This window comes from Oryza sativa, chromosome 4 (genome assembly GCF_034140825.1).
Source record: "Oryza sativa Japonica Group chromosome 4, ASM3414082v1".
In the NCBI taxonomy this organism is placed as follows: domain Eukaryota; kingdom Viridiplantae; phylum Streptophyta; class Magnoliopsida; order Poales; family Poaceae; genus Oryza; species Oryza sativa.
In genome coordinates, this window is record NC_089038.1 from 9,773,187 (window position 1) to 9,845,275 (window position 72,089).

Genomic DNA, 72,089 nt, shown 5'->3' on the forward strand with positions numbered 1-72,089 from the left:
ATATCACAATTATTTTTTAGGTTCTCTAATTCTACTTCTAATTTATTTAGTCTATTTTCTAACACTCGTACTCTACTAGATAAAATCTTTTCATCTGATTCTAATTCTATCTCTTTTCTCCATTTTTGTTTATTTGCTTTTATACATTCAGCACAAGTTTGTTTTAGACATATACTACAAGTCACTCTATTTTCTTGACTTGGGTAATATATGCAAAAAGCACATTTGATATTATAGTCACCCTTTCCTCTAATCCAATCATGTTCACAATTTAATTGATCCATCATTTCAACCTTTAAACCTGCTAATTCGTCAATTAAATCTAACTCTTCATCGGATGATTCATATTCTTCGTTGATAGTTTCAACTTCGTTTGTTTCTATGATAGAATATATTGATTCGTCATCTTTTATTTCATCATCACATACTAATATGTTTTCGTTTACGCTATCTATAATTAGAACCCTCTCTTGTTCTTCATATTTACTAGAATATCTCTTTTGATCTTTATTTGGGCATGTTCTACTTAAATGATCTGGCGAGTTGCATATAAAACATCTGCATGTTTTGTCATAGGTTTTCTTTGGATTATATCTTCTTACATTTCTTTTATGTAAGAAGGGTGCTCTATTACCTGGTCTTCTTAAGAAATACCTTTTCTTTGTTCTAATATTATTGTTGTTTCTATTTTGATGTTTATAAATCCTTTTACTTCTAGGCTTGTCTTCTCCATATGACAAGGGTATTTGAACTATTTTATTGCAGAAATTGTAATCCGAGTGTTTCATAGATCTTTGGGCTTGGATACCCGTGCATATTTTTCTTAGTTGCTTAAACACAAAAGTTATGGCTTGAGAGATATTGATTTCAGCTCCTTCAGTTTCCTTTTTATATTCTTCAAATATCATACTTCCTAGTGGGTCAGGTAATTTATTGAAGTAACGTTCAACTATTCCCCTGTTATATCCTTGTTTAGCAGTTGTAGCATTATATAAATAATGTTGGGAGAATTCTTTTATGCCTTTCCAACTTGTTAACGTTAATTTTTCTATTTCTTTTAACCTTTCATTTTGCAAAGTTGTATAACCTAATTCCGGATCTTCAGCTATAATAATGTTAGATATAACATTTGCAAAATTATGCAGATTGCTTCCAGCTCTTTTCAATTCTTCATAATTATTAGGATTCTTTTCAACCCATTGTTCCCATAGAACCTTAGCAGATTCACCTAAAAATGTTTCTAAGTAGGTTATCATATCTTCAACTTTACTTCCTATATTGTGTTGGTTTTGTATGTATTTTTGGACTATTAATCCTTTCCAAATACTAATAATATTAGGCCAATCAATAGGGTCATGTGCGGCTAAATTTAATATAGCACCATCACTCCTCTGGTTTTGAAATTTAACAGGCTTTTCAAAGTCTCTTCTCTTAGTACCCATGTGCCTATATTGACCTGGTATATAGTTATACGAAAATTCTTCTCTATCAGGGGGCCATTTTCCTGCTGCCCTAGCTGGTCTTTCTCTTTCCCCTTCGTTTTTCACAGTACCTTCTCCATATCTTTTTCTCTTTCCTGTTCCTAAGTCCACTTCCATAGCTTCCATTGCATTATCAAGATTATGTAACCCTACTTCATCTAATGTGTTTATAAAATCATTATATTGTTCTGCATTGTCTATTTCATTTTCTATGTTCTCCATCTCATTTATTAGATTAATTTCTTCTTCATAACTTTCAAGAAATAATCTTTCATTCTCTGCCCATTGCTCTTCTTCACTTAAAATTTTACCAAGATTTTGCTCTTCTTTGCCATGCTTATCTTGCTCTTTCCTCTTTATCTGTTCTATCTTGGTTTCTTGGTTTTTAAAAATTTCTACTGCCATATCTTCGTTCTTCTTTACTTTCTTTACTCTAGCTAATTCTCTATAGAAATAAAGTTCTTTATTTCTTATTTTAGGCCACTCACACTTCATAGAGTTATTATATTCTTCATTTATTTCCTTTAATTTATTTTCGTAATATTTTATCTCACTTTCTTGATCTAATTTTTCCATAAACTCTGAAACACTATGTCTTCTATTATCTCTTATATTTCTATCAGATGCTTCTGTTTCTAAGTCATCTGTGGTTCTGGGTTTGTAATTTATAAATCTAATGCTGGTATTTCCTTTACTATTTTGATAACTTATATAATTTTCAGGCTGACTCAAAGTTTTGCTTTCAATTAAATCACTAATTTTCCATTCTTCTCCTGCCCTTTCTTCAGAACTTATTTTTAAAGGGCTCATAAAAGTTATTCCCTTAGAGTGCATATTTTCAATCACGTCATTTACATTTATTTTGTATTTGGAGGCACTTCTATTAGTTAATCTTCCTATAAATTCTATGCTTACTAGCAAATTTGTTCCTTTAAATTCTTCGTATCCCTTTGTTTGAAAACCAAAACTCATTTTATCTATAAATTCTTTTATAGGCATCATTAGATCTGGGGCTATATATGTTATCAACATATTCTCATTCATATCACCTTCTAAAAATCCTAATGCTGCTTTATCTATTGTGTCCCACCTTTTATCTAACAGAGTTATTAAAACTTTAGCTTCTAATTTCTTTCTTGTCATACCTTTGATTCCTATTATATACATACCTTGGTGAATATATTTATACCCTGAATACTTTAATCCATTTTCAAATTCCTTGGCTACAATTTTTAACTCAACTGGCTTTGTTAAAACGCTTAACTCTACTTCTCTAGATATTCTGTATAACCCATTTTTATTCTTAAAAAATCCCATGCAATATATTTGTTGAGGTCTTATTGCCCTCAGAGTATCTCTTTGATATCTTTCGAGCTGTTTGTCTACTTCTGCAATATCTTCAAGCTCATCTATGTCTTCTTTTTTACCTTTTTGTTTATCAATACAACTTAAAGATTTATCGTCTCTGCTTGCTATTCTTCTAAACAAACTCCTAGATAGGTCCATTTTTCTGAATTAATAGCTTGAGACGAGGTAATTATGCCTGTTGAAGCCAAAACTATCTCTTTTCCTTTACTAGAATTTATTATTTCTAATAATTCTTTGATATAGTAACTGTTTTGTAATATCTTATTCTGCCTTATCTTATAATCCTCTAGCTCTTTTAGCACTGAATTTAATTTATTACTGACAAGCAAATATTGTTCTTCAGATTGCTTTCGTTCTTTAAACAAATCTTCAATCCTTCGCTCTAAATCTTCCTGCTTTTTATCCCAATTTATATAAAAATTATATATCAGATCAACAATTAAATTTAATTGACTATTGTTAGAGTGCCAACTATGGTCTTCAATGTGATTTAATCTACACCTTATATTCAGATTATCTTTGGTAGTAATTATCTTTCCAATATTAGCTTCTGAATTTGATTTCTCTATGATGACTGGCTCTGATACCACACTTATACACACTTATACTTCGGACAATATACACTGTTCAAAAACACTATTTATTCGGCTGAATACTATTCAGTTTACTGTTTATTCGGCTGATTACTATTTAAAAACACTATTCAGTTTACTATTTAAATTACTGTTCAATACTGTTCAATACTGTTTAATTCTGATTCTATATAACCATGCCTTTCCGTCCTCTTTTTTTTTTCAAAAGGACTTTTCTCTTTAGGAGAAGAAACATATGAAAGCATGGAGACTTTATTTTAGTGGTAAAATGGGAATGTAATGGAATATTGCTTAGCTCCTAGTGTTGGAGTTTAGCATGTGTATATATGTAGGTGTATGATCTTGATCATAGAGCATGAGAAGTATCTACAAAAGTCACAAGAGTTTGACAAAGTTCAATGAAATGGCAAGCAACAAAAATGTATATGGTTTAATCATGAGAGCACATTTTTGGCTCTGGTATGAATTTATATCAAATGAGTAATTCCCAATTTATCATTTTGAAAAACAAAACATCCGGAATTCAATTCAAACTAGTATCAGGATCATAGCAACTATTATTTATTATCTCATATCTTACAACAACTTAGACTTAGATCAGCAAGTGCAGCTCATGTTGTGTGTCTCCCTGTATGCTCCACGTGCACGAGATTCTTCATGGTCTGCAGGGGAATGGTTAGTTCATGGCAGTTGTACAAATGATACCCCGTATTTGGCAACGGGATTTCATTTGTACAACCGGGGAAAAAGTAAATCAAAGATCCATCTACTCCATGTTTCAGAATGTGCCCTTGCACTAGATAGTTTTCATCAATACACGGACGAGCGGCTGAGATAAAAGCAATTTGGTCACTAACAACCCCTAGCCCTTTTGCTATCCGAGTAATCAGAGAAGTGCACTCAACTGGAGCAGAGAACTTTATACTTTCTAACCATTGCCTTATCATACATTTCACAGGAGCAATTTTGATCTTTCTAACCATGGCAAACATGATAATCAATTCATCCCCCCTATTGGGTCTAAGATCACCTCTAGGAAACAAAGTCATAGCAATCCATTTGTGCATGAGCCTAAGTGTAGGATTATGGATATCATTCGTTCTAGGTTTCTTGCAAATTGGAGCACCAGAAATGTCTTCCCAAAACCTATTTTTCTCGAACCCAGAAATTTCTTTCTGGAGATCGATTTTACAGGAATCGTGTAAACCAAGCCACCAAGAAGTGTACTTAAGCCTTTCCATGTAAGTGTGTGCTCCTTATGGAAAAAGCGAAAAGAAATCCCATATTCTATTTCTTTCAAAGTGCACAGAAATTGAAAGTAAGCAAACAAGAACTAGGCTCATCCTACCACAGCAAATCTCTGCCACCCAATAGCTTTCCAAATAGAACGAAATTCAACATCCATACCTATCTTTTTCAGCAGCTCCGGTGAGTATTCGCGCGTGTGAGCATACTCCTGGTCGCTCAGCATGTAGTAGGCTTGTCTCTCCCGATCACTGACAAGGTCGAGGTCGGTGTCGTTCAGGAGTCGTCGCGGAGCTTCGGCGTCTTCCATCGAGACATCCGCTGATGAATGAGTGCTAGACTCGTCATGATGACTTGATGAAGAGCCGGACCCCTTGAACAGACGAGACAATCTCCTCCTCATTCTGCACAATGGAGCAACTGAGCAAGAACGGACTAACTCGGTGGGGGTTAGGAATGACAGGAATTTCACCCGCCGGTTAGTTTCACCAAAGCAACTTGTCTATATGCAACAAAATATTTCAATTTGAGGGAAACTATCAAAGCTTGAATGAATTGTAGAGCAAACTTTGGAGAGGGAATGAAAATGTGTTGAAATGGGGTGGAATTCCCTCTCTCGGCCGGCTAGCTTTTATAGGGTACCCACAACGGTAAAAAATGACATGTGGGTTCCACTAGCCGTTACCCTGCCAAAAGTGGCAGGTTACCGTTGCCTGACCGGTTCGGCCGAACCAATGGGTTCGGTCGAACCCCTGGTGGGCCCAACCGGCCCCACTTTCGGCCGTTGGATTCCAACGGTCAGTGTGGTCGTGGCACAGTGAATTTTCGTTGAAAATTTTATTTTGGTTTGCTCTAAATAATTCATTTGAAGAATTTCCTCAAAATTCAAAAATGCTAAATGCAATTTTGAAATTCAAACATGTGATGATGCAAAAATTCAAATTATTGAAAGCAAAAATGCAGATACATAGCAATTTACCTGTTGGCGAAGGTGGCGTCATTTAAAGTCCGACGAGCAAGACTGTACCTCCTTCCAATTTAGTTCGCGGATTTTCCACCTGTCTCTGGAAGTGATGGAGCGGGCGTCTTTGGCTTTTCCCTCCACACCTTCTTTCGTTTTGGTGCGGAACAAGGCTTCCTCTAAGCCGACTGCTCTAGCTTTTTGGCCGGTATGGTTGGTTTTACCGGCATCCTCCAATAACGGATCTTGGTCATAGCTGTTTCCTTCTCTAGAAAATTCTGCATAAATTTCACCAGGCTGTCCGTCTTGGGTAGCTCCACTTCGACCACTTGAATATTCTGCGAATTCCGCCCGTACTTTATCCTGACCATGGAGCATGATTCCGTCCTCAGTTGAAACTCAAACTTCTCCTCCTTCCCGTTTATATGGAAACGGATACTCCCCGTTCCCTCGTCAATGTTGGCTCCCGCGGCTCTTAGGAACGGACGCCCCAGGATGAGCAGCGTCTCTTTTCCCGTGTTCATGTCCAACACCACGAAGTCAACCGGGAAGAAGAAATCTTATATCTTTACTGGCACGTCTTCCGCTATCCCTGACGGGTAACGTACTGACGAGTCAGCCAACTGAAGGCGCATCGGTGTTGGTGCCAACACCGTGAAGTTGAGCTTGTCGAAGATGTCTTTTGGCATGACGCTGGCACTGGCTCCAAGGTCTTACAAGGCCTGGTCGAACTGTTGTGCCCCGATCGAGCAAGTGATCGTAGGACACCCCGGATCTTTCTTCTTCTCTGGGAGCTTGTGGAGTATCACGTTGCTGCATTGCTCTGTCAGGTTGACCACCTCTGTTGTTGGGAGCGGTCTCTTGTTGTTGAGTATGTCCTTGAGATAACGGGCGTATGTTGGCATTTGCATAGCGTCCAACAACGGTATGTTGATGTGGATCTTCTGGATTACTTCAACAAAACGAGCGAATTACTCGTCCACTGACGGTTTCCTACTCCGTCGAGGAAACGGCAGCAACCGTGTGTCGCAGTACTCCTGCGACACTGTCTTTTCTGGCTGAATCTCTTTGTCAGCCGAATCACTAGATGGCGCTTCTTTGGCAATCCCGTTAGTTCCTGCAGGGTTAGGATATGGAGGATCACGAGTGGACTTACCTCCCCTCGTCGTGATCGCCTTAACATTTTCAATGGAGGAGTCGGGTTGTCCCGGAATCCTCCCCGTTTCATTTGCAGGGAATAAGGATGACAACTGAGCTAGCTGGATTTCTATCATTTTATTAAAGCTCAGCTGGTTTTGAAAAGCAGAAGCAAAGCCATCTAACTTGACGTTAATGTTCTCTAGGATCTTATCATTGGCCGCAAGCTTTTTGCTTAGCGCATCAATGGTTTTATCTTGCGCAAAAACTAGATGCTTCAAGGAGGGATGGTTAGAAAAGATACCGTTGTTATTACCTCCCTGATAATATGGGCGTGGTTGGTTCCACCCTTGACCTCCTTGTGGACGGTACCCATTGTTGTTGCCCATGTACATCGCCTCCTCACGGATTTCCGGGCAGTCATTCCCAGAATGACCCGTGCCACCGCAGACCTCACACGTAACGTGAGAGTCCAAGGCCTTGATGGTGCCTTGTGGCCGTTTCTCATGGTCGTCCAAGCGTTTCATGAGGAGGTCTAGCTTGGTAGCAAGTAATTCCGTCTATTCGATGGTGTGCATGCCTCGCTGACGGGTCTGGAGTCGTTCCTCGCTCCAACCCATATTGGAGACCATCTTCTCTATTAGATCAACGGCTCCTTGAACCGTTTTAGAGAAGAACGCTCCTCCAGCTGCCGCGTCCATGTAACACCCCAGAAAACCACATAAGCCTGGGTTGCCACTAAACAACCACACATAACTGCCAAAACAAGCAAATTTCAGCAACAACTACCTTAGACAAGAAGACATCGCGGAAGCATCAACATATAGATTAAGGTGATGATACAACAATTGACTGACATATAGGGATAGGCTAGAAAAAGGAGCTAATCAATAACTAAGTAATCTTATCAACATATTATAACAATCTTGACTAAGTGAGATCATGTCGTGTGACAATGTAGCTAATCCCATCCCTTCATGCAAACATGTCACAGCAAGTACCTGAAAAGACTATAAGGGGGTGAGAATAAATCTCAGCAAGCAAACGGCTTTAACAAGCTATTTAAGCCACAGGTTTATTATATAGCTAATTAAGTACCAAGTTATGATTCACATAAAGACAAGTTCAATATCCAAGGAATAAAACATCATGACGTCATCAATCAAATCCATATACTCACAAATCCCACAGAAGAAAACACTTCTCAAAGACATCTTCGATCAATAATTTTCATAACATCCTGCAATATGTGCACATGCAATGCAATGATATGTACTCCTGCCTTCACACCCAACAAAGTGTGAAGCAGCATCGTATTACGACAATATACGATGTTGTACCGGTACGGTCGCAACCATAGGTTCACGACATAACTTCAAATGCAATGCATGTGTGTTGCAAATGCAGTATGAATTCCAGAATATAACATCGGAACCACATTCCTTCAATGGAGATGAATATAAGGTTATTATAACCAAGAGCATAAAGTATAACCATAAACATTGTAAAATCAATAAGTATGATTCAGATAGGTGACGAACCCTGAGTTCCTCTCAACACTCAAGGCTGTTGTTGGCCCGATCTTTCGGTGAGTTGTGATAACTACGATTTGGGAGAAACGTTGACGATCCGACTACAACCGTACGAGACGTTGTGTTGCGCCTTAGCGATCGATACACCTCTCCGTGGGTTGCTGATCTTGCCGGTGCAGATCAACCCTATTCCTGCATGCAAATCGAAGAAACAAGCAAGAACAAGATAAAAGCAATCTGATATTGCAAATAGGAATTTAATACAAATGATAAGTTGGGGTTCCGAAGAACAAGCAGACGGACGGTCTAGCCGACACGCGCGCTGCAAGCAAGTAGCAATGGCTAAACTTTAATCTAACAAAACCCGAGAAACCCTGAAGGGGTAACTAGCTATATATAGGGGTGGGAGGACGACCTAGGGGTGCCTAGGGTCGTGCTCCACCAGCTTGGGGCGCACCCTACATGGGCCCCACCTGGGCCGGGGTCCCAAATGAAGTTACAAGCCCATAGGCCCATTATAGGTGATGCAACACCTTGTTCCTGTGATTCTGGCCACACGAGATAGAATTCAGAGAAGAGGCTGGATCCGTTAGAAAGATGGCTCCGAGAGCTTTCCATCAAGTACTCACGGGCCGAAAACGGAGGTCGTATGCAGATTCGGTGGCCGTTTGAAGTCAGCAGTATAGTAGGTGGCCGAATCGGATTCCAGCACTTGGAGTACTTGATCTCGATATCTTCTTGTTCATCCATGATGTGAGCAATGGTTGCATCCGTGGTAGCCATGGTCACATCATCCTCCCCTTCTTCACGGAAAACCGTCCTCGGTTTTTCCATATGGTGCTCTTTGCGTAGTCCATTTACAACAACCTGTTTCTTCCAATCAAAACAAGGCAAACTCGAGACAATTTGGTTAGCAATAACATTTTTCTCTAGCTTGCATATTTTATCCACATGTACAGGAGGTTCTAAATCCGAGCAGATGTAAACTCTATGCACAAAATATATTCCAAGATCATTATATTCACCAAAGATGTGAAATATAACCTCCTCTACTTCATTAGCAATGTGAACAACATGCTTAAAATCAGTGCAGTATGAATTAACAGTAGGAATAGCATGTTCATTCACAAGTTGTGGCATGGATATAAGTGAAGCATTATCGCATAACTCTTCTTTATCACAAGGAACAGCAAACAAATCAATTTGTGACAAAGGAATCTCAGCAGTTGGTTCCACTAATGGTTGCTCTGCTATAGCATGAAAAGTGGACAAATTCAATTCATTAACAACACACTCACCTTTATTAATTTCAGCACCATTAAGTTTACCTTTGATGCCCTCTTCAGATAATGGAGGTGCCTCGACTTTGAGTGTGATCAATGGGACTGGCGGCTCTTTCATGTCTCTCTCCTCCTTTTCATGATTATGCACTTCCTGCAAATGGTTAGTAATAGAAGACAAAAACATAGCATGTTGCTTCTTCATGTCCTCCTCTATTTTACTTTCAGCATTGCAAGCAAGTTGTAACAAATGAGAAAGAGATGTATATCTTTGACAATCAAGCATGTCCTGAATTTCTTTGTTAAGCCCACATAAAAACCTCAATTCTTTAGCTTCTTCGCATTCATCTAAACCACAACGTAATAAACAAGCTTGCATATCATGATAGTATGAAGTAACAGTTCTGGTATCTTGTTTTAAACATTGCAGTTTGTTGAACAAAATGTCAGCATAATACATGGGAACATAAACATCTCTGAAATATCGTTTCAGGTCTTTCCAAGATTGTGGTATTTTGTTATGCCTACAAAGATGTTTCCAATCATTAGAAGCATGTTTAATTAAAACACTAGAGGCACACATAACCTTTTGTTTCTCCGACAAGACATGCTTTTGAAATTCACTATCAACCGCTAGCTCCCAATTAATGTAAGCACGAGGATCATAGTCTCCCTCGAAATAAGGCAGTGCAGATTTGATCTTACCTAGAACATCATCACTTACCTCATAATGGTCATGTTGATCCCTCCTCATGTCTCGACGAAGATGTCGATGTTGAGCGCAGCTATCCCCAATTATCTTGCGTATCCCTGCCATTGTTAGTAGAAAACAAGAAACATACACAAAAATATGCGCGTTCCTATTAACTACTAGGTAGTGGCAGCTCAAAAATCGCACACACTCAAGCTTTTAACCAAGCTCTTACAAGATCTTACCAATGCAAGTGGAATGGTGACATACACCGACTCAACCAAGCACCCCAATGAAGGTTGGATGTATCGATGCCTTGGCAAACACTTGCGGTACAACTGTAATCAAATATGTGGAGCTCTGGGTAGGCTTAAATATGTAGCAAAGGAATAGCAAATGCTCAAATCAGATAATGCAAAGTTGAATAATTGTTCAAAGTCAAGTACCGTGCTGGTCCTAGGCTAGAACGTACTAGAGACGCGAGCCTAGACACAAACAATACCACAAGATAGCACTAGGAACAACTCATGCACAACTCTGATATATGAAGTTCAGCTCAAACATAACAGTATTTTCTCTTTTCTTTCTTTCTTCTTTCTTCTTTTCTTTTTTTTTCTTTTCTGTTTTTTTTGGTGCGGCTTTTTTTTTCTTTTTTTTTGCACCTTTCTGCCTTTTTTTTCACTTTTTTTCTTGATTTTTTTTAACAAAAACTGACTCAAGGACCTTAATGTAAGATTACAGGGACTCAAACATAAATATAAAATTTATAGGGACTCAAATGTAAAAGTCTAAACCCAAAATTAAAATTATACAAAAAATGGAATGCTGAATTTATGCCGGTTCCGTTTTTCCAAACAGATCTCGAAACCGACACCAAACAAAAATTCGCCAAGGTGTTTGACACAACTCGGAACGGTGGAAGAGAGGGAGGGAGTCGGACTCGGCCAAAGGGGCGAGTGGGACTCGGCCAGGAGGTGGAGTGGATGGCAGCCGAATTTGGTGTATGGGATAAAAAGGAAACTGATTTTTAACCAATCCAATCTACTATATCTTTCCAAAACAAACTTGACTACTTCCAAAATCAGATATGGTAATTCACCTTCCTCCTCTCGTGCACGACACAGGCACGGCCAAAACAAACACACACAAGGATCGGTAAACTCTAGATGCAACTCAAGAACTCCAAAACTAACCGACAGAAACTTCTGAAAACTACAAAAATAGAACCGTGGCAGCGAGCCGATTCCGTTTTCGTAGGTCCCGACAACAACAGAGACACGGTGGCAGCGACGACTGTGGTACAAAACGTGACCAGAACTCGAAACTCTAAACGAACTAGACGCTAAGACCAGCAACACGACGTGACGATGCAACACAAAATTCAACAAAGCAAAAACTGAAAAGAACAATGCAATGGCACAATATGGCTAGGTAAATGATACGAATTTTTTTGTATGGCTATTTTCTGGTTATAGGAAGATAAAAACTCACCGAGCAACGAAAGCTCTGATACCACCTGACGAACCCTGAGTTCCTCTCAACACTCAAGGCTGTTGTTGGCCCGATCTTTCGGTGAGTTGTGATAACTACGATTTGGGAGAAACGTTGACGATCCGACTACAACCGTACGAGACGTTGTGTTGCGCCTTAGCGATCGATACACCTCTCCGTGGGTTGCTGATCTTGCCGGTGCAGATCAACCCTATTCCTGCATGCAAATCGAAGAAACAAGCAAGAACAAGATAAAAGCAATCTGATATTGCAAATAGGAATTTAATACAAATGATAAGTTGGGGTTCCGAAGAACAAGCAGACGGACGGTCTAGCCGACACGCGCGCTGCAAGCAAGTAGCAATGGCTAAACTTTAATCTAACAAAACCCGAGAAACCCTGAAGGGGTAACTAGCTATATATAGGGGTGGGAGGACGACCTAGGGGTGCCTAGGGTCGTGCTCCACCAGCTTGGGGCGCACCCCACATGGGCCCCACCTGGGCCGGGGTCCCAAATGAAGTTACAAGCCCATAGGCCCATTATAGGTGATGCAACACCTTGTTCCTGTGATTCTGGCCACACGAGATAGAATTCAGAGAAGAGGCTGGATCCGTTAGAAAGAGGGCTCCGAGAGCTTTCCATCAAGTACTCACGGGCCAAAAACGGAGGTCGTATGCAGATTCGGTGGCCGTTTGAAGTCAGCAGTGTAGTAGGTGGCCGAATCGGATTCCAGCACTTGGAGTACTTGATCTCGATATCTTCTTGTTCATCCATGATGTGAGCAATGGTTGCATCCGTGGTAGCCATGGTCACATCAATAGGTAAATCCTATGTGTAACATATAATAATCTTGGTTGATGATATATAATTTCAACGTGGAGGTAGAATCAAATAACAAGTCAAAGCTGTAGCAAACCACCGCTACGTTTACTTGCCTTCACCGATGGCGAGATGAACTCTAGTTGCATTCCGAAGTGGCATCACCTGAAGAAACATTGACTCAGCCTCAAACAACACATATAATCATTCAAGAATCACACATTCACTTTCTACGCTGGGAACCCACCCCAAACAACATAAAGCAAATTACCAATAATCTTCCTATAAAAGCAGCATAGATTAACAATTGATATCTCCAATTCTACATCACATAACACGGCAAAATATACCATTCTTTACATCTACAGAACAAGAGTTACAACTTTCATTTAGATAAAAAAATTGAATTCTTCCATTTATCTGGCCTAAAACACGGCACAAAACAGAGAACTGCATCTGCCCAGAAAACTGTGCAATAACCATTCAAAAGAGCACTGACAACAAGCAACAACATAACATCTAACAATTTTTATATAGGAGGTAGATCACAACATATGCTACAACTTTTGTAAATACAAGATTCTCTGATTCTATCATTAAGATCCTCTAAAAACCCTATGAACCTCGACTACAGAAAAATGCATTGATATTCAGACAGCCAACTTCAGAAATCGATACCTCCTAAACCACTTGAAATAAACTCATGCCATTTGGTCCGAAGATAGATCTACACGTTATCTAAAACTTTTGTATAGAGACTTTTCGCAGGAAATCCCATTATTTTGGCCAAAAAGGCAGCCAAGTCAGAACTGCGCAGGGTGGCAGATCAGCAAAAAAACCCGGTTGAGGAATAAATCGGTGGATCCCCAAACATACTCGCTTCCAACACTTGATCTAAACCCTGATAGAAAACCAAAACAGGGGGAAAAGATCATGCATTGATACCTAGGCCTCCATGGGCAGCGGGTAATCAAACCCCACATTTCCATCTTCACCTCGATTTCCTCTGCTTCCTTCTTTCCCTTTCTTCTCCTTCCCTTCTTCCCAGGTCTGCAGCAGGGCAGGCATGGGGGAGGTCGACCAGAGGGGGAGGTGGGCGCCCCAGGGTACCAAATGACGGCTAGGGGGAGGTGGGGGGGACCTCCTAGGGTTTTGGGGTGTGGAGGGGGCAGCTAGGCCTTGTGCTGGCTGAAAGCTAGCCCAGCTAGCGAATAACTATTGTTTTTCTTCTAATTTCAAACACCAGAACCTTACGAACTTCCAATATATCCTCTATGGTATTCTATTTTTTCTAGAGCATTACAGTCCAGGTGATCGCGGGACATCGGGGTGAGTCCATTGTAGAAGTTCTGCAGGATTAGCTAGTCCTCCATCCCATGATAAGGACAGGCGGCCATGTACTCCTGCAGTCGTTCCCATGCTTCAGGAATAGACTCATCCCTTGTCTGCTGGAAACTTGAAATCCTTCCACGAAGGGCATTGGTTTTGCCTATCGGAAAGAATTTTGAGAGGAATGTCGTAGAGCATTTGTCCCAGGTGTTGACAGCAGCACGGTTGGCATAGAACCACTGCTTCGCTCTCCCAAGAAGGGAGAATGGAAACAGCCTTAGCCTGACGGCGTCGGGACTGATGCCCTTGATGGTGTATGTGCTACAGATCTCCAGGAACTGTTGCAGATGAGCATTGGCATCCGCATTAGGCTTTCCACAGAATGGGCTAGCCTGCGCCATCGTGTTGAGGCTGGACTTCAAGTCGAAATACACGTCCCCTATGTTGACCTGCGGGCCAATGGCCACATTGTCAGCAGAGGGAGCAGCGAACTTGCGGAGAGTCTTGTTAGCCATAGTCTTAAAGGTCGGTGGCGCTGGTACGGCTGGTTTCTTTGTCGGTAGAGTTTTCTGTGGAGCATCGACTCGCGGCCTGACGCTCCGGAAGAAAGCTTCTGGATTTTCTTTGAAGTTTTCCGGCAAGTTGAAACCAGTCATGCACTACCCTGTTTTCACAACAAAAGTGAAAACAACCAAGGTTAGCCTGCAAAGGAAAATGATTATACAGAGGTAAATATAAAGTATTAGTTCAGGTAATCTCTATTATGAATCTTCCCTGGCAACGGCGCCAGAAATGCTTGTTGGTATTTCTTAACGTCATTACTAGAAATATAATTCCCAGCAATGGCGCAGAAATACCTCTGATATATTATGGTTACAGAGTTCATCCGCAAGCGTGTTGACGATCGTTATCGATCAGTTGCGACCATCAATATTACCAAAATAGGGGAGAACTAGTGATGCTTGCAATGCATAAATCTGTTAGAATAATAATATTCCACTAGTATTAGGTATACTAACCTTTTGCAGAGAATGACAATAAAGTGGAGGAGAATCAACATCAACTCAGAAGATAAATCAATCGAACGGTGTCGAGAACCAGACTTATGTATGATTGGGCCAAGAACTCAGAAATAACACTACACATTGTGCCAAAATTCAAAAGTCTACGAAGGAGGACAACAAAGGAGGCCGCAAGCCAAAGATGGGCTGGGTTGGGTCAGCCCATGGTTCGGCCGAACCTCCCGTGGCGCTGATGGATGCAGGGTTTGGATGGACGGCTGGGATTGATCCCTAATGGCGGTTAGAGGGTATTACCGACCATTCCAACCGTCACAACCGTCAATACCTGCCTATAAAAGGAGCTCCTCTTCTCACTTCACTCACACACCTCAAGTATTAGCTCTCTCATTTCTCTCAAGTTTAGTTTAGTAGTATCTAGCTGGTGGAATAGAAATAGAATAGGAATCAGGAGTCCGGAAGTCTTCGGAAGAGTTCTGGTATGGCTCTAGTAGCTTTTCTCTTCTCTTTTGTAAGCTTTGTACTTTTATTAGAATACTCTTCTAAATGCATTTATGGTATTGAAATACTTTCCGAGTATATGAATGCCTACTTTACATTATGTTCATGTTATACTGAATATACGGCTAGCTTATCTGGGAGATGCTTTGGTGCGGGTATAATGTTTGCTTATGCATTTACTCTATGTCATGACGATGATATTAGAGTAGTATCTGGTAGTTCAGACGTGGTGTCTAGATTACGGGATATCATTATTTGGGGTTATGTATTGTGGATGAGAGGTGGGCCGCTAATGGTGACAGCTCAGTACGGGTATTCCTCCGCGCTGGTATATAATCCTAAGTATTTTAATACCATAAATGTATATAGAAGAGTATTCTAATAAAAGTACAAAGCTTACAAAAGAGGAAAGGAAAGCTACTAGAGCCATACCCGAACTCTTCCGAAGGCTTCCGGACTCCTGATTTCTACTCTATTCCTATTCCACCAGATAGATACTACTAAACTAAACTTGAGAGAAACGAGAGAGCTCTTGCTTGAGATGTGTGTTGAAGTGAAGAGAGTGAACTCCTTAAATAGGCAGGTAATGATGGTTATGGCGGTTGGAAAGGTCGGTAATACCCTCCAACCGCCATACGGAGTGAATCTCCACCGTTCCCTCAAAACCCTACATCTATCAGCGCTAGCATTGGTTCGACCGAACCCCCTGATTCGGCCGAACCCTGGGCTGGCCCAAGCCTCCTCTGGTGTTCCTCTCCGTAGACTTGTGAATTTTGGCCCAGTGTGTCGTGTCATTTCTGAGTTCTTGGCCCATTCATGCATAAGTCTGCTTCTCGACATCGTCCGATTGATTTATCGTCTGTGTTGATGTCGATTCTCCTCCACCTTATTGTCATTCTTTGCAAAAGGTTGGTATACCTAATACTAGTGGAATATTATTATTCTAACAGATATATGCATTGCAAGCATCACTAGTTCTCCTCTATTTTGGTAATATTGACGGTCGAAACTGATCGATAATGACCGTCAACACTGATATTTTCAGCTGCTTCATCCACAGCTTCTTCCAATTCTTCACCTTCCAGGAATTGCTCTACGTCTGGATCTATAGATGGTAGATCATCGGCAGCATCGATCTTTTGCTTTTTGGATTTCTTTCTTGTAGCCGATGGAGCAGCAGCCGATTTTGTCCTTTTCTTCTTGCTAGCATCAGGAACAACTGGCACACGCGGTAGGCCATGTAGCAGTGTTGAAGTCTTGGGGGCATGGTAGCCGATGACCGGGGGAGCTAAGCCACCACCGTTAGGAAGGATTCCTGGAGCATATTGGATCTCCAAGCCGCTCTCACTATGATGAGGAGGGGATGATTCTGTTGTCTGCAAAAAAGGGAAAAATTGAATAAGTCAAGATTGATGCATTGGCTTACAATTGACAAAATTGGAGAGAATAAGGGATACTTACTTGAGGGACAGCTTCAGGGAATAAGTCTGTCAGGTACATTGAAGCCGATTGATGGAATAGATGCTTCTTACACTCTATCCACCATCGGTCAAATACTGCACTTCTCAATATTCTCAGCTTAATGTTCTCAATGCTGCCTAGAGGTGGTCTTGGTATATTCAGCAGCTGATCCATCATAAGTGCCGATGTAATCTCTCCCCTACGTTGGATCTTGTCAGCAAAAAACAAACTGATCAGCAGTTGGCCCATCCCTAGATGTCTTGCAGCACTTGTTGGATGATAGAATTCATAGGAGATTTGAATGTTTTTTCCTTAGTGAATGCCGACAGGGAGTATGCAAGGGGTGATGGCTGCTGAAAACACATCTCTGGATTTGTCGAACTTTTCAGAGTTGATATCATCAAATCGGAAATCGGTTGGAAGCTCAAAACTAGCAAACCCTTCATATGCAAACTAGATCCTAGTATTCCTTGGGAAGCCATCATAGAAGTTGGTGATCCAACCCCTGAAAAGTTCAGCCGATAGCTTGGATCCGGCATTGGTGGATGCTGCTTCTCCAAAGGACATGCATCGGCATTTAGTAACTTCGTCTCCATCCTCATTAATAATCGGCTCAAATCTTGGGAACTCTGCTTCTGATAATGGTGGCCGATCGACAACCTTCATGGTGTGCAAGTTAAGCCAGATCTGAAGGAGCCACCAAGGACCTCCTGTGTCGATTAGCAGTCCGGAGGCTATCTTAGCCGATGCAGTGCTCAGGGTCTGATACAGGTAACCTAGGAGATATTTTCCAAGGGGGAATTGTTTCTTCTCCACTATGTTTTCAGCTATATGTTGCCAATTGGCAGTAGGACCACTGTTTGGGCCACAAAACAAAAATTTCTCCAGTCACATCAGAAGGAAGGTTGTATGTTCTCTTGGGGTAACTGGCCCGGTGCCCATGCTCTTTGCAACAAACCCTGACCAACCACCTATGCTCCGGGTTTTGAACTCAAAGGTGGGTTTTGTGTTCAGACTAACTTGATTAGCCGATGATGTTATCCAAAAGAAAAGGAGTCATCGGTCATTGATTAAAAAGAAAAGCATTTAAGGTAGTGGACCAGAAGTAAGTTGCAGCTGACATCATGGGTTCGTCCTTAGCCATATCTACTGCAGTCAAAGCTAAAGCTTGGGATATGCCGATTTCTTCCCAATGAGTTTGTTTGCTAGCCGATACCCTCATATACCAAGATGGCCAAACTTTTTTAGCCGACGACCAGGATTTGAAGGTGTTCTTCCAAAGACCCAAGTTGGGGTTGGCAAATCTAAAGGGGATCTGATTGGTTTCGGCATTGATGAACTCAGTAGGATCTAAGTTGCCGATTGGGCCAAGAAAGAACTGATGCTCATCGACTATGCTTGGGATTGCAAATAGATGAGAAAGATGCTATAGAGGAGAAGAAGGAGAGATTGAGCAAACAAAGAATCGATCCAATGCGGAAAAAAGGGAGATTTAGCCGACGACACTTACCTCAGCATATTCGGCGGTTGGTGTGCTCGAAGGATCGGCGGAGGACGACATTACTGGCGATGGGGCTGGCGTCGCAGGGAATCGCCTTCGGGGTCGCCGGAAAGCTCGAGGAGAAGATTGGGGAAAGTGTTTTTGGCTAGAGCGGTTAAAACGGAGGTGGCGCCGTGAAAAGTGCAAAGCGGTGGTTACTATTTAAAAGAAAGCGTGGTAACGGCCAAAACGGAATCGGAGATGGAAACCCTAGCTATACCCGGAAAGGAAAATCGAGCAAATCCGCAACATTACCAATATAGCGGACTTGGGGGGCATGTGTTAACAACCAAATTTATGAACTAGGTTCGGCATTGGAATCGAAGTGGATTCAGCAAAGAATTGTATTTGAAGAACAGAGTGTGCATCGGCTATAGAGGCATTGGCTGAAGTCTACATCGGCTGAAATGGATCGGACAGAAGACAGCCGATACAACGGATTTCATTGAGATGGTTATAAAACCATTTCTGGAATCGATCAACGTGCTACACAAGGGTTGCCACGATGGAGATAAGCTCTCAGATAAGCAATTGTATCTATTAATTATGATATTTTAAATAGTTTCCTAGAGATATGTTTGGGCAAGGGTTTGCCGTAAAGACTTATGTGTATCTTAGAGTTTGTTAGAGATAAGAGTTGTGTCCGGCAAGGACCTATCATGTATCTCGGGTATAAATATAACCCGAACCAATGTAATTAACAACAACAGTTCAATAACACTTTTGGCGCATCGCCACCCTTTTTACTTTCGTTTGTTTCGACGAGTTCTTGCTTTCGGGTTGAGCTGCATCTATTTCGATCTTCAACAAGAGGTAAACTTGTCATGGCGGCTTGCGTTCTCGTGATTAGTGCTTCCATCTTTATGACACTCTAATCTTGTTTATGTAAATCGTCGAGTTGTCATATATGCTCTATAATCTTTATTAGTTGCGCCATCTAACCTGGAATCGGCTGGTTTCAACTGCTAGAGAGTAGCCGATAGAGTTAGATTTTGTTATCAATCTAGATTATATAGCATATCTACCATCTCTTAGAGGTTTTCATTATCTTGCCTATATCTTACATTTATATTTACGCTTAATGCTGCATCGGTTGAGTTTGATCTATTAAGTAATATCTATAACTGTAATATCTAGCTTGTTTTATGATGATAGAGATAGTATCGGAGTTTCAGCCGATCTTGTCTGATTTAGCTACTTTTGTCTCATATGCTTGATTTTTATGCTAAATCTGCCCTTTATATTGAGATCTTATTGAGTTAAAGTATATTAGGCTTTCTGTTTAATATATCTTGTCTGTTCTAATATCTTAATATAGAGTGGTACCGGAGTATTAGCCGATATATGCTAGATCTATCTGATCGGCTATGCTATAAACATTTGTATAATCATTATCTTAATGTATCTTCGGACTTAAGTGATTTATACTGTCTCGACATGCTGTTCGATCTATCCCAATCACTCAGTTTAAATATACATCGAGAGAAGGATTATATATCGTTGATATCTACAACCGATCGAGTAAGATTTAGTTTTACATTGCTTTATTCTTCTTTGCCGGTGTAATGACAATAACATCGGCTCAATGATTGACGATACGTCATCGGCTCCTAGCCGATCGGCTAGCGTTTATGGATTTAACCTTGTTTTTCTTGTCTTTTCTTCTTGTTGATTGTAGGATCAAATCAACTGGCACGCCTTTGAACCCAAGAACAAGATTTTGAACCTGCATAGGAGTTAAGCAGATCTTCCAGGCCAGTGTGTGTTTTTCGCATCAATAGCTGCAAATCTCGATATTTCCGCCGGAGGATCATTCGCACACAAGAAAACTGCCGAAGGAAGAGAACTCTTAGATCTGATATTAGAGAACGATTCTTTCGGCCGAAGCGAAGCCGTCCCGTAGGTCGAGATTATCCATGTGGAACCTCTGCACGTGGAGTCGGAACAAGACTCAACTGCCGAATCCTCATCCCAGTCGCAGGAGCCGAAGGAAGAAGAAATTCATCCTACGGAAATTCCATTCCAATTTGAGGAGGAACTTTTCGAAGATTATGGAAACACCTCGAATTTTCCTGCGAGAAGAGACCACCGACCAAGGTCAATTCTGATGATCCTCTCAATAATGCTATGCTTAAAGAGACGGTGAAGAAGTTGACCACCATCATGAGTAATGAATGGTTGAGGGAAATTCATATCCATTGCCCCTCCTCAACTGTTACGTGTCTCATTTGAGGTAATTTGTCCGTGCTCTCTATAATCCCTCCGTTGGTGCCAATATTATGTCCGCAACCTTTGCATTTGATTGCTTAGGGGACAGACCATTGGAACCAACCATAAAAACCTTCCGAATTTCCACAAACTCTACACCGAAGGTTTAGGGATTATCTCTGGAGTGCCCATATGTCACAACAACGTTGAGGTCATCCTAGATTTCCATGTGTTCGATATCTCTGATTTCGACATACTCATAGGCCATCCCATAGAAAAACTCTTAGATGTGCCTGAAACCGGTGTCCTCAACCTGAAAACTGGAAGAATCGCTGTGACATCCCGGCCTAGGGCTTAATAGGGTTAATAGAATACTCATATCAACAAGTAGCAACTTCTTTTCCGGAAGCCGATCTCTAAAGAACTCTGAGGTTAAGCGTGCTTGGCATGGAGCAATTTAGGGATGAGTGAACGATCGAGAAATTCTTCCCGAGTGCGCATGAGTGAGGACAAAGTGCACAGAAAAGACTTGTGTTGATCTGTGAGGGCAGTCTATGACCTATGAAAGCTACCAGATGTAAGGGGCCCTGGCCTGGGCGAGGCAGGTTGTAACAAAGTGGTACCAGAGCCGACTCTCGCAGTTTCACGGGCGCGTGTGTCGCAGTTGCGCAGGCATTAGGCGCATGGCTGGTGTGGGCCCGGAGTGGTCACATAGCATGGCACATGTGCTGGCATTGGACACACGGACGTGGCCAAGAGAGGACGTTCCTGGCCTGGGGTTGATCGACGGGGGCGTCAATCTCTCTTAAGGGGGTTAGGGTGTGACATCCCGGCCTAGGGCTTAATAGGATTAATAGAATACTCATATCAACAAGTTGCAACTTCTTTTCCGAAAGCCGATCTCTAAAGAACTCTGAGGTTAAGCATGCTTGGCCTAGAGCAAGACTTGTGTTGATCTGTGAGGGCAGTCTATGACCTATGAAAGCTACCAGATGTAAGGGGGCCCGGCCTGGGCGAGGCGGGTCGTTACAATCGCCACCTCCGTCCCTATGTTGCAATCAACCAATTCTTTGACGGAGCCTCTTCCTATTCCTGAGCCAATTGAGGAAGTGAGGGCCATTTCTCCATTCGAGCTCCCAGAGTCTATTTTCGATGAATCCATCGAAGAATTCAAATAAGGGGAGGATGAATCTGGAGAAACGATTGATCTGCCAAAAACGGATCAGCCGTCACAAGCCCCAATTGAGCTAAAGCCCTTACCTTCAGGCCTACGCTATGCCTTTCTGAACGGCAATGTGGAGTCTCTAGTCATTATAAGTGACAAACTCTCTGAGAGGGAGACTATTGGCAGCTGTTAAATGCCAATTTTATACCACCAACATCTGCATAAAGTTCAGATAATAAAACATCCAACATAGTGATAGGTGCTTAATCTCACAAATTCCATGAGTGTTGGTTTATATTTGTATGCAGGTGATAAACCCCGATGTTGGGAGGAAATCTAGACTAAAGTGAGGAGAAATATGTATCCATACAAGGATGTGTTGTGAACTTCATCAAAACATCAGTGAATCAGCCCAAAACTCCGAGAATTGGATAGAGGAGAATTCAGGGAGTCCACCGACCGAGGGCCAGGCTAGGAGGGCCCAGCCCAGGTTCGGCCGAACCCCCTGGTTCGGTTGAACCCCCCTGATCACCGTTGATCCTGGGGTTTGGCGTGGACATTCCAGATGCTCTCCCAATGACGGTTGCGGGGTAGTTCGGACATTTCCACTTCTCACAACCATCATAACTACCCTATAAAAGGAGCTTCACTAATGCTCTGTGCCACAGTATGTTGTTTGGGAGCAACCAAATGCTCCAAACAGCCAGTCATGGACTATCTATGTTTATACCCTAAATGGTGAGTTTGCTGATGCTTTCCCTCCTGATGATGATCTCCCGATGGGTGAAGGTCCTGTGGATCCTAATGTTAATTTTGAGGATGCTCCAGCTTGGCAATTTGGTAATGTGCAGAATTTTGATCAGGAAGAGAATCAGGGTTGGGTAATTGGGATGAGGGTCAGGACAATGTGAATGACAATGTTGATTTTCTGCCTGAGATTCCACAGCCTACTGATGTGCTACAAATTAATTCCTCCTCTGCTAGTTCTATTTTAGCTGTCAATTCAGGTAACTCTGGTTCTATTATCAGTATTTCCAGTGGTGAAGCAAGTGAGATTGGGGCTGACAACAGCTTGATGGTCCAGGAAGTTTCTGTTGATGCTAATGTTTTAAAGAATTTATGCCAGAGGTTTCCTCAGATTATGTTTGATAAGAATTTTGTCAAGGATGCATCCTTTTGGTCTGCCTTAAACTCTAGAAGTGTTCTTGGTTCTTCTAACTGGGCTTCAGGGAATGATGTTCCTGTTGTTTCTGGGGCTAATGAAATTCTTGATCCTGTTCCACTTGCTGTTGCGCCGCCTCCTAATGTTTTTTTAGCCCTCACTGATTCTGACGCCCCAGTTAAACCAGCAAAAAGGGCTTACAAGAAGAGAGCAGTTGGATCTGCCACTCCTGTTGTTGCTACAGGATTAAGAAGGAGCACAAGACTCCTTGCTATTTCTGATGGACGCAAATTGAGTTTTAAGGATGATATTCTTGTTGAGCTTGATCCTAATCAAGGAATTGGGAAACCTAGGGGTAAGTCTGTAAAAAAGCTGAAGCAGGTCGCTCATGAGGTGGGCCTTCTTTTCTTAGGAAGTTCTCTGCAAGAATCTGACTTCATGGAAGGTACAGCTGAAGTGGAAGGTCCTGCTTCTTGCCCTATTCCTCTCCTCCAGAAAATGGCCACTGATCTTTGTGGTGTTGCTCCTCAGGATGTGACACAAGAAAGCCTCCTGGCTTCTGCTCCAAAGTCTGTTGATGATGAATCTTGAGTTTCTAAGTCTGGTTCTGTTTAGGTTTCCTAGGAATAAATCTAGAACTTTGTCCTGTTCTATGTTCCTTAGCCCTAGTGGCTTTGTTTATCTTCAGTTCTGTTCCTTCGTGTCCTATGTTTCCTCTCCAGACTATTGCTCTGTAGTCTGTTCTAGTTTGCCCCCTTTATTTTTTGCTTGGACCAGTCAGCTCTTGGCTTTGGAATGTAATTTAATTATGTTCTATTTACCTTGTTCCTTATCTACTTTCTATGAGTAATCTTACAAGAAATTGGAATATTCTGTGTTGGAATGTGAGAGGTGTAAATTCAGCGGATAAATGCAGAGCTGTCAGGCAAGCTGTTGATGATAGTAGTTGATTAGTTTTTTGTTTACAGGAAACCAAGAAGGAAAGTTTTGATACTGCTTATGTTAAGAAGTTAGCTCCGAAACGCTTTGATTCTTTCTCTTTCTCTCCTTCCGTTGGAGCTTCTGGAGGTATCTTGGTCTGTTGGGTTGGGGCAATCTTTGCTGCTAATGTTATTTGTATCACCCGGTCTGCTGTGATTGTAAAGTTCTTTTCAAAACACTCTGCTGAGTCCTGGACTCTTGTTTCAGTCTATGGCCCGTGTGTTGATCCTGATAGATCCCTCTTTGCCCAGTGGTTGTTTGATTTGCAAATTCCTGACAATGAAAATTGGATCCTCTTGGGTGACTTTAACTTTTACAGATCTGTTGAGAACAGAAATAGGGCAGGTGGGGATATGAATGACATGATGATTTTCAATAATATAATCAGTAATCTTGGTCTCCTTGAGTTGCCTTTGAAAGGTAGGTCTTACACGTGGAGTAATATGCAGAATTCACCTCTCTTGGAGCAACTTGACTGGTTCTTTACGACTGTTTCTTGGACTGCTTCCTATCCAAGCACCTTGGTAAAGCCTTTGGCTAGATCTATTTCTGATCATGTCCCATGTGTGGTCCAAATAGAAACTTCAATCCCAAAGTCTAATCTCTTTAGGTTTGAGAATTTCTGGATAGAGCATGAGGGTTTCTTTCAGTTGATTTCTTCAATCTGGTCTAATCATGGGACTGGTTTGGATGCTGCTAAGAATATAACATCAAAATTTAAATCTCTTAGAAAAGGTCTCAAAAAATGGAGTAAAGGCTTGTCCAAGTTGTCCTCACTCATAGCAAACTGTAATCTAGTCATAGCCTTTATTGATAAACTTGAGGAGATAAGAGATTTGACCTTGGCTGAATGGAATCTCAGATTCATTGTTAAAAGGAAAGTTTTGCAGTACCTGAGATATAAGCAAATGTACTGGTAGAAAAGATGCACTATAAGGTGGGCAACTTTTGGTGGTGAGAATACTAAATTTTTTCATGCAGCGGCTACTGAGAGGTACAGAAAGAACTTAATAACTCACTTGCAGACAGATGATGGAAGAGTTTTAACCCAGCACAATGAAAAGGCGCAGATAATTTTTCAAACTTTTCAGCAGAGAATGGGAGTGTCTTTGCTACCTGTTATGCACTTTGACCTGCAGAGTTTGGTTTCTCACAATGATAGTCTTGCCCACTTGTCTGAAAACTTCTCCATCTCTGAAATTGATGAGGTTGTTAAAAGAATGCCTACTGATAGAGCACCCGGTCCAGATGGTTTTAATGGATGCTTTATTAAAAGTTGTTGGCCTATTATTAGGCAGGATTTTTACACCCTTTGTGCTCAGTTTTGTGAAGGTAACTTGGCTTTGGAAAGTTTAAATAGATCTTTCATTACTCTTGTTCCCAAGAAATCAACACCTGAGAGGGTTAATGACTACAGACCGATTTCTCTCCAAAGTGTGGCTCTCAAGCTTTTAACAAAGGTTCTTGCTGATAGGCTTCAGTCTGTAATTACAGAACTCATCCATCAAAACCAATATGGTTTCATCAAAGCCAGGACAATACAGGATTGTCTCTCTTGGTCTTTTGAGTACTTACACCAGTGCCAACAATCAAAAAGGGAGATAGTGCTGTTGAAGTTGGACTTTGAGAAAGCTTTTGATACTATAGAGCACTCTACTATTTTGGACATCATGAGACAAAAAGGTTTTGATTCAAAGTGGTTGAATTGGATTGATTTGATCTTTTCTTCAGCATCTTCTTCAGTTCTTCTAAATGGGGTTCCTGGAAGGAATTTTTATTGCAAAAGGGGTGTAAGGCAAGGGGATCCATTATCACCTCTTTTATTTGTGCTAGGTGCTGATTTACTACAGTCTGTTGTCAACAAAGCTTATTCTCAGGGTGTTTTGACTATTCCAATCCCAACTCCTGATAATGACTTTCCAGTTGTACAGTATGCAGACGATACTCTCCTTTTCTTGACAGCTTCCTCAAAAGAGCTTTTCTGTTTGAAGGCTATTCTCAACACTTATGTAGATTCTACCGGTTTGAAGATTAACTACAGTAAGTCATGCATGATTCCTCTGAATGTGGACATAGAAAAGGTGTAGCATTTGTCCAAGATGTTTGGTTGCTCAGTGGGCACTTTACCTTTCACCTATTTAGGTCTGCCTTTGGGAACAACTAGGCCAAAGATAATTGATTTTGCCTCCTTAGTTGATAGGGTTGAGAGAAGATTGTCTGCTACTTCTGCTCTTCTGTCTTATGGAGATAGATTAACTATGGTCAATTCAGTTTTATCTTCCCTCCCAACTTACTATATGTGCTCTCTTTCCCTTCCAAAGTCAATAATTGAAAACATTGATAGAGCTAGAAGAAATTGTTTATGGAGAGGAACTGATATTAATTCTAGCAGGAAATCTTTGGTTCTTTGGGAAAGGGTTTGTCAACCTAAAAGTAGAGGAGGTCTGGGAGTCATTAACCTGAGGCTGCATAATAATGCTCTTTTAATGAAAAATCTGCACAAATTTTATAATAGGCTCTCAATACCTTGGGTTAGCTTGATCTGGTCCACTTATTATATTAACAAAGTTCCTCATGCTGATCGCCCTAGAGGGTCTTTTTGGTGGAAAGATGTTCTACAATTTGCAGACATTTTTAGGGGATTGTCCACCTGTAAGGTTGGGGATGGAAAGACTTGTCTGTTTTGGGATGATTTTTGGAATAATAAAGTCAGGTCAGTAATGTACCCAAGGATTCACTCTTATGCTGTTTCTTTGAAGGATTCAGTGAGTTTAACCTCTTCCAAGAGTATTTCGCAGCGTTTTAATCTCCCTCTGTCTGAGCAAGCCTTCCATGAGTATGATACAATGTCTGCAGCTGATCCTTTAGATCAATCATCTGATGAGAATGATGTCTGGTCTTATGTTTGGGGAAATGGTTTGTTCTCTTCCAAGAAAATATATGACATTAATTTCATGCATATACATGCGCCTAGTTATCTAGCTTGGATCTGGAAGAGTAAGTGCGCTATGAAGGTTAAAGTTTTTGGATGGCTCCTGTTAATTGATCGACTCAATACTTATGACATGCTTGACAGAAGGCATTGCCCTCCCAATAATTCAGATCTAACTTGTGTCCTTTGCTCAACCTGTGCAAGAGAAACCACCTTTCATCTATTTTTTCAATGTCCTTTTAGTGCTGATTGCTGGGCACAGTTTGGAATTGTCTGGGATATTTCTCTTGCCTTCACAGATATGCTGCATCAGGCAATGAATTCTTATAGGTCTACGCACTTTGTGGAGAAAATTCTTTATGCAGCCTGGAATATTTGGAAACAGAGGAACTCCCTGATTTTCCAGAATTTAGCACCCTCAATTTCTTCTTGGAAAGCTCTCTTTAAGAGTGATCTTTCCCTTTTAGTTTTTAGATTAAATGTTTCTGAGAGACAGTCCCTTTTGAATTGGTTATATCTTTTGTAATTTATTTTCTATAATAAAGCTATTTAACTGTGGGGGCTTCCCCTACAGTGCCTTCCCTCAAAAAAAAAAGGAGCTTCACTCCTTCACTCTCACACACACTTCCAAGCTTGAGCTGAATTACAAGAGGCTTTATTTTACTATATTGTATACTAGAAAAGGAAGAGAGTAGAGTAGACGAAGTCGGAAGAATTCCGGAGTTCTTGGTAATCTTCTCCTATTTCTTTTATTCTGTTTATTACTCTGAATTCAATATAATATTCTTCCTGAGTAATTTAGTATTATCTTGTGAGAATTATCTCTTGGTTAGTTCCTAAATAGCATACGGAATTATTGTTCACTATAATCAACTAAAATATAGTGATTGCTTTGGTGAGTTATAAACACTAAAGTAGACATTAATTGCTTAGACGTGGTGTTTAGGTGATTGTTTTCCAGTAATTGCTGCATATCCCACACTACATTCGAGGTCGGTGTAGAGGTGGTGACAACCCTTAAGATCACTTAAGTCCTCCCTGTCCGAGTACGTGGTAGAGCGACATCTGGGAACAGCGGGTTGCCAGTGCCCGAAGTATTGCATTATGATTAGAGTTAAGCTTTCCCTAGACACTGTTTCTCACTAGTAAATCCTCTCTATCCTGGCCTATCATCTGCTTGGTGTCCTTGGATGAACCGGAGGAAGATCTGACCGCACACCTTCCCTTGGATTCGATACCCTTGGAACACTTTGTTGGGGAAGTGCTACATCGGTATATCCGCGCGCTTGCGGATTTTATCTGTGACCGTAAGAAATACCAACAAGCATTTCTGGCACCGTTGCCGGGGAACGGTTGCCGATCATTTTTTAACCTAGTTCATCCTCGTATCCTTTTACTTTTTATTCTACCTCTACCCCTGCTACCCTAGAGAAGTATTCCTGTTAAACTCTTCTCGACCAGGCAGCTACCTCTTTTTGAGCTGTCTGCTCCTCCGAGTGAATTCTATGAGCCACTTCCTTCATCGGAGCCCATTTATACAACTGGTTATGAAATTCGCCCCGAACTAATCAGTATGGTTAGGGAAAATCCTTTTTCTGGCTTTGATCCAGAAAATCCCTACCATCATCTGCGAGACTTTGAACAAGTGTTGACGGTCGTTATCAATCAGTTTCGACCGTCAATATTACCAAAATAGAGGAGAACTAGTGATGCTTGCAATTCATATGTTTGTTAGAATTATAATATTCCACTAGTATTAGGTATACTAACCTTTTGCAGAGAATGACAATAAAGTGGAGGAGAATCAACATCAACTTAGACGATAAATCAATCGGACGATGTCGAGAACCAGACTTATGTATGAATGGGCCAAGAACTCAGAATTGACACGATGAATTGGGCCAAAATTCACAAGTCTGCGGAGAAGAGAAGTTCAGGAGGCCACCAGCCAAATTGTGGGCTGGTTGGGCCGGCCCCAGGTTTTGCCGAACCCATCTCTCCACCGTTGGATGTGGGGTTTCGCAGGGACGCTGCAGATCTTCTCCTAATGGCGGTTGCAGGGTACTTCGGACAATTCCCCTTCCACAACCGTCATAACTATCTCTATATAAGGAGCTCACTCTCTTCACTTCAACACACACCTCAAGCAATAGCTCTCTCATTTCTCTCAAGTTTAGTTTAGTAGTATCTAGCTGGTGGAATAGAAATAGAATAGGAGTCAGGAGTCCGGAAGCCTTCGGAAGAGTTCAGGTATGGCTTTAGCAGCTTTCCTCTTCTCTTTTGTAAGCTTTGTACTTTTATTAGAATACTCTTCTATATACATTTATGGTATTGAAATACTTTCCGAGCATATGAGTACCTACTTTACATTATGTTCATGTTATACTGAATATACAGCTAGCTTATCTAGGAGATACTTTGGTGCGGGTATAATGTTTGCTTATGCAATTACTCTATGTCATGACGATGATATTAGAGTAGTATCTGGTAGTTTAGACGTGGTGCCTAGATTACGGGATATCATTATCTGGGGTTATATATTTCGGATGAGAGGTGGGCCGCTGATGGTGATAGCTCAGTACGGGTATTCCTCCGCGCTGGTATATAATCCTAAGTTAATTTCCTGGGGAGGGTATTCCTCCGTATTTAGCCCCGGTTGTATGGTCATGTCGGGCTGTCATAAGGAACTCGGCAGTCAGGGGTGGCTTCTCGAAGTACTAGGAGGGCATCGGATAGAGGGTATTAGCTAGTATATCAGTTAACTAGAATGTGTGTATACTATTTATATTAGAAGTATAGGAATAGATTTCCTTTCTCTTTTCTTTCCACCAAGCTTAGATAATTTATTATGAGAATGAGTTGTCAATACTTGTGTGTCACTCTACCCTTAGATTATCTCACTCTACTTGTGGACATAACCACCGGAGGATCATTCATGCACAAAACTCCGTCGGAAGGAAGAATAATTCTGGATCGCATTCTAGAAAATACTTCCTTCATGACGCAATCTGATGAACCCCAGCCGAAGGCATCTGTGTCCAAGATAGAGGAACCACTAACGATTGAGCCACTCTCTGAACCATCCACTTTTGCTAGCTCGATTGATGAGAAGGTTCCTAAGCAGCCGTCCGTCGAGAATGAAGAAATTCAGACTCCGGACCGTGCCGCAATTCTTTTTAGGGACGGTTTTGACGAAGACTATGGCAACACTCCGAACTATTTCAGTAAGAAGAAACCACTCATTCCTTTGCCACCTCCCGATCCTATGGAACTTGGCTTCCTAAGGGAAACCGTTCGGGAATTGACATCCATAATGAGCGACGAATGGCTGAGGGAGGCAGAGCTTTCATCCGAAGTAATTCGGATAAATACCGCTCCCCGAATCATTCCTTGCCATCTGGAAGGGAATGACGTCGGTATTCTCTACAGTCCGACCGTCGGGGCCAACCTCATCTCCGAGTCTTTTGCATTCGCTTATTTAAGCGATAAGGCAGTGACCCCGACGAACAAATTCTTCAAGCATCTGAACGGAAATATCATTGAAGGATTTGTGATTGTACAAGATGTGCCTGTGTGCTTTGAAGACAGGGAGGCGATCTTGGATTTCCACGTCTTTGAAATTCAAGACTTTGACATCCTAATCGGGCTACCTATTGAACAACTTCTTATTAACACACCCTGATTAAACAGCCTCAAAATAACACTGGGAGGGAATAAATTTTCAGTTCCATTCTCACGGGCAAGGATTGATTTGACCGACCCTCTCCCAGAAATTGAGTCAGCAGAGGAGGTTACCGCAGTTCCCCCTCACGAGTCTCCCGGGGCCCTTCTGGAAGATGAAGTCCCCGATTTCATCAAGGAAGAAGCGGATCCCGGCGAGACTCTCAATCTGCCAATCATGGAACCGCCACCTCGACCTCCGCTTGAGCTAAAACCTCTACCTCAAGGCCTACGCTATGGTTTCCTACACAATGATAGAGAAGCCTCTGTCATAATCAGTGACAAGCTCTCTGAGGACGAGACTCAACGTCTTCTCACTGTGTTGGAAAAGCATCGTTCTATTCTTCTCTATTTGCTTCAAGATCTCAGGGGGATTAATCCCGCACTTTGCAACCATCGTATCCCTATTGACCCCAAGAGTACTCCCTCTAGGGAACCTCAACGATGGCTCAATAATGCGATGCGAGAGGTTGTAAAGAAAGAAGTCTTGAAACTTCTGTATGCCAGGATTATTTATCCCGTACCATACAGTGAGTGGGTTAGCCTAGTCCAGGTTGTGCCTAAGAAGGGAGGAATGACGGTCATTGCAAACGCTCAAAAAGAACTTATCCCACAACGAACCATAACCGGATGGAGGATGTGCATTGACTATAGGAAGCTTAACAAGGCTATGAAAAAGGATCATTTCCCGCTACCCTTCATTGATGAAATGTTGGAATGACTGGCAAATCATTCCTTCTTCTATTTCATTGATGGGTATTCTGGGTATCACCAAATTCCTATCCATCCGGAGGACCAAAGTAAGACTACGTTCACATGCTCGTACGGCACCTATGCATACCGCAGAATGACTTTCGGACTGTGCAACGCTCTTGCATCTTTCTAAAGGTGTATGATGTCTATTTTCTCAGACATGATCGAGGACATTATGGAAGTCTTCATGGATGACTATCTATGGAAAGACCTTCGGTCATTGTCTGCAGAATTTAGACAAGGTCTTACAACGATGCCAATTGAAGGACCTGGTACTCAATTGGGAAAAGTGTCATTTCATGATCCGTGAAGGGATAATTCTTGGTCATCAACTGTGCGAACGAGGAATCGAAGTTGATCGTGCTAAAATCGATGTTATAGATCAACTTCCTCCTCCTATGAACATCAAAGGAATCCGCAGCTTCTTGGGACATGCTGGCTTTTATAGAATGTTCATCAAGGACTTTTCTACAATCGCCCGACCTCTAACCAATCTGCTAGCCAAGGATGTGCCTTTTGAGTTCGATGACGCGCTTCTGAAATCTTTTGAAATCCTCAAAAAGGCACTTGTCTCTGCTCCAATCATTCAACCGCCTGATTGGACTCTGCCCTTCGAGATCATGTGTGATGCAAGCGATTTCGCCGTTGGTGCGGTCTTGGGCCAAACCAAGGATAAAAGGCATCATGCAATCTGCTATGCTATCAAACCTCTAACCGGAGCTCAGTTAAATTATCCGATTACTGAAAAGGAGCTGCTCGCGGTTGTTTTTGCTATCGATAAGTTTAGGTCTTACTTGGTGGGAGCTAAGGTGATAATTTATACTAATCATGCTTCTTTAAAATACCTGCCCACTAAGAAAGATGCTAAACCGCGTCTCTTAAGATGGATTTTGCTGCTCCAAGAATTTGACTTAGAAAATAAGGATAAAAAGGGAGTAGAAAATTCCGTAGCAGATCATTTGTCTAGGTTGCAGATCACTGACACGCAGGAATAGCCGATAAATGACTTCTTGAGAGATGACATGCTGATGATGGTTCGCGACTCCAACCCGTGGTATGCCAACATAATGAACTACATGGTATCCAAGTACATACCATCAGGGGAAAACGAACGAAAAATAAAGTACGAAAGTCGCCATCATATATGGGATGAGCCATACTTATATCGGGTCTGCTCCGATGGCTTACTACAAAGATGTGTGCCGGCTGATGAAGGAGTTAAGATCATAGAACGATGCCATGCCTCACCCTATGGTGGCCATTACGGTGCATTCCGCACCCAGGCCAAGATTTGGCAAAGCGGCTTCTTCTGGCCAACAATGTATGAAGACTCAAAAGAATTCGTCAGAGGATGCACAAGCTACCATAGGCAAAGAGGAATCACTGCTCGTGATGCAATGCCCGTCACATACAATTTGCAAGTCGAGATATTTGATGTTTGGGGTATAGACTTTATTGGACCTTTCCCTAAGTCCCACAACTTCTAGTACATCCTGGTGGCAGTCGACTATGTCTCCAAATGGGTTGAGGCTATGCCGTGCAGCGTCGCGGATGTGAAGCATGCCAAAAAGATGTTCACAGAAATCATCTTCCCAAGTATTGGTACCCCTAGGATGGTCATAACTGACAGAGGTTCCCACTTCATGGACAAAACCTTCTGAGACCTATGAGAGATGGGAGCCAAACACAATGTGACTACTCCTTACCATCCACAGACCAGCGGTAAAGCAGAAACATCAAATAAACAGATCAAGAATGTTATGCAGAAGACAGTCAACAAAATGGGAACAGGATGGAAGGATAGATTGCCGCACGCACCGTGGGCATACCGGACAACATACAAGACACCCATTGGAATGTCCCCCTATCAGATAGTCTACAGGAAGTCATGTCGACTCCCTGTAGAACTCGAGCACAGAGCATACTGGGCCATCAGGAACTGGAACATGGACTTTGAGGGAGCAGGAGAATGGAGAAAAGTGCAAATTGCTGGACTTGAAGAATGGAGATAGAATGCTTACCACAACGCGAAGATATACAAAGAAAGGACGAAGCACTGGCATGATAAAATGATAAAAATCAAGAAATTCAAGCCAGGAGACAAAGTACTAATGTTCAACTCCAGGGTTAAGCTTTTCGGCCATGGAAAATTGTGCAGTAAATGGGTAGGACCGTTCGACGTCATAGACACCTCTTCGCACGGGGCAATCACACTCCGCAACGAATCAGGTAATATATTCAAGGTAAACGGTCAACGCTTAAAGATTTTCCTTGAGCCAAATGAAAATTTAGATGAAGAAGTTGATGTTATTGAATTAATCGATTATGAACCATGATGATCTCATCTTTTGCATGCTAAGAACCATGTATAGTTGTCATTCTCGTGCTTAGCTTAGGATTAAGTGGGCCTAGGAAAAAAATTGACGGCCATCCGAACCCATCAGGGTTCGGGTGAACCTGCTGGTTCGGCCGAACCAGGGCGGAGCCCGATCGGCCCTAATTTTGAACCCAGTCTCCCCTGTTCGTCTATAATCCTTTGTGATGTGCATTTAGTGGTAGAACAGCCGTATTAGACCCAGAACCTTGTTCTTCCTCCTCTCTCCCACTTTTGCAAGCCTCCTCTCATCCTCACCTCAATTCCATTGTTCCATCACCTCCAAATCACCAATGGCTAGAAAATCATTGATCCCATTCATCGGCTCTTCCTCCAACTCCACGTACAATCTCGACGGAGAGCCAACACAGGTGAATCAACTCATCCTGGTGGAACACTACACGATGGAGGGGGTGAAAGCACTGTGGGCACAACCCCTTGCAACAGTGTCGGGCTTCCTAGCAAATCTGGAACCCATCGGCGAGCTCCCTGGTTTGGCCGAACCAGGGGTTCGGCCGAACCCTCCTCGGTCCCGTTCGGCCCCCGTTCGGCAACGCGATCCATCTCCCCTCGCCATTTTACGAAGACCAAAATCCGGGGGGATTCGCCAGCGCGACGGCTAACAACGGGTGAACTCAGTCTGTTGAAGGTGCGGCGCCTTTTCCAAGACGATGAGAAGGCCACCAAGGTAGGGGATGAGGTGCTCCACAAGTATGTCACACCCACCGCAACTCCATCCACTCCGAAGGAGGAGCGATTTCGCATTCAGGGAGTGCGAACTCCCGATGGTGGGTATGGCAAAGGTTTACTCTGGCCTTTGACGGCATCGGAGAAGGAGGGGGTCGCGGAATCCTGTAGCCCTGCACCTATGAAGGTGAAGCGTCATTTGACGCCCCCACCAATTGTAAGGCAGCCGGCCAATTTCAAGAAGACGAAGTAAAGTCGCCGGAGCCCTCGATCCATCAGCTCGCCGTTGTTGGTATTTCTTAACGTCATTACTACAAATATAATTCCCAGCAATGGCGCATAAATACTTCTGGTATATTATGGTTACAGAGTTCATCCGCAAGCGCACGGATATACCATTGTAGCATTTCCCCAGAGAGTATTCCAAGGGTATCGTATTTATTTTATCTCGTGGGAAAATCATGTAGAGAGAACTTGACTAATAATTTATATATTACTTGTGATAATCATATTCTAAGCAGGGGTTAAGATAATCCAAGGGTAGAGTAACACACAAGCATTAGCTACTTATTCTCATAATAAATAATCTAAGCTAGGTGGAAAGAAAAGAGAAAGAGAATCTATTACTATACTTCTAATATACATAGTATACATACATACTAGTTAACTGATATACTAGCTAATATCCTCTATCCGATGCCCTCCTGGTACTTCGAGATGCCACCCCTAACTGTCGAGTTCCTTACGACAGCCCGTCATAACCATCCAACCGGGGCTAAATATGGAGGAATACCCTCCCCAGGAAATTAACTTAGGATTATATATAGGCGCGGAGGAATACCCGTACTGAGCTGTCACCATCAGCGGCCCACCTCTCATCCACAATATATAACCCCAAATAATGATATCCCGTAATCTAGACACCACGTCTAAACTACTAGATACTACTCTAATATCATCGTCATGACATAGAGTAATTGCATAAGCAAACACTATACCCGCACCAAAGCATCTCCCAGATAAGCTAGCAGCATATTCAGTATAACATGAACATAATGTAAAGTTGGTACTCCTTAAATAGGCAGGTAATGATGGTTATGACGGTTGGAAAGGTCGGTAATACCCTCCAACCGCCATAGGGAGTGAATCTCCACCGTTCCCTCAAAACCCTGCATCCATGTCATGCCCAGAAATTCACTAGTAATTTCCGAACTAATTTGAGCATAAAATCCTCGTCCTGGAACCAGCCGAGGTACACAAACTGACAATTTAATATACAGATTCATCACAATAATAACGTTACATACTTACAAAAGAAAAGAGAAAACAGCAGCGGAATTACGGTCTAGCGAAGCTCCGGCTCCACTCCCACAGGCAGCTCAACTGGGGTATAAGCCAAACGTCTGCTCCTTCGCAACTTTTCTTCAACTGAGGTTTGATTGATTATTGCAAGGTGAGCATATGACATACTCAACAAGCCACACAACAAATATGCAAGTGCACAAGGATACCAAAGAATAGCATAATATAGGGCTCATTTGCAAAAGCAGCATTTAGCAAACATTTGAGAATTATTAAACAGTAGAGTAATTAATCATCAATTTTAATCAACACTGAACAGCACACCCATGCTGCTCAGGCCCAACTATCCTGAACAACCATACTCGGCTGTACAGATCTATCTCCAAACCAGGAATATACCATTCCAAACCAGGAGCTAATCAAATTATTACCAGTTATAGCATCATTTATTATGGTGAGAAGTGTGAGACTAATCACGAAAGACATTGTTAGACCCGCCCATAACCGCGGGCACGGCTATTCGAATAGTTTTACTCTGGCCAGAGGTGTACCACTGTACCCACAAGACACAACTCCACAATATGTCACTATATCATCATGTGCCCATGCTAAACATGTCACCATTTGTGTAGTTGTGACAAGACCCCTCGCATAGCTCAACTCAAAACAGCGCACCTTTCCTGGATCGTAGTCACCCCCTCAAAAACCAGAGGCATGGACTCCCCAGCGACCCCCGTGGGCTTATCTCCGCCACTTCTCAATCTGGCACACCACAATGAGCCTTGCTATACAAAGTGTCCAGCCGTTGCCCATGCTGGTTTGTGGTTGGCACGGTTAATGTTTCACAACCGAAACTCGTGAACCGGTCCTTAATTGTCATGAGCACGACCATCAAAACCATGTGCTCACAACCCATCATTATCAAGTTTTAGTTGGCACATTAATTAATTAACCAATCACGATTGACCATCGTGAGCTACTTTACCATGTACATCATTAAGTAATAGTGAAACATTAGTTATCCCAATAGTGTGCTAATGTTTCTAAGCATGGCTAAGCAATTATATATAATATATCTAGTTGAACCAATATATAAATCCGACTAGTCAAATTATAACTCGAGGTAATCAACAAATAGGATAATCAATGCAAATTGGCCATAACAAAGAAACAGGTTCACACCACCCGGTGACATTCGAAAATAAATGCATAGTTGAAATAAATAGAGAATTTAAATATAGGATCAACATGCTCAAAGGTATTGTGTTTGGGATCTGTGTGACTTGCCTTGCAATAATCGGTCTTCAATATGTCTTCTTGAGTACTTCCGGCGCACTCACGAATCTTCGAAACGACGGAAACGACAAGCTAACACGCAAAACGAGGAAAAAGACTGATAAAAACCAAATAAACAGTACATATATACTAAACAAACATGTAGATCATGATTTTAGATGAATTATGAGACTTGAACGGCCTCATTCGATTTCATATAAATTAATTACGAATTTTACAAGATTTAATTCCAATTAAACCTTTTAAAGAAAAAACTATTCCAAATTAATTAAACCATTTACAAATGATTTATAACTGAGATAAAAGATTAAAACAACCTCCGGAAATAGATTAAATTATATTTGGTAGATGACATATATTAAAAAGAAATAATATGCCATTGAAAAGAGGGAACGGATTTATATCGATTTTGGACGGCTAAGATTAATCTTGACATAGAGTTGACCAAGATTAATCTGGCAAGCGGGCCTCACGAGATACCAACTCAACGAGTCAATTCTACGTGACACGGGATCACCCAAATGATCAACCGAAACCGGCGAACGGAACCGGTGGCTCTGAACGGCTCTAAACTAAAGGATGACTCCACACGGACGAACGAACAAAGAATGGGGACACCTCGTTCGAACGAACGAGCGAACGACTCAACAACGGCTGCGGCTAAACTGGTGGGCTAGAAACGATTCACGATAAAGCCCCGGTACGGCAAACGATAGGCCGGTAGGAATTAAGGGATGCACCTTAGGCTTTGCAACTCGGCTACCAGGCAACGGCAGCGAACAAACCACAACAACGACAACGCGGGATAGCGGCGGCTAGGTTTAAGCGACGCACGGCTGCGACACGGTATAGCACCAACTGCACGGCACGGCACAGCACGGCACGGCGGCAAGTGGCTCGGTGGTTGCAGTAGCGAGACGGCAACAACTTGGCACACACGAGCAGCGGCCAAACAGCAGCAAGCGGCAAGCAGTAACGCAAAGCAGCAGCAACACGACTGTGGCATGGAGCGGCACAACGGCGGCTAGGTGACTAGCGTAGCGGCGACGGCAAGCAACAGCGACACCACCGATAGCGACGGTGCACAGGCTAGGGCAGCAGCGCGGCGAACAGCAACGCAACAGGCACGGCTGCGGCTGCAACAAAGCGGCTTGGCAAGCGCGGCCGATGGGTTGAAATCTAAACCAAGGAGACACGAATAGACGTCTCACCGATCCAAAACGATCGGAGAGGGAGGGATGATGACAACGTTCCAACGGCAACACACGGAGACGACAACGCTAGACAAACCACGGATTAGATTAAATTGGATTAAGACCCTAGGGAAAAACCTACTCCGGTGAACGGCATGGGAGCGGCGGTTGCCGGCAAACCACGGCACAATAATGCAAACGGAGGGCACCGGGAGAAAGAGGAGACAACGGCGATTCTTACCAACACTTACGCGATGACGGACAGCGACGGAAGATGGCCGGCAACGAGCTTCAAAGGGAGGTGAGGTACTGTCCACGGCGGCGACGATGGATGATGACGGCAGACGGCCGGCAGCGAGGTAGAGGCGGCGACGGGGTACGCTCAGCGATGGTGGCGACGTTTCAGCGATCTTCGGCGAAGAAAAACCGGTGGCCGGGCTTCACCTTGCTCCTGCGAACCCAATGGAGTCGACGGCGACCGAAAGCGGCGGCTAAGGCGGCTGCTAGTTGCGGCTGGAGGCGCGGCAAAGGCCGAAACCTTCTGGTTCGCGTCGGCAAGTGGCTTCCGGCGGGATTTGGCACAAAGGAACCAATGGCCGGGGTAGAGCTCGACTTTGCGGAGCCGAGTGAGGTGGCGGCGCTGACCGGCGACGGCTGAGGCGACGGTGCACGGAGGCTGGAGCGGCGGCCGGAGGTGGAGAGAGAGGAAGCTCGCGGGGAGAGTGTTTCCGGCGACGGCGGAGAGAGGGAGAGGTGGCGGCCGAAAGTGGAGAAGGAGGGGGCTCTATATATAGCCATGGGAGCCCAGGGATCGATCCCACGTCGACGGGAAAAACTCGGGAAAGTTAAGGATCTTCGCCGGAAAAAGGAAAGATTGATCCGCGAAATTGGAAAGGATTTCCATAGAAAATTTTGGGATTTCTTGGGGAAAAGGAAGAGGAGATTGAGAGTATTCCATTCCCGCAACTAATTTGGAAAGAGGAGCAACGAGGAGGTCGGATTTGGAAGGAGAGGCGGCGGCAACTGTGCACGAGCACGGCTGGCTCGAGCTCTGCCTGAGCTGGAAGATGAACAGTGCTGGGGGAGAGAAAACATACTTTTGGCTGGGCTCTATTGCACAGCCCGATTGAAGGAGGGATAAAAACTGGACTTCGGGAAAGAAAGAGAGGAAGAGGGCTGCAGACCGAGAGGAGATTGGGCCGAGAGAGAGAGAGGACTTTTTCTAATTCGGCCCGAAAAGGAAAAGTTGATTTTTATTACTTTTCCCAATTAAATTAATCACTAAAATGATCTTTGAATTGTTAAAAATACTTTCAATGCTCAATTAATTCCAAGAAAAATCTTGAACATACTTGGACATTCTAAGTATTTGAATAAATGAAACCAGCTCATTTAATGATTAATTTAATATGTGAATAATTACTGAAATATTCTTTGTATTATTAAAATTAATAATTGAGCTCTGAAAAATCCGAGAAAATTCCAGAGAGTATAATTAATCATGGAGAATTTAATAAAAATTAAATCCAGCCATGCTTCATATTTAGGAAATTTTATTTCCCACATTTAACTTCACTTGTAAATTAATGAACTTTTAATATAAATTCTAATAATAATTTATAAATCCTGAAACGGAAATCATGCTGTGACAATACATCGGCGCTGGCATTGGTTCGGCCAAACCCTGGGCTAGCCCAACCAGCCCACAAGTTGGCTGGTGGCCTCCTTTGGTGTTCCTCTCTGTAGACTTGTGAATTTTGGCCCAGTGTGTCGTGTAATTTCTGAGTTCTTGGCCCATTCATACATAAGTCTGGTTCTCGACATTGTCCGATTGATTTATCGTCTGTGTTGATGTCGATTCTCCTCCACTTTATTGTCATTCTCTGCAAAAGGTTAGTATAACTAATACTAGTGGAATATTATTATTCTAACAGATATATGCATTGCAAGCACCACTAGTTCTCTATTTTGGTAATATTGTCGGTCGAAACTGATCGATAACGACCGTCAACGGCCGTGCAAGTGAAGAAAGTCCGCAAGGAGAACATTGAGCTTAGAGATAGCAACACGGAGCTAGGGGTAGAACTCGCTGAAATTAGAAATAATTTTGATACCCTTAGTCGCGGATTGTGCACTAAGATCAAGTGTGCATTCATAGAGATGGGGAAGGAAAATAAATATTATGCTAATTAGATGTTTCCTTTCCCATAAATAAAATGGTAGTAGGTGCTTGGTTTTTATTTTTCCAATCATGTAAGCACTTGCTATGAATAATGTGGCTCATTTGTGTTAACCCCAATGGTTGCCAAAATTTGTTTTTGTTCCATGTTTAATAAAGTTCAGGTTTTGAATAAGTGTGGGGGAGATATCCCAGCTTCTGACATGCATATACTCTGAGAATTGATGCAATAACTGAACACCTGGAAGCACTGAACTCTACAGAAAGTTGCAGAGAGATCAGGTGCCAGAGTGGTTCGGCCGAACCAGGGGGTTCGGCCGAACCAAAGCTGGCCCCAATCCCTCTCAACTTTCACAGGTAAGCAGGTGAGCACGTCTATTATCTGTATATCTCCACCATGATATAGTACTAGAGCTGAAAATTAAGGAAACAATTGGTTCAAGCATAAGGGAAAGATAAAATTTCCAACTAATGAAATTCTTTATATGATTGATCTTGTTTATTCATTATTCTCAGCTGAACTTGTGCTTGTGAATAACCATCCATGTTTAGAGAACCTTATGCATCTAAGTAATTGCTTCATGTGAGATGATTTAAGATGAAAGGAATTCTTGCAACTCTTGTTATGACTCTTGCGAATTTATTTTTAAAATAAAATTGTGTTAAAAGCTCAACCCTCTAATTGACTTCATGTTATATCTACCAAGGCCATATGCAAGAGTATCTTTGATAAACCTTATCACGCATATGTAAGGTGTAAAGGACCCGCAAAGGTGTAGATGATTTCTCCAAAATCGCTAGACCCCTAACTGCCTTGCTAGCTAAGAATGTTCCGGTTGACTTTGATGATGAGTGTATTAAATCCTTTAAAATCCTTAAGGAATCACTCATCTCAGCACCAATCATCCAACCCCCTGATTGGTTGCTGCTGTTTGAAATCATGTGCGATGCTAGTAATTTTGCTGTGGGAGCTGTTCTTGGACAAACTAAGGATAGAAAACAACATGCTATCGCATATGCTAGTAAAACGTTGACTGGAGCTCAGCTTAATTATTCCACAACTGAGAAAGAGCTCCTAGCCGTAGTGGGAGCTAAGGTAGTTGTTTACACTGATCATGCTGCACTAAAATACCTGCTCACTAAAAAAGATGCAAAACCTCGGCTAATTAGGTGGATTCTTATACTCCAAGAATTTGACATAGAAATTAATAATAAAAAGGGAATAGAGAATTCTGTTGCAGATCATTTGTCGCGTATGCAAATCACTAACATGCAGGAGCTATCGATAAATGATTATCTGCGAGATGACATGTTGTTGAAAGTCACAGACTCTGACCCATGGTATGCACCCATCGTTAACTTCATGGTCGCGTGGCATGTACCACCGGGAGAAAATAAGAAGAGGTTGAGCTACGAGAGCCGCAAGCGCTTGTGGGATGCACCTTACCTGTACAGAGTCTGTTCAGACAGTCTACTACGAAGATGCGTTCCGGCAGATGAAGGCATGGAGATCATTGAGAAGTGTCGTGTTGCCCCATATGGAAGTCACTATGGAGCATTTAGAACACACGCAAAGATCTGGCAGAGTGGATTCTTCTGGCCAACAATGTATGGTGACACAAAGGAATTCATTCGGAGATGCACAAGTTGCCAAAAGCATGGAGGGATCACTGCTCAAGATGCGATGCCACTGACATACAACCTTCAAGTCGAGCTATTTGATGTATGGGGCATCGACTTCATGGGACCTTTCCCAAAGTTCTATGACTGCGAGTATATCCTGGTGGCCGTTGACTATGTGTCCAAGTGGGTAGAGGCAATGCCATGCAGGGCCGCAAACACCAAGCACGCCCACCGAATGTTCGACGAGATTATCTTCCCTTGTTTTGGAACTCCACGAACGGTGATAAGTGACGGAGGGTCTCATTTCATCGATAAGACCTTCCAAAACTTTTTGCAAGAGCTTGGGGCTCAGCACAACATTGTCACTCCGTATCATCCCAAGACAGGTGGACAGGCAGAAACACGCAACAAACAAATCATGAATATTCTGCAGAAGACTGTCAACGAGATGGGGAAGGCATGGAAGAACAAGCTACCCAATGCACTTTGGGCATATAGGACTACTTATAATATGCCCATCGGCATGTCACCATACCAACTTGTCTACGGGAAGACTTGTCACCTTCCGGTAGAGTTGGAACACAAGGCGCACTGGGCTATTCGGACTTAAAACATGGATTTAAAGGGAGCTGGACAGCATAGGAAGATGCAGCTCTCTGAGCTAGAGGAATGGAGGGACAAGGCCTATCACAATGCCAAGATCTACAATGACAGAACCAAAAGATGGCATGATAAACGAATCAAGCACAAGGAGTTCAAAGCAGGGGACAAGGTGATGCTGTTCAACTCACGGGTGAAGCTTTTCGGACATGGAAAACTTCGGAGTAAATGAATGGGTCCATATACCGTCATCGACACTTCATCACTGTAATGCCCCGAGTTTCGAAATAGTATATTTCAGGGAATATTAGCTCAGACACGCAACAGTTCAATTTTTAAACCGTTGTTCGAATAGGCGATCAGGAGCCGTGGATGCGTAGAGCTCGCCGAGTAGTGTAAAATAGACTATAAGTTTATAGTAATCGGTGTCTGAACGAAGTCCCGGGGATTAAAACAATATGGGCCGTTAGATCTTTTCAGTGTCTTTATATAACCAACCAAAAGAAAAACGAAAAAAAAAAAGAGAAAAAAAGCAGGAGGGATCGCTCCTGCAAGCCCTAGCCGCCACACCTCCTGCGTCCTACCACCGCCGCTGCTGTTCTGTCACCGCTGGCGCCGCCGACGACGGCTGTTCGGCCATCGTCGTCCTTCGTTGTCGTCCATCGCGGCCACTTGTTTCCTCCTGCTCGGCTCATTCTTGGTGAGTTCCTGCCGCCGACCTTGGTTGCTGCTGGTGGTTGTTGCTGCCGCATGCAATTGCTGCTGCCGCTGCTGGCTGCTGCTGCTGCCGCTGCTGGCTGCTGCTGCTACTGCTAGGGCTGTTGCTGCTGCTGCTGGCTGCTGCTGCTGGTAGCTGTTGCAGCGATCAGAGAAGAGAAGGGGAAATTTGATAGAAGAAATGAAATTTCGGGAATTTGGTGAATATTTCCAAAATATTTGTTTTTCTTACAAATTAGTACTACTAAGTAATCCTTTTTAGTTCTAGTTATTTCTAATTTATATTTAAGACGATCCATTTCTGGTAGTTCGAATTCATTTTTTATTGAACGCTAGGCTGAAACCGTATTTTCAAATCTGGTATTAAACCATCGGGATTCAGATTAGTTGTCCTAAATAAAGTTTGTAGTAATCGTCGATATCTTTCTAACGCCACTGGTTTCGCTCCATTCCGATAAACTGTTTAGGAGAAACAGCAAAAACAGTGTTACTGACCGGGTCCGGAAATCAGGAGAGCAATTCGTTTTTCTTAATCTGGGATTTACAGAGGCATAATGTTATTTTTCGCCCTACATGAAACATGAAAGTTGTAGACAATTTTATCTAGATGTCCGAAGTTGTATTATTTGCTAGGTTCCGTTAGACGGTTTGTGAGTTACGCATAAAACAGTAATGGAACAGCTATAGGCTATTTAATACAAATCGGTAAAAAATTATATGAACTGGGTTTCGATTTTAGTAAATATCCTTGTAACTATCATTAGTTGAATATAGTGGTTTATGCATAGTTTTGCTCCACAGGTATGGAGGGTTCCAACGTTGGAGGAGTTGAGTCGGAGTATCGAAGGAGTTAAGGCAAGTACAAGACGGACTTTTGTGATGGATAAACTGTGTTACTTTGTTTGGTTTCATTTATCCAATTATTATCCGAAGCTTCCTATTATCAATTGTGTGGTTTTGGTATTATGCTACGTATTCATATTTCACTTCATGTTCAATTTCACGACGTTATTCTTGTTTCATTCTTCCAAAAGTTTTTGTTTACATTATTCAAGCACCATGCGTAGTCATGGGAGTGCAATTTGGATCTTCATTCCTGATCCTTGAGAAGCGCTGATCACGCTTGCTCGGCATACCAGTTATGCTAAGAGGATATTCACACCTGCCCGGGAGGGAACTACTACTTTTTGCCTTCTCCGTTTTAAATTGGTTTTCTTATTGCATTAAACCTGTATATGTTTTACTAGTTCAATATTGTACTTGCTGAGTATTTTTACTCACTCTTGTGTTTAATTTGGTTTTTAGGTACCTAATGATATTGATCGGCATGGGACGGGAGTAGCACCGTTGAACTACACATTATTATTGCACACTATTGAAATTTAGTTTTAGACTATGTTTCTACTTAGCATAAGTTTTGCGTAGAACTTGTGAAAGTCATTTAAAGTTCTGATCCTTATTTTCACGTGGAATATGTGGAGCTAGGATGGGTTGGATTGTGTGGTTTATATCGTTATTGAGTTATCTTATAACTGCCTATCGTGGATGTCCGTATTTTAGGTGACTCTGCCGAAATTTCTAATAATTTTGGGAGTTAGTGATTTTTGAGTTTTTTTGTGTAGCACTCTAGGTATGAGGATACCTGGGGGTGTTACAATCACATGGAGCTTTCATGTTGCTCGACAACGAAGGTAACATCTTTAAAGTAAATGGCCAACGATTAAAAGTTTTCCTTGATCCGATAGAAGTTGATCGTGACTTGGATGTTGTGAATCTAGTTTCTTTTAGCTTCTACCCGGAGTCTTTAGGTCCCCCTTGATCCGTTAATTTTCAATGCCCCAAGTCCTTAGGCCCCCCTCTAGTTATCTTAGGTCTAGCTTTCATGAATAAAATAAAAAAGTTAAAATAAAATAATATTGGCTCCTTGGTCTTCCAACCAAGTGAGTCATTTTTGCTTCACTTTTGTCTTTGTTTTTCTTTTTGTGGCCAATAAAGTACTCCATGTACAAAAACAAGTGTGGGGGTGATCTTGCACATCAACGCCATAACCAAAGCAAGATCACGCCAGAAGTGATGAGTCATGACGAACCACACAAGTGGAATTGATGTAGTCAGACCCAAAGAATCGTCCTCTGTTTTATACAGAGCACAGGTTTGCACAATTTTTCCTTTGGACATCCATTATATCTTGAGTTCAATTTGATTATCAATTCTAAAATATTGAAGATAATTAAACTCAAGCTAAGGATGGTACAATTAGAGTTCATGATCTCCCTGAAAATAACATGCATGCCTATTATTCTTAGCTCATTGCTTGTTGCTTGTGGTGATATATCCAATAGGGACCCCATGCTATCTAGGTAATTGATGAATGAGATATCGTCTGATGATAGAAATCTTACTCTTCATGTTGCACACTTGGGAATTTTATAACAAGAAATATATATATAACAATGCTAAACTCCTCATTGATATTTTTATTCCCACTAGAGCCATAGGTTGATCAATCATGATTAGCTTGCTACATACACTGCTTGTCATTACATTGAGCATTGTAAAGTTTTGTGACTCTAGCGAAATGCTTTTCATACTTTCATGGCCAAGATCACATACACTCCACATACACGCACATATGCTTGACTTCTACACTAGAAGTTAGCATTCTTCATTTGTCATTCATTTTATTCATCATCCACAAAAAAAATACTCCATGTCATTTATGCCTCTACCTCCAAAGTTCTTTCAAAAAAAAGGAAAGAGGCATGGCTATGCAAAAAGAAAGAAAAAAAAGGTCTTGCTCATACAAGTATGGAGCATGATGATGAAAAAAAACGAAAGAAAAAGAAAAGACAAGAAAAGAAAAGAAAACGAGATAGCCATTATTTGACTAGAAAGTATGTCTTGTATTTCCGTGGGTCCATTATTTGACTTTGCAATATATTTGATGCAAGTAAGGCTCTACTCTTTTCCATACCCTGAACTCCACAAAAGCCTTATTAGATGGTAGGAAAATAAAAGGCACAACCATATGCCTTTGTGAGGAATCATACACCTTGAGTGATTGATAGAATCAATTGAGGAGCAAAGCAAAGTTATAATTTTGTGTTACTTGAAAAACCCCAAGTTGTTCTTCATGAAAATTAGGGGTGACTTGAGTCAAGATTGTTCCATTTCTCAATTGCTCAAGATCGCATGGTAGACACTACAAAGATCCACAAGTACATGTATGGCTTTGAATAATTTGTTTACATGATTATTAGTAAGGAAGTCATGACTTTATGGTAGAGTCCATAGCCTTCACTCGGGACGAGCAAAGGTTAAGTGTGGGGGTATTGTTGACGGTCCTTAAATCATAATATTTGACCATCAATACTTGCATATAAATGAAATAAAATATGGTATCTAACTTAGTGGTAGGGTTTTTTACTAATCATTTCTACTAGTATTGGTGAAATATGTGTGTGCAGGTATTTTGAGGAGAAAACACATCCGTCATGCGACATAATGCACCTCCGCGCATTCAGGACGCGTTTACATGGATTGGAGGTCCCATAAGTCAATAAAAACCATCTAGGATTGGGCCAAAACATAGTGAAGGATGTTGGGGGCCCATTAAGCAACCTACTGGCCGAAGGAGGGGCCGAGAGGATGTTTTTCTGATTCGGCCGAACCATCAGTTTGGCTGAACCAATCTTGGCGCCTCCCGCCATCTGGCTTCACGTGGACGGCTCAGATTTCTCCCCTATGGCGGTTGTAGGGTGTTTTGGTCATTTCCCAAGCCCCTAGCCGTCATTTGGAGCCTATATAAGGAGGTCTCCTTCTCACTTGATGAACACACAACTTTGAGCTGAATTACAAGAGCCTCTATTGTATCTTTTGTACATTAGAATAAGGTAGAGAGTGAGGAGAAGCTCTGGAGGAGTGCCAGGAAGTTTAGTGCTCATCCGACTTCTATCTCGACGAGTGTAGCTTCCTAGGAGAAATTATGGAGGAGTACCGGAGCTGTCGGTATACTCTGCTCCAGCTTCGGAGAATTTCTTCTATTAAGTAAGCATATGTGTTCCTTTCTTATGTTATTTAATTACTTAGTTTGAGTAAGATATATTTCCACCTTTGCGGGTTCATTGTTTAGTATTCGTACTGAGTGCTCTAGTACTAGGACTCCGGATAGAGAAGGAAGTTCCTACGCAAGTATTAGAGTTCTAATTAATAACTTAGGCGTGGTGTCTAGGTTAGAGATTACCTTTGTTTGTTGTGTATCCCACGGATTTGTTAGAGGTAGGCGGCAGGTGGTGACAGCCCTGAATCCCGTCCTAGTAATCCTCCACGTTCGGATACATCATAGAGCTATAGCCGGAACCACGCTGGCAAACGAGTAGGGGTCAGTGCCCGAAGCAATAGATAAAATATTACCTTTGCTTAGCTTAGATATTTAAAACACATAAAAAGTCCTCTCTAGCCTAGCCTACCAACCATCAGTTGTTGTCCTTGGATAATCTTAGCTTTAGGTAGATTACACATGCTCCCTGAGTTCGACATCTTTTGGGGTCACCCTAAGGTGAAGTGTTACAGCGGTATTCTGTGCGCTTCGAGATTTATCTATGGTCGTAAGAAATACCAATAGTCAACTCATCATCCAAACCTGCTATGAACTTCTCCTGTCTCTCAGCATCAGTACACACATCCTCAGGGGCATAATGTGCCAGATGATTAAACTCATGCAGATACTCAGTAACAGTCTTGTTTCCTTGATGTAGAGACCTAAAATCTCGCTTCTTCTGTGCAACAATTCCATCAGGAACCTATGCTTTCCCGAAAACACGCTAAAACTCATCCCAAGTCTTCTGTTCCGGCTGAACGGGTAACCATGTAATTATCTGTCACGCCCAGAAATTCCCGAATAGAATTCCAAGCAGAATGTGCATTAAAACCCCCGTCCAGGACCGACCAGGGTACACAAACGACAAAGTTGACATACAGATCCACGTCTTATAAACATCATAAAAATCTTACATAAATGCAGCGGAAAAAATAAAAGATAAATGGAGCTAAGCCTTGACTTGAACTGCAGCGGGAACGCCACTCCACAGGCATCCTCGACGGCACAGACGAAGCCTACTCCTCGGAGAAGCCACCATCTGACACGTACTCAAACTCTGGGGGTTTTGGGGAAAATGGAGCAAGACTGAGTACAACCACCGTACTCAGCAAGTCATACCGGAATAGGGGTATGATGCAAGGTATAATCAAAGGATAGCTAGAGCGGTTCATTTGCATAAAGCGAGCATTTAAAGACGGTAGTTGAAAGCAGTAAAACAGTTGTAATAATTCATCAATATTAACCATCCACTGTTCAACGCTACCCCTCGTTGCAACAAGCCCAACCATCCACCTGAACTAATCAATTCCATTAGACTAAGCTAGGGTGAGTCTAATCACGGTGAATTTGGTTGACCGCCCGTAACCGCGGGCACGACTATTCGAATAGTTTTACTCTGATCAGAGATGTACAACTGTACCCACAAGACACAGCCCCACGACACGTTTCCGTGCGCCGACATGCCACCACGACATACCGGATAGAGGCCGTGACAGGACCCTTCGCATAACCCCCTCTAACCAAGCACACCACACCTCAGGTTTCACCCCCACTCCTCGCAAGGCAGCGGGCAGTTCCCTCTCGTGCCTAGGTGAATCCGGAAGCCGCATAGGCCGTCGCAGGGCCCATCCAAACTCCATCATGCCCACCCTTGCCTGGATGCGTTAGCTAGAGGAAAGCTACACTACAAGCCCAGCCGTTGCCCACGTTGGCTTGTGGTAAGTACGATAAGTTCTTCCAGGGCATCCCGCGAACCGGTCCTTAAATGCCATGGGCGCGACCATCAAAACCATGCACCCACAGCCCACCATATGGTATATTTTAATTGACTAACACCAGGATGGTGGCTTTAATCCAACACCAACACTAGAACCTGAAGTCTATGCATTAATGTGATTCCCCCATTGTGTGCTAGTTGAACTAAGCATGGCTAAGAAATCCCTAGTTCAATATCTAGTCATGTTATATCCCAAGCTAGCAAAGGAGCATGGTACAAAAATAGGATGGCTGTAACAGTAGGTAAACATCCCATAGTAACATTATAAAACAATGCAGTATTTAAAGGAAAACGATAGAGCATTTGCAATATAGGATCAACATGTTCAAGTGACAAGCATGACTTGCCTTGCTCTGCTGCAGGAGGAACATCGGCGACTATTTCAAAGTACACCGGAGCGTCAGGAGAGCCGGAATCTAAGCGACATACAAAGCAACCAATACAAACAGGCTATAAGACTACTGAAAGAGAGAACAAAACCATTTTTAATGGATTCTATGCATTTTTCTTGATTTACTGAGACTTGAATGAGCTTAAACGGAGCTCGGATGAATTAGATATGAATTTTAGAAGATTCACTGTGTTTTTACTATAAACAGAAAAATCCTTAATTGATTTATTGCGCAATAATTAAATTCCCGGCTAGAGAGAGGGGGCGGCGCCGACATACGGGCCCCACATGGCAGTGACTCGGGTGGCGGTCCGTGGTGGACTGGGTCCACGGACTGGGAAAGGGGCGGCGCACCACGTGGTGCACACGTGGCGCCGACGTGGCAGCCACGCGGCCGGCGGGATTGGATGGCCCCGATCTACCACCCGGTAGATCGGACGGCGGAGGCGGCTCGCGGCCAGCGCGCACGGGCACGGCTCAAGCCGGCCCGGCGCTCATGGCGCGCGGTCGCGCGGCTCGACACAGCGGCGGCGACCGGCAGCGCGCGGCGGAGGGCGGCGGCGCGACGGCTAAGTGGCGCGGGAGAGAAAGAGGAAGGGGAGGAGGTGTCTCACCGACGGCGATTGACGACGGCGAGCGACGGAGGGTGATTACGGCAACGGGACGAGCTCCGGAACCACCTAGTGAACACGATGAAAGGGGTTAGAGAGAGAGAGAGGAAGATGGAAGGGGGCGAGGACGCCGACTGAAGGCGGCGGCCATGGCGGTGCTTAGCGGCACACGGTGCGGAGTGGGTTCTGACGGCGGAATCCGACAGGAGAAGGGTGGACGGGGTGGCCCGCACGATGGCGAATGCGACGGCATCGACGGCACGGCTCGGCGCAGCGGCTAGCGACGGCGCTAGGGTGGTGGAGTGCACGGGAGCGGGCCATTGCAAAACGAAAAAGAGAGAGGAGGGAACGGGGTGCTTTATATAGACTCACGAGGGTCGATCATGGCCGGGGTGACCGCGATTTCGCCGGCTTAGTGGGGAGAGGTGGGGAGGAGAGAGAGGCGGGATTCAAAAATTGAATCCCGGCCGTCTCGAGCGCGGGCGCGGGCGGGAGAGAGACGGAGTGCGCGCGGGGAAGGCGGGCGCGGGCGGCGACGTGGGCGACGTGGCCTGGGAGACGCGGGAGCGAGCGGGGCGGCGGTTGCGGGATGTGGCGGCGCCGGCTGGAGGTGGGAGACGGGCCCGACGGGTGGGCCCCACATGTCGGCGACCCGAAGGGAGGAGGGAGGAGGCGGCCGGCTGCTGGGCCTTGGCCTTCGGCCGGCCCAGCGGGGAGGTGGAGGGGGAGGAGAATGGGCCGGCGGCCCATTCGAAAAGAAAAGGGGGAAAAAAGAAAAAGAAAATGAAAGAAATGAATTTCCAGGGATTAAATATTGCTTGTGCTCAATTTTAATTGGTTAAAATTATTTCTAGAGCTCTGAAAATTCCACTAAAAAGCTTGTTAGCACATTTCGACATGTAGAACTCAAGAAAAATTCCACATGCCAATTCCGATTATTATTTGCATTAATTTATTAGGGTTTCACTCTTGCTTTTACACCGGTATTTTCTCGAGACCAATTATAAATTCAATTTAGGCTTGGGAAAAGAACTTCAGGGTGTGACATTATCCCACCAAGCTAAAGCTAGACCTTGCAACTAATGTGTGGCGTATGCAACCTTCACCTGATTAGTGCACTAAAGTAGATTAAGTTTCTTCTCAATGGTGTACAACCAATTGCTAGTCTCCATTGGGTTAGTTGTGCTCGAGAAAGTCGGCGGACGAACACGTATAAATCCTGGCAACTTGGACAGAGAGGTACCATTGTTCTGCTGAGTCTACTGCTGCTGCTGCATCATATGTTGCATCATCTGATGGTACTGTTGTTGCATTTGATTCATCATAGCTGTCATCATCCGAGTCTGACCTGCTGTCGCCTGGGCAAGCGTAGGGTTCTCTGGCATAGCTCCTGAACCACTTCCTTACAGATGTTCCTGACTGATGTTCCTCATTGGTGTTGTTTCTAAAACGGTTAGTCCTTGTGTTCACCATCTTTTATTTTTTATTCAACTGTAATTGTTCTGCTCTGATTTAAAACACACTTCAAAACACACTCAAAAATCGTTAAATAGACCACCATACCATAGGCACATGGTATCGTCTGTCGACTAAACCCCACAAGAAAACACTCCTAAACACAGAAATCTACCAAGCAACCACTAAGGAACGGCTCCTATGATCAGCAGAGACGGCATCGTCCTCTTCATCATTACTCAAACTGTTGCTACTGGAGATTGACACGATCCACTTCACTGCATCACAAACAACTGTGGCTTCGGCGGTGGAGAGCATCGGCAATGGCGAACATGCACGAAATGGGGTGGGAACGGGATCGACGGCTGGGACGGCGATTGGGGCAAAGGTGGCTGGAACATCTTTGGATGCCAACTTCAAGAGAACGAGAGTTGTAGACCTCTTCCTTGGCATCGTACGGATTCTGGCTCTTCTTGGCACTGGACGACCTTGCAGACGAGCTATTTGCACAAGCTTCCTGTCATTCAACGTCTTCGAAGCTCGGTGAAGATCCACGTGCATCTTGTCAAGCGCTCTCATCACCGTCCTTATGTGACCAGAAGTAGTGTCATTATCACTTGAAGCTGAACTGAAAGTACTGGTAGTGCCTCCGGCTGAACGGTTGGGACGATAACGGTAAGCTGTTCCATCGAAGATGAAAGCAAACTTCTCTCAAATCCTGGTCATCACCAAATAAGAAGCTTCCTGGCAAGCATGCTCTGCTATTCCTCCAGAAGTCTCAACTACCATAATAACGAGAGGGGTACCCAAAATACTATGAACTTCCAAGCGAACTCTATGTGGCAACTCTCCACTGGGGGCTCAATAACTATGTACTCCGGAGCTTCAAGGTAACCGGCAACCAATGTCATATTCGCGAGCTCAGCAACAAATCCTTCCATGCTTTCACCACGGTGCGTACGGGGATAATCGGCCATCTAAAGAAAAGATAGAGGGAACAAAACTAACTCTGATCAGAAACGGAATGCTGATATTAAAACTTGACACTAAAAGAAAGAAAATACACCAAAATAAAATCAAAAGACCCACATGCAGCATTTTTTAAAACCTTTTATTTTCAGACCAAAATATTTTCTTTTAAAAAAAAGCCAAAACACTTTTTTTTAGTAAATGCCGAAAACATTTTTTCTTTTTTTCCGAAAAAGCATCTCTCTTTTTTTAAAAAATAAAGTGAGAAGCTTGAAATGCAGACTCACTCTCTTGGACTCATTGGACCATTAAAGGACTCATTGGACCATTAGAAAAGGAGGGAAGAAGTGAATTTTAGAGGGCTCTATGGGTTTCCATTTGGCTTGTCCAATGGTCAAGGTCGGCTCTGATACCAACTTGTCGCGCCTAGAGATTCGACAACCCGAATCACCGGCTATTTGTGCATTTAACCTCTGTCCAGGCATCAACCAGAGTATACATATGACAATTTGATACAGTTTCATGTCTTACAAAAATACAAAATAAACTCAGAAAAGCAGCGAAAAAACTTAATCTTCTCAGTAAAGCGAAGCTTCCTCCATAATCCATAGGAAAAACCTCGACGTCTGGCACAAGCCTAATCTTCATAGAACTCACCATCCAACAAATTCTCTGCCTCTGGGGATTGGGAAATATAAAGCAAGACTGAGTACCACCACCGTACTCAATAAGTCATACCAAGGGGAAGGTACGATGCTAGGATATTAAGGAATGGTTGATAGGATATTTGAAGTAAAAAGCAGCATTTCTAAATCATAAGTTGAAAGCAGTAAAACAGTAGATAATTAAGTAGTATTAACATCATCACTGTCCAACACTAAAACCACGTTGCGACAGGCCCAACCCAAACCACCTAAACTATACCAGTTCATTAGGTCAAATTATTAAGGTGAGACTAATTTCGATGAGCTGGTTGACCGCCCAATAACTGCGGGCACGGCTATTCGAATAGTTTTACTCTGATCCGAGGTGTACAACTTTACCCACAAGACACGATTGCACACATGTTACCATGCTCCGAAGTACCACTGAGATACTCCAAAGGGGGGAATTGTGACAAAACCCTCCATATAGCCTCCCCTAACCAACACACCCACCTTTGGTTTCACCCCCGTCCTTATACAGGCGATGGGCAGTCCCCGCTCATGCCTAGGTAAATCAGGAAGCAGCATAGACCAAAATCGAGGTCCATCCATACTCCATCACACCCACCCTTGCCAACGGTGTTTTACCTAGAAAAGATTATACTTAAGATTCAGCCTGGAGCCCATATGGCCTGTGGTTAGTACGAGTATATCTTCCAGGGATTCCCGAGAACCGGTCCTTCATTGTCATGGGCACGACCACCAATCAATCATGCATTTACCCACGACCCACCAATATAACATATTTTAGTTAATTAATTATATACCAAGGTGGTATAATCATCATCATAAAAATTAAGGACTAAAATATAGTGAATCCCATTGTGAGCTAGTTGATCTAAGCATGGCTAAGCATTCCTAAACCAATCAGGGCATTCAAAAGGGCTGAGTACGGGTAAATTCCATCCCACATGACATTATAAAATAATGCAAATTTGAAGAGAAAAGCAGGGATTTTGCAAGTAGGCACAATATGATCAATGATATCCGTATGAGTTGCCTTGCTCTTGAGTTGACGGAACCTCGGCAACCACTTCAAAATAAACTGGAGAGTCGGAACTGCCAGAGTCTAAACGACAAACAAGGCACACAATAAATACAAGCCAAAAAGCTACTTAAGCAGCAAAAGAAACCAATTTTAATAGATTCTTGACATTTTAACGAATTTACTGCAATTTGAATGGGTTAAAACGGAGCTCGGATGAATTAGATATGAATTTTAAAAGATGAACTATGTTATTACTAATAACCGAAAAACCAGCTTAATCATTTGTCACAGATTATTGCCCAAAAGGAAATAAGATCAGAGGATAAATTAACATTGGTGAGCGAACCTCATGAGATACTGACTCAATAAGTCAAATCTATGTGACACGGGACCATCCAAATGATCACCCGTAACTGGCTCTGAATGGCTCTAAACTAAGGAACGACTCAAAACGGACGAACAAACGAAACACAGGGTGACACCTCGTTCGAACAAACGAGCGAGCAAGTCAACAACGGTTGCAGCTAAACCGGTAGGCTAGACACGATTCACGCTTAAAGCCTCGGTACAGCAAACGATAGGTGTTGGCGGCTATTATTGACAAATTTTATGCCGCCAATACCTGCATAAATCAAAGAAATAAAACATCCAACATAGTGATAGGGTTTAATTCTGACATATTTGTTGGTATTTCTTAACGACATTACTAGAAGTATAATTTCCAGCAATGTCGCAGAAATACTCCTAGTATATTATGGTTACAGAGTTCATCCGCAAGCGCACGGATATACCATTGTAGCATTTCGCCCGAGAGTATTCCAAGGGTATCGTATTTATTTAATCCCGTGGGAAGATCATAGTAGAGAGAACCGTTGTGACATCCCGGCCCAAGGCTTAATAGTATTAATAGAATACTCATATCAACAAGTTGCAAAGGAAGCCGATCTCGAAAGAACCTTATGTTAAGCATGCTTGGCCTGGAGCAATTTTGGGATGGGTGACCGACCGGGAAATTCTTCCCGGGTGCACACGAGTGAGGACAAAGTGTGCAGAAAAGACTTGTGCTTGTCTGTGAGGGTAGTCTATGACCTATAAAAACGGCTAGATGTAAGCGGGTGTTGATGTGAAAACACGAGGCCTGGGAGATCTGCTTAACTCCAGTGCAGGTCCAAAACTTGCCTTTGGGTATGCTAGCATGCCAGTTGATTTGATCCTGCAATCAACAAGAAACAAATACAAAGAAACCGCCGTTAAATCCATAAACAATAGCCGATCGGCTAGATGCCGATGACATATCATTTATCTTTGAGCCGATGTCATACACCAAACGAAAGCCTAATATACTTAAATGCGTCAAGATCTTAATATAAAGGGCAGATTTAACATGTCAATCAAGCATATGAGATAAATGTAGTTAAATTAGGTTAGATCAGCTGAAACTCCGATACTACCCTAATCGGCAACCAAAGACAGGCTAGAGATTGTGATTCCAATCATGACTCATAAGATCAAAATCAACTGATGCAGCTCTAAGTATGAAAAGAAGGACAATATCTAGACAATCAAGCCGTTGGATGTGTCATAGAGTAGTGGATATCTTATATAATGTAAGCCAACATCGATATTTAACCTAATCGGCTGCCTTCTACTGACAGATTTTAGCCGATTGTAGATTAGATAGCGATATTGCCAGAGATTATGTATGATATATGATAAATCGACGAATTACATAAACAAGATTAGAGTATCATAAAGATGGAAGCACTAATCCTGAGAACGCAAGCCGCCGTAACAAGTTTTACCTCTTGTTGAAGATCGAAACCGATGCAGCTCAACCCGAAAGCAATAACTCGTCGAAACAAAACGAAAGTAAAAAGGTGGCGATGCGCCGAGATTGTATTGAACGTGTGTTAGTTTGATTACATGGGGCTAGGGTCTATTTATACCCGAGAATTACAAGATATGTCCATATCGGACACGACTCTTATCTCTAACAAACTCTAAGATACCATAAGTCTTTGCGGCAGACTTTTGCCCAAACATATCTCTAAGGAAATTACATAAAATATCCTAACTAATAGATATAATTGCCTTCTCAGGACTCTATCCATGCGCGGCAATCATCATGAAGCACGTCAACCTAACCCGACAACGTTTGTCGTGTCATATTGTCGGATTCGGCACAATCAGCTAACCCTGTCCGACTCGATCTCTGCTGACCCTAATCGCAGTCGATTCGGACTTCAGCCGATCCTTACTCTGTTTCCGAGACAATTTCCATCTCGAATTCCATCTCGGTTTCTTCTTCATCTTCGATCCTTGGATTACCAAATTTGGTCGTTAACACATGCCCCCCAAGTCCGGAATATTAGATAATGTTTCGGATTTGCCATACATCGACTCCGAGAGAAATCCGCCCTTGCCGTTTTCCGACAGTTATTCCAACACTTTAAATACTAAGCGTTGTCCCCGAGAAATCTCACACCGTTTTCCTCCGTTTTCACCGCCGAAGCAAACTCCGTCCTCTCTCTCTCCGGCGATCCCCTCGGTGCGTGAAGCGATTCCCAAGCGATCCCTTCTCCGGCCAGATCTCCGCCTGCAGTGATGTCGTCCTCCGCCAGCCCGTCTGCCGCGCCATCAGCCGAGTACGCTGAGATAAGTTCTCATCGGCTAGATCTCCTTTTGTTGCAGCAGATTGATTTTCCTGCTCCTTATCTTGCTTTCCCCTTCTCGGTTCTTTTGGATTTGTAGCATCTCTCCAACCTAGTTGCAATTCCAAGCATATCGCATGAAAATTATTACTTCCTCGGCCCAGTTGGCAACCCTGATCCTACCAAGTTCATCATCAGCGAAACCAATAGGATTCCTTTCAGGTTAGCCAACCCAGATCTAGGTCACTGGAAGAATACCTTTAAATCTTGGCCATCTCTCGAGAAAACTCCACCCGAGAAGAGCTGGATTACATGGTTCATGCGTATGTCGGCTAGCAAGAGGATTCATTGGGACGAAATCGGAATTGGCCAAGCGCTCGACCTTACCATAGCTAATTCAGCCAAAGATGAACCTTTAATGGCCGCCGCCTCCTATTTCTGGTCCAACACCATCAATGCTTTCTTGTTCAACCAAGGGCCGATGACCCCGACTCTAATAGATATCACCATGATCACCGTTCTGGATGTCACCTCATCGGCTAACCCTATGAGTCTGAACACGAAGAATCAGTATGACTTCAGGACCAAGAGCATAGGCGGCTGGTCAGGTTACGTAGCAGCATATATGGGCCAAGGCTCTGTCACTCCTCGAGAGCATGTAGCCTTTCTACTGATGTGGCTAGAGAAATTCCTCTTCTGTGGATCAAGCTGCGGCCCTACAACCAACTGGCAGTTTGTAGCCGAGGCCTTGGAATCAAAGAGACAATTCCCCTTAGGCAAGATCCTCCTCGGCTATTTGTACCAAATGCTGAACAATGCATCGGCTAAGATAGCCGTCGGCTCAGTAGTTGGAGCAGGTGGACCATGGTGATTATTACAATCTTGGTTGAATCTGATGGTCATGAAATTCATCAATCGGCCATCTGTGACAGAAGCCGAATTCCCAAGACTAGTGCCGATTATAGAAGATAACGGAGAAGAACGCACCCATCGTAGATGTACATCCTATGGAGAATATGCTTCCACACCAGCCGATGCAGGAGCAAAGCTATCAGCTGAATTGCTTAAGGACTGGTTCTGTAGCTTTTATGATAGCTTTCATAAAGATTCTCAAATTTGGTTCCCCTACGAAGACTCAGCACTTATGGAGAATCCATCGGACTTTAGATTTGAGGACATCAACCATGAAAGATACCAAAAGTCCAAAGAAGTTTTCTCGGCTGCAATCAGTCCATGCATCCTTCCTGTTGGCATTCATCAAGGGAGGAACATTCAAATTTCTTATGAGTTCTATCATCCATGAGTGCTGCCAGACAACTTGGGATGGGACAACTACCAATCGGCTTATTCTTTGCCAATAAAATTTAATGCCAAGGGGAAATTTCATCAACCTTGATGATGGATCGACTGCTTAATCTCCAAGGGCCTCCTCTAGGCAGTATTGAAAATATAGAACTGGCAAGGTTCAGGAGCAGATCATTTGACAGATGGTGGGGTGAATGGAAACTGCATCTGTTCCATCAATCGGCTTCTATGTACATGAAAGATCTCTTTCCAGACGTTATCCTTCAGGTACACCTTGATTTAATTAACTATGCTTGAATAATTGCTTAGCCGATTTATAACTTAACTGATTTTCTTTTTGACTTATAGACGATAGAATTCTCCCCTCCTAACCAGAGCAATAGTGGTATGGACATAGAGTATGCTCCAGGCCTTATTCCAAATGGTGGGCCCTCTCCCCCTGTCATCGGTTATCATGCCCCCAAGACTTCAACACTTCTCCAAGGGCTCATCAGAGAACCAGCTGATACCGGTAAAAAGAGAAGAACCAGGTCATCGGCTGTGGATACATCGGCTCCAGCCCCAAAGAAGAAGGACAAACTAAAGAAGACTAAGCTAACCGATGATCTGCCTGCCCTGGATCCATCTATTGAACAAGCTCTGGATGAAGAAGAGATCGGAGAAGATGTTCATCAAGCCGCAGATGAAGTAAGTGATACTGAAAGAACTCCATCGGCTTCATCTAAACAAACTCCTCCGACTCCCTCTGCTCCAGCTCACTTCTCTAGGGTAAATATCTTTCCTTGATTCCCTTTTGTAACTATTTTATCCTCAGCCGATTACTTACTAATCTTGTCTTTGTAGAAAAAGAGAATTGCTGTGAAGAAGAAATCGGCAACAACAACTCTCAAACCGGCTCCACCAGTAAGATGTTCTTAATTTCTCATTAGTCCATCATAGCCAATCTTATCTTAACACTTATCTCCCTTTGCAGCCTCCTCCTCCTCCTACTTCTCCTGTTCAGCAACCATCACGCGATCAAACTCCAACTCTAACTCTTTGTTATCTTGATAATCTGTATGCCAATACTCCATATTTTGCTCAAAAATTTGCAATTTGCAACTCATATATGTGCCCCCCTAATTTTACAATGTCAAAAGCATTGATGAAATTATAATTTGAACTAAGGGCGGTATAACAATATCGGCCATTGTACATCGGCAAAATACAACCGATTACAATAGAAAACAACTAAGGGCGATATAACCATATCGGCCATTGTACATTGGCAAAACACAACCGATTATAATATGAAAAACAACTAAGGGCGATATAACCATATCGACCATTGTACATCGGCAAAACACAACCGATTACAAAAGGGCGATATAACAATATCTGCCATCTCAAGGTGATGTAAATATCGGCTATCATGTATCGGCAATATTAGCCGATCATGCATTAACCCAAACACTTGGGTAATATTTCTTCAAGTACTTGCCATTTAGCTCTCGTCCATAAACCTCTCCATCGAGTCCTTGCAACATGTAAGCTCCTTTAGACACAACCTTATAGATTTGAAACGGTCCTTCCCAATTAGGTGACCACTTGCCGAACTTGTTATCCCAAGTCCCAATCGGCCAAATCAACTTCCATACAAGTTCACCTTCCAAAAAAGTTTAGGCACCACTTTCTTATTGTAATGCCAAGCGACCCGTTCCTTATCCTTGGTAACCTTTGCAATGGCCCTTAATCTAGATTGAACCAAGACTTCCCTTTCATCGGCCATGAGATTATAATACTCATCGGCTGTCAAATCATTTTGCAACTACGTTCTATTATGTAATTCGTCGAGTTATCATATATCTTACATAATCTCTGGCAATATCGCTATCTAACCTACAATCGGCTAAAGTATCATAAAGATGGAAGCACTAATCCCGAGAACGCAAGGCACCATAACAAGTTTTACCACTTGTTGAAGATCGAAACCGATGCAGCTCAACCTTAAAGCAAGAACTTATCGAAACAAAATGAAAGTAAAAAGGTAACGATGCGCCGTGATTGTATTGAACGTGTGTTAGTTTGACTACATGGGGCTCGGGTCTATTTATACCTGAGAATTACAAGATATGTCCATATCGGACATGACTCTTATCTCTAACAAACTCTAAGATACCATAAGTCTTTGCGGCAAACTTTTGCCCAAACATATCTCTAAGGAAATTACATAAAATATCCTAATTAATAGATATAATTGCCTTCTCAGGACTCTATCCATGCGCGGCAATCATCATGAAGCACGTCAACCTAACCTGACAACGTTTGCCGTGTCATATTGTCGGATTCGGCTCAATCGGCTAACCCTGTTCGACTCGATCTCTGCCGACCCTAATCGCAGCCGATTCGGACTTTAGCCGATCTTTACTCTGTTTCCGGGACGATTTCCATCTCGAATTCCATCTCGGTTTCTTCTTCATCTCCGATCCTTGAATTACCAAATTTGGTCGTTAAAAGCAGGCCCGGCCTCCGAGACCCTCGAAGAGGCTGGACGTTACAAAATGGTATCAGAGCCGATTCTTGCGGTTTCACGGGCGCGTGTGTCGCAGTTGCGCAGGCATGGTGCGCCTGGCTAGTGTGGACCCGCAGTCGTCACTAAGCATGGCACATGCGCTAGCACTGCACACATAGACGTGGCCAAGAGGGGACATTCCTGGCCTGGGGTTGACCGACGAGGACGTCGGTGTCTTAAGGGGGTGAGGATGTGACATCCCGGTCCAGGGCTTAATAGGATTAATAGAATACTCATATCAACAAGTTGCAACTTATTTTCCGGAAGCCAATCTCGAAAGAGCTCTAAGGTTAACCGTGCTTGGCCTGGAGCAATTTTGGGATGGGTGACCAACTGGGAAGTTCTTCTCAGGTGCACACGAGTGAGGAGCCTGAAGCAATTTTGGGATGGGTGACCAACCGGGAAGTTCTTCTCAGGTGCACACGAGTGAGGAGCCTGAAGCAATTTTGGGATGGGTGACCAACCGGGAAATTCTTCCTAGGTGCACACGAGTGAGGACAAAGTGTGCAGAAAAGACTTGTGTTGGTCTGTGAGGGCAGCCTATGACCTACAAAAGCTGCTAGATGTAAGCGAGGCCGGCTGCTACGGGACGTTACAACCGTACTAATAATTTATATTTATATGTTACTTGTAATAATTAGTCTAAGCAGGGGTTAAGAAAAATCAAAGGGGTAGAGTGACACTTCTAGTATACATACATTCTATCCGAGCATATAACCCCAAATAATGATATCCCGTAATCTCTAATAATTTATATGTTACTTGTAATAATTAGTTTAAGCAAGGGTTAAGAAAAATCAAAGGGGTAATAATTAGTTTTAGCAAGGGTTAAGAAAAATCAAATGGGTAGAGTGACACTTCTAGTAGAAAAATCAAAGGGGTAGAGTGACACTTCTAGTATACATACATTGTATCCGAGCTTATAACCCCAAATAATGATATCCCGTAATCTCTAATAATTTATATATTACTTGTAATAATTAGTTTAAGCAAGGGTTAAGAAAAATCAAAGGGGTAGAGTGACACTTCTAGTATACATACATTCTATCCGAGCATATAACCCCAAATAATGATATCCCATAATCTAGACACCACGCCTAAACTACCAGATACTACTCTAATATCATTGTCATGACAATACCCGTACCGATGCATCTCCCAGATAAGCTAGCAGTATAATCAGTATAACATGAACATAATATAAAGTTTGCATTCATATACTCGAAAAATATTTCAATACCAGAAATGTATAAATTACAAAAGAGGAAAGGAGAGCTACTAGAGCCATACCCGAACTCTTCCGAAGGCTTTTGGACTCCGATTTCTATTCTATTCCTACTCCACTAGCTTAAGAACACTAAACTAAACTTGAGAGAATGTGAGAGAACTTTGCTTGAAGTGTGTGTAGAAGTGAAGGATGAGAGCTCCTTTTATAGCTTGATAATGACAGTTATGACGGTTGGAAAGGTCGGTAATACCCTGCAACCGTCATTGGGGAGCCATCTCTTCTGTACATCCAAAGCTCGGATCAAACGGCCACGAGAGGGGTTCGGCCGAACCTCGAACCAGGGGCTGGCCCAACCAGCCCACATTTCGGCTAGCGGCCTCCTCTCATGATCCTTGTTGTAGACTTGTGAATTTTGGCCCAGTTCATCATGTCAATTCTGAGTTCTTGGCCCATTCATACATAAGTCTGATTCTGGACATCGTCCGATTGATTTATCGTCTGATTTGATGTCGATTCTTCTCCACTTTATGGTTATCCTCTGCAAAAAAGTTAGTAATCCTAATACCAGTGGAATATTATTATTCTGACATAAATATGCATTGCAAGCATAACTAGTTGTCACGTCCCAAAACGACTCTAAAATACATCCTCTAAATTATGCCTAGAATAATTAAAATCCGTGTGAAAGCCTCCAACAATTAAAATGTGCAAAGTTAAAAGTCAAATAAGGCTTGGAGGATTTTTGTATATTTCCTAAAAGCCTAAAATGCGTAAATAAATTTTAGTGGAATTTTCAGAGCACAAATAATAATTATTAAGAAATAAACAAAGTTAAAATGGTTTTATAAAAAGAAAAACTCTAAAAAGTCCCCTTTCCCTCCCTCTCCCTCTTGGGCCGGCTCGGCCCATCTCCCTCCCCCTCCCTCTCCTCTCCCCGCGGCCCATCCGGCCTCTCCCCGCGCGCGCGCCACTGACGGGCAGGCCCGCCCGCCAGCCTCGCTGACGGGTGGGGCCCACCCGTCATCCCCTTCCTCCCGCCGCTCCAGCCGCCTCACCCGCGCCCTAGCGCCGCCGCCGCCGCGAATCCCGCCGTCTCCCGCCGTCTCCGCGTGCAATAAAGAGGGGGAAATCACTCCCCGTGATCCCCTCTCCCTTTCCCCCCATTTTTCTCTCTCTCTCTCGCGTTCAAACGGGCGGATTTGCCCCCGCAAATCTCGCCGGCGCCATTGATGGCGGCCGGACCTCCCGCGCCGGTTTCCTCCCTTCCCCGGCCACCCTCTCTCGACTCGGCTCTATTTAAACCCTCCCCGCTCCTCCTCCGTCCGTTTCCGCCTCTCGCCGTCCTTCCTCCTCGCCGGAATCAAGCTCGCGCCGTCGCTCTCTCCCTCCGCCGTCGCCGTCGAGCTCCGGTCCGCCGCCGCCGTCGCCCCGGATCACCTCCCACCTTGGCGCCGCCTCCTTCGGCTTCGCCGCATCCTCGCCGACCTCGTCCACCCCTCCGTTTCGGTCGCCGACGGCCGGAACGCCGTCGACCCCGTCGACCCGAGCCGTGCCGCCGCCTTCCTCAGCTCCGGCCGCCTTTTTCGTCGTCGCCGTCGACCTAGGGTGAGCCGTGGACCGCCGCTTCTTTTCCCCCTTCCCTTCCCATCTCTCGGCCGCCGCTCCGCCGTGCCTATGGCCGCCGCCGGCGACCATAGGGGCGCGGGAGCCACCTCCCGCCGGCCGTGCCGGCTTGGCCGCCCTCGGGCGCGCCGAGGGGCTGCCGCGTGGGGCCCGGCCGTCAGCCGCCCGCGCCCTTAGGTGCGGCTGACGCGTGGGACCCACGGCGCCGGCCGGTGTGAGCCCGGGTGCACCCGGTCCACCGTGGACCGTGAGGCTGCCGCGTGGGCCCCACTCCCGTGGACCCGGTCCGCGCGCCCCCTCCCCTCGGCTGACGCAATAAACCCTTTTAAAATTAAAATTTAAATGAAGAAATTTGCAAATATTCATTTAAAGAGCATATAAACTTCAAATGACCATAACTTGGCCATTTGAACTCGGAATTGGACCGTTCAAGTCTCTAATTTTTCCTTAAGAAGTCAAGAACCCATTTTTGTGCTTTGTTCCTGCTTGTTATATGGAGTTTATTAGAGTAAAAGCCTTTTCTTTTCCGTTGGTCGTGTAGACGCTGCAGCTTCGGAAGATCCGTTCTTCGTGGAGGTTGAAGCCGACGTTTGGGAAAGCGAGCAAGGCAAGTCACATCATCCTTGAACATATTGAATCCCAGTTTATAAAATTATTTTGATTTAAATTATTGCATTACCGCTTTATTTAAATTCCCGCGTTATCACTGTTTTATTTGGCCATGCCTATTTACCTTTGTTATGACCTTATTATTATTGTTATTGATATTATTACCTTGTTCACCCTAGATTAAACAAAACCCCAACTAGTGGATACTCTACTCATGGTACCACTAGTATGATTTTAGGTAGATGCTTTGCTGGTTAATTAGGCAACATTAGGTGGTTTTACAACTCTAGACCTTGGGGATATTCTCATCACCTGGACACTATGGAATTGTTGGATTATTGTGGAATTGGATTCACACCTCCCCTCTATTCAAAATCCTCAAAATGGTTTTAGGCTGGGCTCGGGGTGCATGGTTTTGATAGTAGCACCTCGGCCATATAAGGACCGGTCTTCGGGCCTCTATTGCAAAGCACTACCGTACTTCCACATGTCTAGTGGGTAAGGCTTAGTTTGTGGCTCAGTCTGGTCATAAACAAAAGTACACGGATGGAGATGGACGAAGTCGGGGGTCGATGGACATCTCTAGGACAAATGAAGGCTACACGAGCTGCGGCCCGGTAGTCGAGATGTCATGGCACAGGGCTGGTGTCCTGCTGCTAGGGGCTCAGTCCTGCCTACCTGTCCCGGGGGTTCCGGCCATAGGTGGGGTTGGGTCGGTACTCTTGTCTATGGCTAGGATGGGTTGGAAACTATGTCACGTCTTTCGTCCGTATACCGTGGTGGTATGTGGCACGTGGTTACACGTGAGGAAGATGTGTCTTGTGGGTAAAGATGTACACCTCTGATCAGAGTATAATCTATTCGAATAGCCGCGCCCTCGGTTATGGGCAAGCCGAGCAATGTACCCAAGTTAGTGTTTTAATTCTTAAAACCTGCTTAACAACTAAAATGTGGAATGGTTGGCCTGGGTTGGCTTGGGACGAGCTGGGACCCAGGGTCGGGTTGCCAGTTCGGTCTGAATCATCGTAGGCCTTGGGTTAAGGCAGGTTCGTGTGGGTTCACGGCCTTGATTAATAATATTGTATAGCTCTAGGACCGTGTTTACAAAATAGCTTTGAGCAACTAAGTGACTTTTAATGCTGTTTACTGCAAACCCTAACCCTTTATATTATGACTCCCTTGTACTCCCTTGCATTTATTCTGCACTTGTGGGTGTGTCTTGTTGAGTACGGTGGTTGTACTCAGTCTTGCTCAATTTTTCCCAATCTCAGAAGAGGACTTCCTGGAAGATGAAGGCTTTGGTGTCTAGCTCGTGCCTGCCGTCAAGCGCCTGTGGTCGTCGCCCTAGTCTTCCCTGTTTCCCGTTTGTCTTTGTGTGTGCTGGGCCTTTGCCGCCCATGTAATAAATTAGCTATTTACGCTTCCGCTTGTTAAACTCTGAACTGTATCAAGTTTTGGTGTACCTTGCCTCCTGGGACAAGGAATAATGCACGCATATAAGGAACGTCCGTTGGGTTATTTCCGGTCGTGACACTAGTTCTCCTCTATTTTTGTAATATTGACGGTCGAAGCTGATCGCTAACGACCGTCAACAATATTCCACAAGTGTTGGTGCATATTTGTATGCATTTAATAATCCGCTAAAGTTGGATGAAAAATAGACTTAAAGTGGAGATGGACTCCTATCCATATAAGAGTGGGCCAAGAACTACATTGAAACTCCATCAAATGGGCCAAGCCAGGAGGCCGTCTGGCCCAGCCTAGGTTCGGCCGAACCCTGGTGATCACCATCTAATCCAGGTTTTGGCGTGGACGGTCCAGATCCTCTCTTGATGGCGGTTGCAGGGCAAAAACGTCATTTCGCATAGCCATAACCATCATACCTGTCCTATAAATAGAGGAGCTAATTTCACTTCACACACACACTTCAAGCTTGAGCTGAATTATAAGAGGCTCTATTGTACTATATTGTATCTTAGAATAGGAAGAGAGTAGAGTAGAAGAAGTCGGAGGAATTCCGGAGTTATCGGTAATCCTCTCCCTATTTCTTTCTGCTCTGTTAATTACTCTGATTATAATAGAATTATCTTTTGAGTAATTTAGTTTTGCTCGGTGAGAATTATTTCTTGGTTAGTTCCTATTTAGAGTACGGGACCATCGTTCACTGTAACCAACTAAAATATAGTAAATAATTAATTTGCTTCGACGCGGTGTCTAGGTAGATAATTTCCGGTGTTTGCCTGCATCACACAGTAGGTGTGAGGTGGCGACAGCCCTCACGACACTAAAGTCCTCCCTGTCCGGGTGCGCAGTAGAGCGATATCTGGGAGCAGTGAGCTGGCCAGAGCCCGAAGTACCTCATTAGGATTAAAGTTAAGCTTTCTGTAGATAGTGTTCTTTACCGGTGAAACCTCTCTATCCTTTGCCTATCTATAGCTTCGTGTCCTTGGATGAACCTAAACCGGAGTTGACACACACGTTCATGTGGAAATCGATACCTGAGAATACTCCCGGGTGAAGTGCAACATCGGTATTTTCTGTGCGCTTGCGGGTTTTATCTGTGAGGTTAAGAAGTACCAACAAGCATTTCTGGCGCCGTTGCCGGGGAACGGTTGCTGTCTATCTTCGAACCTTGTTCATCCTCGTATCCTTATTATTTTTCTTTCTTCTTCCTTTACCCCTGCTATCCCCGAGAAGCATTCCTGTAAATTCTTCTCAACCGATGGAGCCGTCATCAATCTTCCAACTCTCCACTCCACAGGGCGAATCTTACAAGCCACCTCCATCATCGGAGCCATTATTTACAACTGGCTACGAGATTCGTCCCGAATTAATAATCATGGTTAAGGAAAATCCTTTCTATGGTCTTGACCGAGTAAATCCTTACCATAATCTGCGGGAGTTCGAACAACTATGTTCATGCCTTAAGATTCGAGGCATGAAGCAAAATACTGTTCGGTGGAAATTGTTTCCATTCTCTCTTTAAGAGAGAGTGAAGCAATGGTACACATCTACCGTCAGATGTGTGAACGGTAACTGGGAAAAGTTGCGAGACAGATTCTGTCTTTCCTTCTTTCCGGTAACCCGTATCACCACTCTGCGAGTAGAAATCCTGAGCTTCCAGCAGATGGAAAAAGAATCAATCGGTGCAGCCTGGTTTAGGTTCACTAATTTAGTGCAATCTGACCCAACTTTGTCCATACCCAACCATGTGCTATTGCAGCATTTTCATTTGGGTTTAGATAAAGAATCTGCATTTTATCTAGACGTCACTACCGGAGGATCATTCATGCACAAAACTCCACCTGAAACAAAGGTGATTATAGATCGAATTCTGGAAAACACCTCCTTCATAGATCAATATAATGAGCCCCTCCCCGAGTCATTAGTGATGTGACCATGGCTACCACAGATGCAACCATTGCTCACATCATGGATGAACAAGAAGATATCAAGATCAAGTCCTCCAAGTGCTGGAATCCGATTCGGCCACCTACTACACTGCTGACTTCAAACGGCTGCCGAATCTGCATACGACCTCCGTTTTCGGCCCGTGAGTACTTGATGGAAAGCTCTTGGAGTCCTCTTTCCAATGGATCCAGCCTCATTGTGAAATTCCATCTTATTGAGCCGCAATTGAAGCAACAAGGTGCTGCGTCACCTATAATGGGCCTATAGGCTTGTAACTTCGTCTGGGACCCCGGCCCAGGTGGGGCCCATGTGGGGTGCGCCCCAGCCAGGTGGAGCACGACCCTAGGCACCCCTAGGTCGTCCTCCCACCCCTATTTATATAGTTAGGTACCCCTTCAGGGTTTCTTGGGTTTTGATAGATTAAAGTTTAGCCATTGCTACTTGCTTGCAGCGCGCGTGTCGGCTAGACCGTCCGTCTGCTTGTTCTTTGGAACCCCAACTTATCATTCGTATTTAACTCCTATTTGCAATTCAGATTGCTTTTATCTTGTTCTTGCTTGTTTCTTCGATTTGCTTGCAGGAATAAGGTTGATTTGCACCGGCAAGATCAACAACCCACGGAGATGTGTATCGATCGCTAAGGCGCAACACAACGTCTCGTACGGTTGTAGTCGGATCGTCAACGTTTCTCCCAAATCGTAGTTATCACAACTCACCGAAAGATCGGGCCAACAACAGCCTTGAGTGTCGAAAGGAACTCAGGGTTCATCAGGTGGTATCAGAGCTTTCGTTGCTCGGTGAGTTTTTTATCTTCCTATAACCAGAAAATAGCCATACAAAAAAAATTGTATCATTTACCTAGCCATATTGTGCCATTGCATTGTTCTTTTCAGTCTTTGCTTTGTTGAATTTTGTGTTGCATCGTCACGTCGTGTTGCTGGTCTTAGCGTCTAGTTCGTTTAGAGTTTCGAGTTCTGGTCACGTTTTGTACCACAGTCGTCGCTGCCACCGTGTCTCTGTTGTTGTCGGGACCTACGAAAACGGAATCGGCTCGCTGCCAAGGTTCTATTTTTGTAGTTTTCAGAAGTTTCTGTCGGTTAGTTTTGGAGTTCTTGAGTTGCATCTAGAGTTTGCCGATCCTTGTGTGTGTTTGTTTTGGCCGTGCCTGTGTCGTGCACGAGAGGAGGAAGGTGAATTACCATATCTGATTTTGGAAGTAGTCAAGTTTGTTTTGGAAAGATATAGTAGATTGGATTGGTTAAAAAATCAGTTTCCTTTTTATCCCATACACCAAATTCGGCTGCCATCCACTCCACCTCCTGGCCGAGTCCCACTCGCCCCTTTGGCCGAGTCCGACTCCCTCCCTCTCTTCCACGGTTCCGAGTTGTGTCAAACACCTTGGCGAATTTTTGTTTGGTGTCGGTTTCGAGATCTGTTTGGAAAAACGGAACCGGCATAAATTCAGCATTCCATTTTTTGTATAATTTTAATTTTGGGTTTAGACTTTTACATTTGAGTCCCTGTAAATTTTATATTTATGTTTGAGTCCCTGTAATCTTACATTAAGGTCCTTGAGTCAGTTTTTGTTAAAAAAAATCAAGAAAAAAGTGAGAAAAAAAAAGGCAGAAAGGTGCAAAAAAAAAAGAAAAAAAAAAGCCGCACCAAAAAAAAACAGAAAAGAAAAGGAAAAAAAAAGAAAAGAAGAAAGAAGAAAGAAAGAAAAGAGAAAATACTGTTATGTTTGAGCTGAACTTCATATATCAGAGTTGTGCATGAGTTGTTCCTAGTGCTATCTTGTGGTATCGTTTGTGTCTAGGCTCGCGTCTCTAGTACGTTCTAGCCTAGGACCAGCACGGTACTCGACTTTGAACAATTATTCAACTTTGCATTATCTGATTTGAGCATTTGCTATTCCTTTGCTACATATTTAAGCCTACCCAGAGCTCCACATATTTGATTACAGCCGTACCGCAAGTGTTTGCCAAGGCATTGATACATCCAACCTTCATTGGGGTGCTTGGTTGAGTCGGTGTATGTCACCATTCCACTTGCATTGGTAAGATCTTGTAAGAGCTTGGTTAAAAGCTTGAGTGTGTGCGATTTTTGAGCTGCCACTACCTAGTAGTTAATAGGAACGCGCATATTTTTGTGTATGTTTCTTGTTTTCTACTAACAATTGCAGGGATACGCAAGATAATTGGGGATAGCTGTGCTCAACATCGACATCTTCGTCGAGACATGAGGAGGGATCAACATGACCATTATGAGGTAAGTGATGATGTTCTAGGTAAGATCAAATCTGCACTGCCTTATTTCGAGGGAAATTATGATCCTCGTGCTTACATTAATTGGGAGCTAGCGGTTGATAGTGAATTTCAAAATCATGTCTTGTCGGAGAAACAAAAGGTTATGTGTGCCTCTAGTGTTTTAATTAAACATGCTTCTAATGATTGGAAACATCTTTGTAGGCATAACAAAATACCACAATCTTGGAAAGACCTGAAACGATATTTCAGAGATGTTTATGTTCCCATGTATTATGCTGACATTTTGTTCAACAAACTGCAATGTTTAAAACAAGATACCAGAACTGTTACTTCATACTATCATGATATGCAAGCTTGTTTATTACGTTGTGGTTTAGATGAATGCGAAGAAGCTAAAGAATTGAGGTTTTTATTTGGGCTTAACAAAAAAATCCAGGACATGCTTGATTGTCAAAGATATACATCTCTTTCTCATTTGTTACAACTTGCTTGCAATGCTGAAAGTAAAATAGAGGAGGACATGAAGAAGCAACATGCTATGTTTTTGTCTTCTATTACTAACCATTTGCAGGAAGTGCATAATCATGAAAAGGAGGAGAGAGACATGAAAGAGCCGCCAGTCCCATTGATCACACTCAAAGTCGAGGCACCTCCATTATCTGAAGAGGGCATCAAAGGTAAACTTAATGGAGGTGAGTGTTTTGTTAATGAATTGCATTCGTCCACTTTTTATGCTATAGCAGAGCAACCATTAGTGGAACCAACTGCTGGAATTCCTTTGTCACAAGTTGATTTACTCGCTGTTCTTTGTGATAAAGAAGAGTTGTGTGATAATGCTTCACTTATATCCATGCCACAACTAGTGAATGAACATGCTATTTCTAGTGTTTCTTTATGTGCTGATTTTAAGCATGTTGTTCATATTGCTAATGAAGTACAGGAACGTGAATTGCTATCTTCTTTAAATACTTTGGGCTATGTTCAGTTTGATGATTTTTGTGAGCTCGATAATTTGAAGAAGAAATTATTTGCTAAGTCTGATTTGCCTTGTCCAACTACTGCTATTTTTCATATATTTGGCGAATCTGATGATAGAGGAATATATTTGGTGCATAGAGTTTACATATGTTCAGATTTAGAACCTCCTATACATGTGGATAAAACATGCAAGCTAGAGCGAAATGTTATTGCTAACCAAATTGTCTCGAGTTTGCCTTGTTTTGACTGGAAGAAACAGGTTGTTGTAAATGGACTACGCAAAGAGCACCATATGGAAAAACCGAGGACGGTTTTCCGTGAAGAAGGGGAGGATGATGTGACCATGGCTACCACAGATGCAACCATTGCTCACATCATGGATGAACAAGAAGATATCAAGATCAAGTCCTCCAAGTGCTGGAATCCGATTCGGCCACCTACTACACTGCTGACTTCAAACGGCTGCCGAATCTGCATACGACCTCCGTTTTCGGCCCGTGAGTACTTGATGGAAAGCTCTTGGAGTCCTCTTTCCAATGGATCCAGCCTCATTGCGAAATTCCATCTTATTGAGCCGCAATTGAAGCAACAAGGTGCTGCATCACCTATAATGGGCCTATGGGCTTGTAACTTCGTCTGGGACCCCGGCCCAGGTGGGGCCCATGTGGGGTGCGCCCCAGCCAGGTGGAGCACGACCCTAGGCACCCCTAGGTCATCCTCCCACCCCTATTTATATAGTTAGGTACCCCTTCAGGGTTTCTTGGGTTTTGATAGATTAAAGTTTAGCCATTGCTACTTGCTTGCAGCGCGCGTGTCGGCTAGACCGTCCGTCTGCTTGTTCTTTGGAACCCCAACTTATCATTCGTATTTAACTCCTATTTGCAATTCAGATTGCTTTTATCTTGTTCTTGCTTGTTTCTTCGATTTGCTTGCAGGAATAAGGTTGATTTGCACCGGCAAGATCAACAACCCACGGAGATGTGTATCGATCGCTAAGGCGCAACACAACGTCTCGTACGGTTGTAGTCGGATCGTCAATGTTTCTCCCAAATCGTAGTTATCACAACTCACCAAAAGATCGGGCCAACAACAGCCTTGAGTGTTGAAAGGAACTCAGGGTTCATCAATTAG

General features: G+C 43.2%; 1 non-coding gene across 1 annotated transcript; it reads left to right on the forward strand.

The window, feature by feature from the left end:
* The first annotated feature begins 13,970 nt into the window (after positions 1-13,970).
* On the forward strand, positions 13,971-14,077 carry LOC112938850 (small nucleolar RNA R71). Its single transcript, XR_003242169.1, has one exon. It is a non-coding gene; the product is annotated as a small nucleolar RNA R71 (small nucleolar RNA).
* Positions 14,078-72,089: the final 58,012 nt, after the last annotated feature.